Consider the following 72,089-nt stretch of genomic DNA (forward strand, 5'->3'; position numbering starts at 1 on the left):
GTTTTACTTGTTTTCTCGCATAAATTTTGATAGTCGAATTTTTAATTTTTCGAGACGGCACGAGGCACATTCATAGTGTATGGGAAGTGTAATATTGTGCAATATGGAGTAGACTCAACACATCCACTAACTGATCAGATGTTTGACACCTGTTACTGGACATTAATATGTGGTGTGCCCACCCTTCGGCTTTGTGGTGGCTTGAACTCCACTGGGAATACTTCCAATAGCTGTGGAGGAATGACAACCCTTTCTTTGTCAAGAGCCGAAATTATGGACACTATGGTCCAGAGCAGAGTCGACATTCTGTCTCATCCCAAAGGTTTGTACTTGGGGCAGGCCAGTTAATTTCAGGAACATTATTGTCTACAAACCATTCTGTCATAGATGCTGCCTTATGACAAGTTGCACTGCCATGCTAACATAAACAGTTTTCATCTCCGAACTGTTCTTCTCCTGTACACAGTGTGTAATACTGTAAAATTTGTCGATGTCATTCTGAAAGAACCAGTGAAACGCACTCCAAAAGACCACACCTCCCTCTCACATAACAGCAGTGCCATCACTCTGAGCCAGCCGAGGTGGCCGAGCGGTTCTAGGCGCTACAGTCTGGAACCGCGCGATCGCGACAGTCGCAGGTTCGAATCCTGCTTCGGACATGGAAGTGTGTGGTGTCCTTAGGTTAGTTAGGTTTAAGTAGTTCTAAGTTCTAGGGGACTGATGACCTCAGAAGTTAAGTCCCATAGTGCTCAGAGTCTTGTCCCAGAGCGATAATAAAACCAACAATAGCGGCCGGACGAAAGTAGTTTCGTCTAGACACAACAAGTAAAAGACACCAGTACTATAACAGCTACTTCTCTGTATTTCACTGTTGGCATGCATATGATGACAGGTGAAGTTATCTAGACGTTCGGTAGCGGCAAAACTTTCCATCTGATTGCCACAGGTTATAGCTGTGGATCAATAGAAGACGAACGAGTCTGTTTATTCCACTACTCGCCACCTCCATTTTGTCGGTGTTGTTGTTCTTGCCCAGAGACGGGTGTGGCGCCTGTCTCGATTCCAGGCTGTTTAGTCCAACAATTATGTATACATGTCTACAGCAGTTTACATGCGTTTGAATTTGCTTACTGACGTGATTCCATGGGCTCTCCTTTTAAATTTTACATTTCCAGAAAATTCGAAGTTAGTTACTGCTTTACGTCTTAGCGTCACTCCTATCAAGCTATCCCATTCTACTCTCTACCTATCTGTATTATTTATCACCCATGACTTACTTTCGCCTGCTGTTGTAGCCGAGCGGTTCTAGGCGCTTCAGCCCGGAACCGCGCTGCTGCTACGGTGACAGGTTCGAATCCTGCCTCGGGCACGGATGTGTGTGGTGTTGTTAGGTTGGTTAGGTGTAAGTAGTTCTAAGTCTAAGGGATTGATGACCTCAGATGTTAAGTCCCATAGTGCTTAGGGCCAATTTCAACTTACTTCCATTTAAGTCGCAGACCAGATATATACTTTATGAATGTATTTGGTGACAAGTAAACTGCAGGGTTCGCAGAAGAGCTTCTGTAAAGATTGGAAGGTAGGAGACGAGATACTGGCTGAAGTAAAGCTGTGAGGACGGGGCGTGAGACGTGCATGGGTAGCTCAGTTGGTAGAGCACTTGCCTACGAAAGGCTAAGGTCCCGAGTTCGAGTCTTGATCCGGCACACAGTTTTAATGTGCGAGGAAGTTTCATACCAGCGCACACCCCGCTACAGAGTGAAAATCTCATTCTAGAAAATGATATCACATTACAAATATTTATGTTTTTATAAAAAGCTTATCTTTCCGTTTGCATTTTACAAGGTGTTTGCTATAAGACGTATTCCTCTATAACTTTGAAAATAAAAGGTCTAAGGAGCATACATTTATTTTAGATAACTTTTTCTGTCGCATAGCTCATACTTCTATACCAACTGTGTACAAATTAACTTAGATCAAAATTCTGTCATTTTCTTGGGAAGCTTAAAACATTTAATGCTTTAGGGATGAATGCAGCTAGCTGTACATAACTGGTTCTGTTAAAAGGATCGATATGGAAACATACTGATAATCTCAAGCACTTTACAAGTAGTAGCCAAAAGTGTCTGCCATGTGAGAATCACACGGAACATGTACTAGCCGAAAATTCAGGTTACGATGGATAAAGGACCGTTCTTCTACAACAGTCGAATTACAACTGGCTGAATGGTCCCTTTCGATCTTTGAGCTAGGAAAAGATCGGGAATTCAGTAAAATGATATCACTAGATACTGTTTCTGCACACGGAAAGAAAAGGCAGCTTGCATTGTTGCCGGAAAGCTGTCGGTTATTTTCTAAAAGTTGGTATATTATCCCTGATAACTTTACAATTCCTAACGTGCGACTTGGTTTAGTAGTCCTGTCAAAAGACGTATTCCTGAGCGATATGTACCTCAGCCGCCACTCAGCTGTCAGTTTTAAGTGTGCCGACACAAACAGCTGTGCCTAGAATACCACTACCGCTGGCAATCGATACCAGCGCGGCGAGTATCGACTTGGCGGAGGACGGCACCGGCCGCTATCGACCGTTCGCATCCTATCCCCCTCCCTCCCCCCCCCCCCCCCCCCCCGGTCGGACAAGCGGCTCACCCCCGCTGTCCAGCCAGACAGGACGTGCCGTATAAAATATTTACGCGACGTCCGACCGGCGTTTCCCTCCCCCCACAACTCCCTCCCTCTCCCACCCCGCCCCCAACCCTCACCACCATCTTCCCTAGTCATCCATCCACGACAGCCTCTGGAGACCGCCGTCCGCAGACCGTTTCGATTCGAGCGATCGATATTCACCGCAGGGTCCCTCTCCGTCGCCGCCGCCGCCGCCGCCGCCGCCACACGCCGACAGTTCCCGCCGCTGCTCTTTAGTTTTCTCAGCCCTCCCTTTCCTCCCTATACTCTTCCTCGTCTGCGCATAGAAAATTTACGAGGTGAGGCACCGCAGAGCGACGCAGAGCGTTCCCCAGTCGAATCCGCGGGCAGACCATCTGTTAGCCGCCATCTCCTCACCGACTGCTTAATTGTTGAGCAGCCAACCCTATGACGGGAGCTGTTCGGTGCTCAATTAACGCAGTCGGCACTAGAGAGAAAGACTTGTAATTTCGCTATGAAATATGAAATAAAGATTCCAGAAATAGCCGCAATGCCTGTTTCAGAAACTCCTGTAGAAGAATACTTAAGCCTCTTTAATCGTCGTTGAAGTGTAGTGTGGGCTGCATATGGATTCAAATGGTTCAAATGGCTCTGAGCACTATGGGACTTAACATCTGAGGTCATCAGTCCCCTAGAACGTAGAACTACTTAAACCTAACTAACCTAATCCATGCCCGAGGCAGGATCCGAACCTGCGACCGTAGCGGTCGTGCGGTTCCAGACTGAAACGCACAGAACCGCTCGGCCACACCGGCCAGCCGGCTGTGAGCAAGTAGGTTTTTTAAGGATTCGAATACAACATATTACTCCCTGCTCTTCAGGCTACAAAACTTTGTTTTTCATCGTAACCTCCGTTTAATGCGACGGCGTTATGTCACCTTGTACTGTACTGTATTGTATGTTAACGCCCCCCCCCCCCCCCCCTCCCAAAGGAACGTCTCACACCAGACGCGTGTAACCCCAATGTTTGCCTGGTAGACTAATGGTGGTATACACGTACATGGAGAACTTGGTTGTGGAGCAGTCGGCGACATAGTGTAGCTGAGGCGGAGTAAGGGAAACCAGCCCGCATCCGCCGAGGCAGATGGAAAACCGCCTAAAAACCTTACTAGGACCACTCTTCTGATCGACGTCGTGTGACGTAGCAAGTTATTACGAGATAACATTCGAAGAAGTAAGGCACGCAGCCACGTAGCACGGTGGCTTCAGGGTGGCTATGTTTCTTCTTCGGTCTGACTCACAGCGCAGCTCAAATTACCAGGCGTGAGAACGGTCTCAAGTAGCATTCAGTCGGTACGAAAATTCATACCCCATACGAATCTATATAAACCATAGTAATTATCATCCGATTTTGTTCAAACTTGGTATGCAATCTTTTGTTACTAAGGAAGCAATCCTGTCAAAATTTCACATTTTTATCTTTTATAGTTACGGAGATCGAGAAAATTACTTGAATGTCCTAAAACCGGCAGTTATGTTTCAAAATTCAGTTAGAAACAATAACCTAATGCCTTTTATTATCATCTGAAGTTATAACAAAGCTCACAATATATAAAGTCACTTAATTGGAATTTTCTTTCAAAAACTTTAATTACTCTATGTTACGTAGTATAATAATCATTCAAAATTATTATTTGCTTATTATTTTGTTGTGTCAATACATGGGCATGAATGAGAGAGTTTATGCGAGACATGCGTTAAAATTTAATGTAATTTTATGTAAAACCTTACAAAACTGAACCGTGGGAAAATTGCGTTGCAACAACGATATTGTAGAAGCATGTCGATGTGTGCTTGCTTTTCTAAGAGAGCAGCCCGAATAAAAGTCGGAAGCTGAAAAAGTGTATATTAATTTAAAGAATGTTGTACATTTCGTTCTATTTTATTAAACAATACATAATAAATTGGAATTGTAATGACGTAAATGACTATCTGATTAGTGGTTGGCTAAGGCAAGGTTTACCGTGCGAATGATCTGGAAGGATCATTCTGATTTGTCATTCAGATCAGCAGTCAATAAGAGTTAAGCGTGCAGGTAGTGAGATAGGCAGAGAGGAGAGGAGCACCGAGTGAGTCGCTCGCTAACCTGCTTCCGAGTACCACCATGCTAGATGTCTCCACGAAAATAGTAAGTAAAATGAAGAGCTAGAGAGTTCATTGTCTTTAGAACGTGTCGTGGCTAAGGCGGTTTAAGCTACGAACATTTTGAGTAAAGTGTGATGTTTCGAAACTAATTAGTTGAAGTTTTATAACCGTGTGATCTTTCGGTCGTAAAGACGATTTCATGTGGCACTTTCCGTGTTCTTGGTGGGATACTTCAGCGAGCACTTCTGTCACAGAAGACCACTGAAACGACCGAATGTTCAACTCGCTAATAGTGGTGGGTCAGTAAGTGTTAGATCGCTAAATTAATCGGGTCGGTCTTGCAGTAATTCTGGCTACTTTTACGTGTGAAATATATTGAATAGACAGTGAACTTGTAATGATAGAGCATTTGCATTATTAAATACGGACTTGATAGCCATTTTATGTGCTTACTTATGAATAAAAAGACGGTAATAGAAATTTCAAATGCTTTCTGCAATTAAACTGCATTCTCCTTCCGCCCGAGATTTGTGAAAATGAACCTACAGGAACGGATTTGCAACTTCAATTACGCGGCCTGTGTGTGGTAGGTATTAGTTATTACTGGTTTCATCAACACTGCTGTACACTGCCTAGCGCGTATCTACTATTGCAGAATGAGGGGACGTCGGAAAGAGGAAATATAGAGGTAGGTCAACCGTTCGATGAAAGTGAGAGAGAGAGGGAGAGGGAGAGGGAGAGGGAGAGATGGGTGGGAGGGGGAGAGAGAGAGAGAGAGAGAGGGAGAGGGAGAGATGGGTGGGGGGGGAGGGAGAGGGAGAGAAAGGAGACAAAAGAACGGCAGAACGACCCCCCCCCCCCCTCGCCGCAGTCGGAGTCAACGTCTTGCTGCATCAATAAACACCCCATCACCCACGTACTCCTTTCCGTGTACTACATTCGGCGTTCGACCGAACAGACGAAAGTTGGAAGTCGTGAGATCCTTGTTGCAGGGTGGGTAAGGAAGAACAGGACAATGAAGTCTTGTGGGCTCCTCTCGGGTGCCCAAACTAGTGTGGGGCCTTGCGTTGCCACGGAGAACTTCGTTTCTATTTTGTAGCGATGAATACGCTGAAGCCGTTTCTTCAATTTCCTCAAGGTAGTACAATGCACTTCACAGTTGATCGTTGGTCCATGTGCGAGGACATCGAACCGAATAACCCAGTTCACCATGACTTTATCGGCTGCGAGTGAGGCTTTCAACTTTCTCTTCAGAGGAGAGGTGGTGTGGAGCCGATCCATGGATTTCTGTTTTGTTAATTTCATTCCATACTTTGATGAAACTCTCTCTCGCTGTAACTATGTGAACTGTGGTCCCCATTCTTGATGGACAACCCTCGTTTAGATTGAGACGTTCACTTCTTTCTATTGCGTAACTTTGTAATGACATATCACATCTTATTATGGAGAGTGGCTGTATAGGTCATAAGATTCCGTTCTTGTGCGCATCTCAAGACTACGCTAAATGCTCAATTGTACACTCACACCGTGTTGTTCCATCGTGCCGTAAGAGTTCTCCCTGTCATTAGCAAACGTGATCTGAAATCATATTCGATGTCACCCAATATCATGACACGCTACACCGAGTGAAGTGACGCAGTGGTTAGCACACTGGACTGGCATTCGATAGGACGACGCTTCAAACCCACGATCGGCCATCGTGATTTAGCTTTTACGTGATTTCCCTAAATCGCTCCAGGGAAATTGCGCGATTGTTCCTCTGGAATGGCACAGCCGACTTCCTTTCCCATCATTTCCTAATCCTATGAGACCGATGTCCTCTCTGTTTGGTCTCCTCGCGCAAACAACCCTACCCAACCTAACCCGATGTGACCAATGACCTCGCCGTTTGGTCCCCACTCCCAAACCGACCGACAAACCATGACATCAGGAGTAACACTGGTGTTTCTCCACAAAACATTGGAAGAGTGGGACCTCTCCCCAGGTCGCGTTGGTGGACATCCAGGGTACTGCAGAAGCACGACCCAGCACTGAACACAGCCAGACGTCATTTACCAGCAGTCCACGCTCCCCAGTCATGGTACCAGTCCAGAAGGAACCTTTTGTGTTCTGGTGTTAATTGCAGCCTATGCATGGAACAGTAATTCCCTACACCAGTTGCTGCTAATCTCTGACCAATGATGCGAGGTGATAACACTTTCCGTTACTTGTTGTCGGACAGTAGGATCATATGTGAAGCGGTTACGATGTGGCTGGTTCACAATACAGCGATCCTCCTTTAGTGGTCGTCAACGCGAGTGGACTGGAATACTGACGACGAGTATGCCCTCCTCGAGTTCCCAAACAGTCCAACATCGGACCACTGTCACATCTGCACGCCCCAAAATTCTGCATGTTGCACAGTTAGACTTGTCAGCCAATTGGAGACACACAGGGAGGCCTCTTTCAAAGTCTGTGTACTCGTTTGAGACGGCGTTATCAGCACGTCACAGCATCTCAAACCCTCATTGTTTCTACTGCGACTCGTGTTGCTGTGGTCCTTAGGTTCGTCAATTCTCAAATGTCGATTGTACACCTGTACACAAATCCAGAGTTGTACGTAAGTGACAGTGCTGGGGTGTAGTAGATACATCATCTTACTTTTTAGCACTGCCTACCAGTGGGGCTTCTCAGGCATGTGTTGTTTAAATTGACCTAAATTGTCACTCTTTTGACTGCATATAACGTGAACGACTTCTTTAATAAATTTCTTTTAATTTTTTCAATTCTATTTGTTTAAAGTTAAAATTGAAAAAAACACAATTTTTGTATTATTGCTGGTGGCTTATATTCTCACTGCAGATTTGTGCCAGGTCAACAATTGCAGCATGTTCTGAGCATAGAGGTATGGTGCACTTATAACATGTAATCCGACTTTTTCTATCTTTTATCTCTACACAATAAGCACATCGTCTCCTTTAACTGTTGCCTTCACTGCCCTACCTGGATCCAGTGCTACTAATGAGTTCATTGACTTCTTTACCCCTGCTAGTTGCTTTCCCCACACTGATGATGGAAGTCCGACGTCAAATTTTCTTTTATTGGTAGCCAGCATCATCCAAATTATGTATGCGTTCATTACACTTCATCGATAATGTTGAAGAAAACTGCCAGTGTCTGGCGCCTTGTTTTTCTATTTACACAAGAGCATCACCTCTTCTTTTCCATGGTGTCAATACCGCCGTTGTGTCAATGTATGCCACTGTAACTTCAGGCTACTTTACTCGTTATGTTTACGACGCCGGTGTGTCATGAGGAGAGCTAAGGAAGGCAATAACTTTGCTTTTCCTAGGAACATAAGAAGCTGTCATCACTTCTGGTTGAAAATCAAATAACGTAGGTATACCACACGTCTGTTAGGGGAAATAAAATCGACAGGCAGCTCACCTTCGCTTTTTCGGATAGTGTCGACTCTGTCAGATCTTTTAACAGAAAATAACGAACTAAATTGTGAGATGTAAAAAAATTATCATAGCTGTTATTACTTCACTCGTTTTTCCCTCATTCCCCAGACACACTTTCATTTTCTAACAGCAGCTTGTTGCACCGTCACAAGTTGCCCAGAACTTTATTCCGTATCTACCAAGTTTTGTTGGGAAGTACCAGTACTGTTGAAGTGGACAGTGACATCGAAATGTGACCGACTGTCCATCCAGGGTCATGCACCATCCTGTAATGCAGGCATCCTTAAGGGTAATTTTCCGCATCTCAAAAGCTTCTCTGATTGGTATCAACTTTCACTTGACCTATGTTCAGGTCAAAAGACAACTGTTATGAAATAATGTACCAAAACAAACATGTTTATGGCAAGGAGGACTGTTGAGCACTGAAAGAATGACAGCGCGAGTCAGACAGACATCCGATTGTTGGAAAAATTCTTTTAATCGCATGCGGCTGCGGTGCACGTGCGGGAGAAAGTGTGCCTCAACATTGTAATACAAAGCCATAGAAAATTTTTTATAACTTTTTTCCAAGATTATGACTAACCTGATAAACTATGAAAAAGACAAAGTATCATTAAAATAAAATGCATAGCTACTAATAGAGAAGACATTAACAAAGCGGAGGCCTAATAATAGGTAAGCAATCCGTCTTCAGGCCACAAGTGGCCTACCGGGAACATCCGACCGCCGTGTCATCCTCGTTGGAGGATGCGGATAGGAGGTTATTATGGTATTCTTGACCGAAGCCGCTACTGTTCGGTCGAGTAGCTCCTCAATTGGCATCACGAGGCTGTGTGCACCCCGAAAAAATGGCAACAGCGCATGGCGGCCTGGATGGTCACCCATCCAAGTGCCGGCCACGCCCGACAGCGCATAACTTCGGTGATTTCGCGAGAACCGGTGTATCCACTGCGGTAAGGCCGTTGCCTAATAGTAGGTAAAGGGTTAAAATTATTTGTTTTTAGCTGCTCGATATTTGGTACTACTCTTATATGTTTTCTAACACAATGGTTAATTTAGGAACGTTTTCTGATATGACTTTTATAGTGAACTCGTGAAATTATTTTATGACATCGGATACCATGAAAATTGCAATGCAGGTCGCCCCACGTTGGGCACCAAAAATGTAGCGATCTCTAGAAATTAAATGAAATCAGACACAAGGGGTATGACATTAAGGGGTTCATGTATGAATATAAAAGACTGCTTATGTGATTAAAACATGAAAGAAATGTATTGATTTTCACGCTGTTTACACAAAACAAAACTGTGAATCTCAGGGCCGACTTGACAGGGCATGACACGACTCAGTTATAAAGGCGAAGGAGGACGAATCGTCTCACTGTTCTTCGTTATCGTTGGTCGTACACTGCTGTCGGCGGCAGGCGCTGCGTTGGTGTGGCGCCTCGCCTGGGAGCTGCGCTGCAGTGGGTCGGCTGCTCTCATCAGCAATGGCGGCTTTGCGGCGGGTCCCAGGTACGATCTCTGCGTTGTCTGCCCGTTGTCGGTCGCGTGGCCGAAGTTGTGCTATCACGTTGTCGGGAGGCGGATGTTGGCGATGTGTGGAAGAGCGCCCATGTCCTCTCGCTTCCACGACTCTCTATATCGCTTTTCCGTCATCTCTCAGCTCACGTCCTCTTCGAAATATTCCCCCTTTCGGCGTTGCCATTGGCGGACGAAATTTTCAATGCAGCCCAATGACAGATCGCCTTTTCATTGCCACGCCTCTCCGTGCAAGGTGGAAATTTTCTACCAGGCGTCGGCTGGCGTGTGGCTCACGATTGGCATCTTCCTCACGATTTCACATTCTTAAAACGTTTTCCAGCATTCCGAGGCTGTCGGGAGAGCTGCTACACAGCACGTCTTTATAACCGCTGTCTCTGCGGGAGTCTTGGACAGATTTATGTTTGGGCTCCGTCTCAAAATCTGCCGGCGTCCGTCATTTACAAGCAATGTCCTAACTGTCAAGAAAAACATCATTTTAAGAAAGCTGACTACTTTCACACGCCTCCCTGCACCGATTCCCCGTGCTGTTTTTGTACGCTCCTCCCTGTGCCTATGTGGTGCTGGAATTGTCGGCACATCCCTGCTTTCTGAGGCAGGTAAAATGACTGCCGCCAGGCTAGAAGAACTCGGACGCTTTCGCGCGTACATTCTTGGCGTTCCGTCCTAATGGCTGCATGTGTCCATCAGGTCTCGGCAAGCTTGTTGTTGTTCAAATGGTTCAAATGGCTCTAAGCACTGTGGGACTTCACAGCTGAGGTCATCACTCACCTAGACTTAGAACTACTTAAAACTAACTAACCTAAGGACATCTCACATACCCATGCCCCGAGGCAGGATTCGAACCTGCGATCGTAGCAGCATCGCTGTTGCCGACTGAAGCGCCATGAAGTGCTCCGCCACAGTGGCCGGCACGCTTCTCGTTGTCAGATAGGCCCTCTGCATCGTGGCGAGGCGACGACCTCATCCGGGCTTCCCGCTGTGTGCTTGCAGGTGGCCTGCAGCGTCCCTCTTCTTGGGCTTCACCCCCGGGAGTCCAGCCCCCTTCCTGCTCCACGGCCGCTTACGGCAACTTGGTGAAAGTGGCTGCTTTCAGGCGTATTAAACTATAGTCCATCATCAGTGAACAATAGTCAGAAAAAATATCCGTGACATGTCTTAGACCAGACATGTGGATGTACTTGCTATGTTTCTATTGCGCCACTGCCACATCGTAATTTGGGCTCCTTCTGTAATCTTCAATCCAACGACTGGACCGATGCAGTTCTCCACTTTTCTCTGTTCTGCCCAAGCCCCTCGACCTCCGAATAGCTAATGCAAGCTACGTTCTTCCGAATCTCCTTACTGTACTCGTTTCTTGGTCTACCGTCTGCAGCTCGTGGTCTCGCGGTCACGTTCTCGCTTCCCCTAGCACGGGATCACGGGTTCGATTCCAGGCGGGGTCTGACCTTTTCACCTGCCTCGAGATGACTGGGTGTTCGTGTTGTCCTCATCTTTTCATCAACATCATCATCATCATCATCATCATGGACGTAGCAAGACTGGACTGAGAAAAGGTTGAGAATTTGTACGGGCGCTGATAACTGCGCAGTTGAGCGCCCCACAATCCAATCGTCATCATCATCTTCCTCTGCAATTTTTACTTTCCACACTTCACTTCAATACGAAATTGACGATTTTTTGATGTCTTAGAATGTGTCCTATCAGCCTATCCCCTGACATAGTCAAGCTGTATCACAAGTTTTTCTCATCTCCAAATCTGTCCAGTGCGTCTGAATTTGCCCATCTAATCCTCAGCTTTCTGCAGCAGCTCAACATTTGAAAAGCTCCTATTCTGTTCTTGCTCTGAACTACATATAATATGCGAGTAGGCATTAGCAGTCATTTCAAATATGAACATATGAAATGCAGGAGGATCTGCAAAGAATTGAAGCATGGTACAGGGAATGGCAATTGAATATCAATGTAGACAAGTGTAATGTGGTGCGAATACATAGAAAGAAAGATCCTTTATCATTTAGTTACAATGTAGCAGGTCAGCAAGTGGAAGCAGTTAATTCCATAAATTATCTGGGAGTAGGCATTAGGAGTGATCTAAAATGGAATGACCATATAAAATTAATCGTCGATAAATCAGATGCCAGACTGAGATTCATTGGAAGAATCCTAAGGAAACGCAGTCCGAAAACAAAGCAAGTAGGTTACAGTACTCTTGTTTGTCCACTGCCCGAATACCGCTCTGCGGTGTGGTATCCGTGCCAGATAGGGTTGATAGAAGAGATAGAGAAGTTCCAACGGAGAGCAGCGCGCTTCGTTACAGGATCACTTAGTAATCGCGAAAGCGTTACGCAGATGATTTATAAACTCCAGTGTAAGACTCTGCAAGAGAGACGCTCAGTAGCTCGGTACGGGCTTTTGTTGAAGTTTCGAGAACATACTTTGCCCGAGGAGTCAAGCAGTATATTTCTCCCTACTACGTATATCTCGCGAAGAGACCATGAGGATAAAATCAGAGAGATTAGAGTACACACAGAGGTATACCGATAATCTTTTTTTCCACGAACAATACGAGGCTGGAATAGAAGCGAGAACCGATAGAGGCACTCAAGGTACCTTCCGCCACACACCGTCAAGTGGCTTGCGGAGTACGGATGTAGATGTAGATATCGCCCAAGTTTCACTTCTGTACATGACTACACTCGAGACAAATGCCTTCAGAAAAACTTCCTGTCACTTGGATGTTAACAAATGTTTCTTCTTCAGAAACGCTTTTCTTGGTATTCCTGTTCTACATTTTATATGAGTTCTTCTTCGGTCTTGACAAGTCTTTTTTTCTGCCTACATCACAAACTCATCTATTTTTTGGGTGTCATTAATTAACCTAATTTTCTTAAGATCACCTGATTTCCCTTTACAGATAATTAAAGGCGTAGGAATTCAAGCTCGCGGCGAATTGAAGTTCGTGTTTCATTTTACGCTGACGAGAACATAAGGTTGCGCACTATGATATAAGTCAGTGTGTTTCACTAAGAACTTCTCACTAGCACAGAAATTCCGTCGTCACCGACCAAACGTAGCATTTTGCTAGCACGGTTTCGATAACTTTGAATGTATTTAGGACAGTATAGAACCGAAAAATACAGTTATACCGCAGGAAATCGTAAAGAATACCAAAATAATGCTAATGATAATGATAATAAGTAGTGCAAGAAAAGACAGAGAGCGAGAGATGGTGTCAAAGGGGGCGGGGGATGGAAGCGGGGCAGACGAGAAACAGCAAGATGGCGGTCGACGTCTGCACACCGCCAAACCTTTGAAAGGAAGAAGCATTTGGTGTCCCAGCAAAGAGACAAAAGTCAGTAAAACGTGAATCCGAAAACGTGGGCAGTGGAGCGGAAGCGATAGCTGGAAATCGGAGGAAGTGAACGTGAGGGCACAAGGAAAATAAAAAGGAAAAGAGAAGTGGCGGTAAGAAATCTATGGGGGAAGGGGGGAGTTGGAGGAAGGGAAGGGGAAATTGAAGGAAAGTGCTGGCGGCGTGAGGCGGTGCACAGTAGAGATAAAGACGTGAGGCGGCAGGGCTGCTGCTCAACTGTACGCAGGGATGGGAAATGGGGGGGGGGGGGGGGGGAGAAGCAGAAGGCAGCTACAGGCTGTCAGAAGTAGCTGACTGTATGTGAGCTACAACACTGTTAGACTGTAGATCCCGAAGCAGTGTGCATAATCAGACGCAACTCCATTTCATTACAGTACCGGAACGTCGTTATGTGATGGGACCTTTGCCTGGATCCGTTGCTAATAACCGTAAATCGAAACGATCAAGAGTCAGTAATCGTAGCCTACGAAGGTCACATACGGTAATCTGTCCCAAAGCGGTAAAGCTAAGACTTAAGACAAAATGACAAACCTGGTCTATTCAAAAGAAAACCACGGATATCATAAATTTTCCTAATGTTACTTATGCTGCCATTGTTGTGGAACAGTTCGTTATAATTACTTGTGACTATTACAAACTTTGCCTTTCGGTTTAAAGAAATGATTTTGACAAACAGCACTGACGATAAATATGAACGCAGTTCTAGAACATTTGCCGCAGTCATGAAAATATTGCATTTGTATCTACCAAATTTGTGTTAAAGGAGCAGGAAATAATGCTATTCATTTAGGTCACATTTATAATACCAAGATAATTATCAAGCACTCAATACAATGCTTAAATGACACTGCTGATTCTTAAAAAATCTGATTTTCTAAATTTTAGGCAAATCTTTCTTCACGCCATTCAAGGACACGTAGAATACTGAGTTTATTGAGTGACAAAGAAGCAGTCAGAGAACATAGTCTAAATTAGAATTTGTGGATACTACCTGCTTTGAACCATACGACATAATTCCAGCCTTCAAAAACGCAAGAATCTACCCATATGATAGGTTGCAGCATACCGTTCGTAGACTGCATTAAAATAAAGCTCAGATATATGATACACAATTCAAAACAAAACTGAGTGATGCAATAAAAGTCTATAGTGGTGTTCTTGAGCTGGGTCACAAGACTTTTGATGACGATGTCATGAAGCATTGTTGTGCTGGAGATGAAGATGAAGCTAGTGGTTCTGGAAGGAGTAGTGTAATCTCTATTTGCAGCAATGACTCTTCAGCAAGGTTTGAGAATTTACTCCTACAGAGGATTAAAAAAACTGCGCCAAAATACAGATGGGTAGACAAATTGTAATAGGTAATAACCTCAGAGTAATTCAACAAACTCACTGCTGAAAGAGAAAAGCGAAAAAAAAGATTAGGCTTAAAATTAAAGAGCGAGGAAGCTATGCCTGTGCAAAGAGCACTGGCAAGTACACGGAGGAGAAAGAAACAAAAACAAAAAGAAAGGTAGGAGATTAATTCTCACACCAACATCTCTTTGCAGAGTGACGGCAACTAGGATGATGTCGATCCCTTTGAAGAATCCACAACAAATCCTATCAAATCCTATTTTAATGACTGAGCCAACATTTATATGTGAAGGAGCTTATACCTTTGCTAAATTTGTGAGAGATAATAAGAATCCGCATGTTCAATACATAAATATACAAGAAATATCGCAGTTAGACATCCGTATCAATTTTGGAATCTCTCTCTCTTTTTTAGGATGTCAACTTTGTCGTCAACGCACATAAGAATATTACATGTCCATCATTGTAGACCAATCGTAGTATATTTAATATTTTCAGACCAAAAAGATCATACAGGGTTTCTAGGTTTTTCTGGCCTACATTTGCAACGTTAAAGAAGTAAAAACAGTGTTAGGAAGTATAAGCCGCTTTAAACTAACATATGGTTCTTAACAGGTATTTCTCTTTCTAAAAAAATTCTAACAAATTTTGTGATTTTCTATCATGTTCAGGAAACTCCATCCTGCTAGTTTCTGACGTTCTTCCTCAGATGTAAAAGAACTGCTCCAACAATAAATTAGAAATAACAGCAAATAAGACTACCTACTTGTTGTACGACGGCCGCCTGTCTAAGGCTTGGAGTTCATCAGGATGCAGGCAGGATTTGCAGTCAGTGTCTGGGCATACGAATTGCGATACAATCGATATGAGCACTCTGGTGGTGGTGGTGGTGGTGGTGGTGGTGGTGGTGGTGGTGGTGGTGATTATGATTGGTTTGTGGGGGTGCTCAATCTCGCGGTTTTCAGCACCCGTATAAATTTCCAATTTTTACATAGTATACTCGAACAACACAAACACCCAGTCCCCGGGCAGAGAAAATCTCCAACCTGGCCGGGAATCGAATCCGGGACCCCATTATACAGAGGCAGCAACGCAAACCGCTAGACTACAGTCTTACATCTGCTTTTGAGCTGTTTTCGAGACGGTTCGTCATTTCTTTTGAGTGCTCCCCTTTACATGTGCAGATGGAACTGATCGAGCTGCAATATAATTCCTGTTTAGAAGACAAATTCTTTTACCTGTAACTGTCCGGGACTTCTACGTTATTATCTTCAGGAAGAGTTTCCACGTTTTCATGGTGAGGTTGCAAACGTGATTCAGTGTTTCGATGGATCTAGCCTATGTGCTAGAAAGATTTTTTTGGTATGAAATTAATCAAGTTACGATTACGTTGCAAGACACGTGACAGAAATCTGCAAAACTGTTTGCGTCTGTCCGTACGCCGACAGTACATAGCAGATATACTTAGTCAGTTTCATGTTCTAATGACCATTTTCCACGATAAATCGCAATGACGCGGGAGGAGTCTTTTACATTCACATCACAAATTAATAAGGCTGAATGCTGAATATTTATAAGTTTTTTCTTTAAAATATACATGTGTTAGTAATTCCTGCCCAACATCCCTTGCACAAATTAGGGAAATTCTTCTACAGAACCAAAACTTTTTCAGTTTGTCCTAAATATTTAATTTTTCTATCTGTCAGACATTCAGCATCACTGGGTAAGTGATCAAAAAATTCAGTTGCAGCATTGTGCAGACTTTTTTGTACTAAAGACAACCTTAATGTAGAGTAATGAATGTCATTGTTACTTATGGTATTGTAATTATGTCAATCATTGTCCTTTTTTAAATGTAGCGCATTATTTACAACAAATTTCATTAGGGAATAAACATACCGTGAAGCAGCTGCCAGAATGCCCAACTCCTAAAACATGTGTCTAAAAGACGATCGGGCGTAACCACTGCATATTAGTCTGAGGTGACAGAAGCCATGGGATAGCGATATGTAAATATGCAGATGGAGGTTGTATCGCGTACACTAGATGTAAAAGGACAGTGCACCGACGAAGATGTCATGTAAAAAGGTTTTTCCCACTTGGTTGTAACCACACGACGGGAATTAAGTCATTGAACGCGGAATGGTAGTTGGAGCTAGATGCATGGAACATTCTATTTCGGAAATCGTTACGGAATTCAATACTCCGAATGCACAGTATCAAAAGGGTACCGAGAATGCCAAATTTCAGGCATTACGTGTCACTACCGACAACGCAGACACCACGAAGCCATAGAACGAAGTTTAACAAAGCCGCTGTGAAAGCTGGTGGAGGCTCCATAATGATGTGGGTTGTTTTTACGTCGGACTATGGTCCAGCTGAACCGATCATTCACTGGAAATGGTTATGTACGGCTACACGGAGACCAATCCAAGACATTCATGGACTTCATGTTCCCAAACAACGATGGAATTGTTATGGATGACAATGCGCCATGTCACCACCCACCAGGGTAGAAGGAGAGCGCTATCACGTTGTTTCTACATCTACATCCATACTCTGAAAGCCACCTGACGGTGTGTGGCGGAGGGTACCTTGAGTACCTCTATCGGTTTACCCTTCTATTCCAGTCTTGGATTGTTCGTGGGAAGAAGGACTGTCGGTATGCTTCTGTGTGGGCTCTAATCTCTCTGATTTTATCCTCATGGTCTCTTCGCGAGATATACGTAGGATGCAGCAATATACTGCTTGACTCCTCGGTGAAGGTATGTTCTCGAAACTTCAACAAAAGCCCGTACGACCTACTGAGCGTCTCTCCTGCAGAGTCTTCCACTAGAGTTTATCTACCATCTCCGTAACGCTTTCGCGATTACCAAATGATCCTGTAACGAAGCGCGCTGCTCTCCGTTGGATCTTCTCTGTCTCTTCTATCAACCCTATCTGGGACGGATCTCTCACCCGCGAGCAGTATTCAAGCAGTGGGCGAACAAGTGTACTGTTACCTACTTTCTTTGTTTTCGGATTGCATTTCCTTAGGATTCTTCCAATGAATCTGTCTGACATCTGCTTTACTGACGATCAGCTTTATATGATCATTCTATTTTAAATCACCCTTAATGCATACTCCCAGATAATTCATGGAGTTAACTGCTTCCAGTTGCTGACCTGCTATATCGTAGCTAAATGATAAAGGATCTTTCTTTCTATGTATTCACAGCACATTACACTTGTCTACATTGAGATTCAATTGCCATACCCTGCACCAAGCGTCAATTCGTTGCAGATTCTCGTGCATTTCAGTACAATTTTCCATTGTTACAACCTCTCGATATACTGCAACATCATCCGCAAAAAGCCTCAGTGAACTTCCGATGTTATCCACGAGGTCTTTTATATATATTTTGAATAGCAACGGTCCTATGACACTCCCCTGCGGCACACCTGAAATCGCTTCGGAAGACTTCTCTCCGCTGAGAATGACATGCTGCGTTCTGTTATCTACGAACTCGGATAAGCGCGCTGGCCCCAGATCGAATCCACCCGGCGCATTAACGGCGAGGGCCGGTGTGCCGGCCAACCTGGATTTGTTTTTAGGCGGTTTTCCAAATCCAGCTAGGTGAATACTGCGCTGGTCCCCACGTTCCGCCTCAGTTACACGGCTTGCAGACATCTGAACACATTCGCACTATTCCATGGATTACACTAGACGCAGACAGTTGGGGTATACCAATTTCTTCCTAGGGGTATGGGGTGGCGACAGGAAGGGCATCTGGTCACCCCTTAACATGCCACATCCGGTTAACCAGCAGACCAAATCGGAAATACTTGGAGAGGGGGAGAGAGAGAGAGAGAGAGAGAGAGAGAGAGTGAGTGAGAGAGAGAGAGAGAGAGAGAATGCGCCATGTCACCGTACCACAGCTGTTCGCGATTGGTTTGAAGAACATTCTGGATAGTGCCAGCCAATGATTTGGCCACCCAGATGGCCCAACATGAATGCCATCGAGCTTTTATGGGACATAATCGAAAGGTTAGTGCGCTGGCAACACTTTTACAACTATGGACAGCTATAGAACCAGCACATCTCACTATTTCTGCAAAGGATTTCTAACGACGAGCTGAATCCATGGCAGGTCGAGTTGCTGCACTAAGCTGGGAAAAATGGGGTCATATGCCATGTAAGGGAGTGTCACTGACTTTTATCAACTGAGTGTGTTTTTACAGCACGTTATTGAGCGATGAAGACTTTATTTCTTGAAAATGAATTTCTCCAAAAAAAATTTCCAGGATACTGAATGAAAATATGGAAAATATGTCAAATTATCGATTTATCTATCCCAGTTATTTGCAATGATCGTAAATGTGACTGAATTACGTTTTTTTTTAAGTTCCAAGATGTGGTTTCTCCAGTGGAAATCCTCATCACTATGCAAAGCTACGAATATCCAAGTTTCCACCCTATTTATTATTTCCTTAGCTCGTGTTACAGTTACCATCTGCGTAGTATCTTATGTTGTGGCTTTTAAAACTGAGGTGATACCATTGACAGAAAACCAGTCACACTATTGATGGGAAGGTGGTTCGATGAACGCTCTTCCAGACAGTTATGTGTGATTTGCAGAGTAGCTATGTATCTGTAATTGTAGATAAATGATACTTTTAAGAACATTGTTTACCATTCCTTCTGTCTTTGTATGTATGCTTCGGTTGACTACGGTATGTCATCCGAAAAAGAACTATTTTAACTGTTGTGTATTAGATGGAAGAGCGTTTTATGCATACAAGGAACAATATGGGACCTAAGATTGGGCCTTGGGAAATCGTATAGGTGATTTCTCGCCAGTCAGAGCGAAAACAGTTCAAATGGCTCTCAGCACTATAGCACAACATCTGAGGTCATCAATCCCCTAGAACTTACAAATACTTAAACCGAACTGACCTAAGGACATCACACACAACCACGCCCGAGGCAGGATTCGAACTTGCGACCGTAGCGGTCGCGCGGTTCTAGACTGAAGCCCCTAGAGCTGCTGGGCGACAACGGCAGGCCCAGTCAGTGTAATGTAACCGAAATGCATTGGTTAAAGTACTTAGTACAACTTGGTGAAGTTTTTTGTTAGATACGACTTTATCCATTGGTTGGTTTTACCATATAACCCATAAACTTCAATTCACGTATTCTTAGGATAATACTGTGATTCACACTATCAGATGCAACTATTTTGTAATTTAGTGCCTCCAAAATTTCACGAGTGAACATACTAATAGCATTTTCAGTAAGCATTTCTTGTCAAACTCAAATTGTGGTTAGCTGGGGATAGTCTTGTTGCTCTGAGAGATACTGCTCTGGCCTGGATTACCTTCTCAAAAATTTTGGAAAATGACGTCAGCAGTGAAAAAGGCCGATAGTTATTGACATCTCTCCTATTACCTTTCTGAAACGATGTTTGACTACGGCATATTTCAGTCTCTCTGGAAAAATGTGTTGGTGACGCATAAGATGTGTAAGGTAACACTGGATTTATTAAATGGGAAGAGAGCTTTAGCGCTCTGTTGGAAACAGCGTTGAAAGCATGAGAGCTTTTATTTTTGAGAGACTATATCATTTTCTTAATTTCATAAAGAGAAGTTCGCGATACATTCTACTTTTATGAGAGTTGGTGTTTCAATGCGCTGCTGTGACTTTTCTCTTGAAGCGTTTTTCCTATAATTTCTACTATAATTGACACTATGCCGTCCGGCGACATCGCAGTGGTGTCGTGTGCGTAGTATCACTCAGTGGCCGGCGACAGCACTGAAGCATCATTTGCATTCTGTTGGTGTTTTGTTTGGGTAACAATAAATTACACACGTCAACAAGTTTTTTTGTTTTTTATAAATTCTTGTACCCTGTCATCCTGGCGCACTAAACACACAATAGGATTATTTACGACGAATGGTTCAAAAATGGCTCTGAACACTAAGGGACTTAACATCTATGGCCATCCGTCCCCTAGAACGTAGAACTACATAAACCTAACTAACCTAAGGGCAACACACAATACCCAGTCATCACGAGGCAGAGAAAATACCTGACCCTGCCGGGATCCGAACACGAGAGCGGGAAGCGAGAACGCTACCGCACGACAACGAGCTGCGGACTTTTACGATGAAGTCTTGTCTGATGTTCCGAACGACTTGCCAGATTGGGAAGAAGACATTGCATATAAAAAAAATGAAAGTGAAGCAGAATCGTGGGAAGATAGTGAAATGCGTCCAAGAAGAATTCGACGGACGCTACGGCTGCCAACTGATTCGCCTGAGTCTGAAGGATCTCCGGGCCCGAACATATTTTCCGTAGATATCGTAGAAATATATATTAGCAACGAAACCAAGAAGTACTACAGTCAAAACTGCAATAGAAAGAAACCGTATTAAAAAAATGGCAAATTTTTCGACGTTACGGGACCCGAACTTAGTGTTTTTTTTTTCCGCTTGCTATCCTTATGGGTTCAAATGGCTCAAATGGTTCTGAGCAGTATGGGACTTAACATCTCTGGTCATCAGTCCCTCCTTATGGGAACTGTAAAAAAAGCAATGATCGAAGATTATTGGTCTACGAATCCGTTGGTAGACGCACCGATATTTCGCAAAACGATGTCCCGCTACCGATTCAGAAAAATATTATCATTTTTGCATTTTTACCTCAGCAACAATAAACAAGATAATACCGACCGGCTTTTAGAAGTGCAATGCGTAATAGATTATTTTTGCAAAAAGTCTAAAGAAGTGTTTAATCTAAGTCAAAAGATCTCAACTGATGAAGGAATGATACCGTGGCGTAGACGGTTAAACTTTAAAGTTTACCATCTGTCGAAAATTACGAAATATGGCATATTCATTCGCATGCTGTGTGATTCGAATACGGGATACGTTTCTTCAATCAAGATATATTCCGGCGCTGGACAGCCTTTAGCAGGAACAATGATGGAACTATTGACTGTTTATGATGGAAACTGGCATGACCTCTGCATGGATAATTATTATAACACTGTAGAACTTGCAGAGAAGTTACTTGGAAAGAAATTTTGAGTTTGTGGAACGATACGGCAAAATAGAGGATCTACGGAAAACTTAAGTGCGCCAAAGTCAATGTGTTTGAAGTTTGTCATCAACGGAAAGGTGACAAGCGGCCGGCGACAAGCCAAGGAATCCGAATTAGCGCTGCCGGCGCCAAGCGAATAAATTTGTACGAGGCGTGCGGACGGCAAAGTGTTAAGAAATGATTATTAAATGTATTTGCTACATGCGACTCGCCAAGAATAGGCCTCCAATTTCGTTCAGTATTTGATGTTATGTCTTCGGTGCCCCAAAAGTAAATAATACTGATTTTTTGTGTGTTTGTGATTTATGTCGTTATGAAACATGAAACGAAACTTAATGCAAGAGCTGCGCTGGATTAGCCGAGCGGTCCAGGGCGCCGCAATCATGGACTGTGCGGCTGGTCCCGGCGGAGGTCCGAGTCCTCCCTCGGGCATGTGTGTGCGTGTTTATTCTTAGGATAATTTAGGTTAAGTAGGGACTGACGACCTTAGCAAGTCCCATAAGATTTCCCACATATTTGAACTTTTTTTTCATGAAAGACGTTCAGTGCTCTCTGCGCAATGTCATTGTCGTCTGAATGTGGCGTGTTTGCTGCTTGCCACCCAGACGGCGTGGCGTGGCGCTGGGGAGAGCGTACAGTGCAGCCAGGCGGCGCAGTTACGCACGCGAGCCACAGCACCGGCCACTGCGCGCGAGCCGATCGCTCGGCCTTCCCTGCTCTATGGCGTTCACTGTGACCCTTCTGTACCGTCGATTCCGAATTCGTATTATTGACGTGGTATCTCGGCGACAGTCAGCAGCGATATCGCCGTCTCGACAGCCGCCATCAGATTCTGGGACACGCTGGTAGAATTTCCTCATTCGGACACAAAACCAAAAATGATCTTCTGAGAAACAATGTTCAGAGGTGAACTCTGGATGAGAAATCCTTCTATGTCAATGACGATACTCCTATCTGCCGTCTATCGGAAAACGCTATTATTTGGACATCGTAATGCAACTGGTCTGAATACACCATTTTCTGTGTACCCAGCGTAATTTCCGAAACAAGATGTGTCATCATGCATTTTGCGATACCCCTTTTTACATTCTAGTAAACTTCCTAAACGATTATTATTAAAAAAAATTGTTTTCAAAATTTTGATAAATGTTGCCGGCCGCGGTGGTCTCGCGGTTCTAGGCGCGCAGTCCGTAACTGTGCGACTGCTACGGTCGAAGGTTCGAATCCTGCCTCGGGCATGGATGTGTGTGATGTCCTTAGGTTAGTTAGGTTTAAGTAGTTCTAAGTTCTAGGGGACTAATGACCACAGCAGTTGAGTCCCATAGTGCTCAGAGCCATTTGAACCATTTTTTTTTTTTTTTTTTGATAAATGTTAATGCCAGAGATGTATGAAAGCGTTGCGAAATTTGATACTCCTTGACTAAAGTATTGGTTTCTTTGTATTTAACAGTCGATTGGCTATGAGTAGATAAAGTTAGTTAGTTAATTGCTGGGGAGTAGTTTACCGACGTAAGTTGTGTATGCCCGCGCGTGGTCAAAAATGGGCGAGTGTTTCCCCATTATGTCTAAATAACAATGCTCAAAAGTATGTTTTTATAATTGCGAACCACAAAGAGTAAGCGTCATTTAAAATTTGTGAAATGATTTCAAGAATATACCAACAAAGTGAAAACTGAAACGTGATAGTGATTAGAACTGATACAACAACATCAAACGCGTCAACTTCCGTAAATCCAAATATTTTGTCAATATTGTACAGGAAAGCTAGAAAGAAGGCTTTTAGACTTTAACTACGAGAAACAACGAAGAAGAATTATGCCAGTAAAGTAACAATTATTTTGATCAAGCAAAATTTCCTAACTTACCACACTATTTGTTCAGCGTGCTGTTTCGAAGGATGATGTATATGTCCTGAAAATCTGCGCCGGCCGGAGTGGCCGAGCGATTCTAGGCGCTACAGTCTGGAACAGTGTTACCGCTACGGTCGCAGGTTCGGTTCCTGACTCGGGCATGGGTGTGTGTGTCGTCTATAGCGTTAAAGTTAGTTTAAGCTAAATTAAGTTGTGTGTATGCTTAGGGACCCTTGACCTAAGCCGTTTGCTCGCATAAGAACCTACCACATTTTTTTTTAATCGACACATGGTACAGGATAGGAAATACGTAAGTAGCAGTTCGGTAGCGTTCAGTCAAAGTGTTAACGCCATTTGCATTTCTATCAGTGTATTTTAGTTTCACACAGACATGCTCTACCGAAATTTGATAAGCAAAGCAATACTGTATACTGTGCTGGAATGAATGGCTACGTCCAAACTGTAATAATGAAAAAAAAAATTGTAGGAAAAAACGATCAAATATTTCGTGAAAAGATTTGGCTAAAAGTAAGGAGTAAAGTAGAGTATATAACATTTGACGCGCCATGGAATGATGCTGAAAATGGTGTGCAGCAAACGAGGTACGTGAGATGTTTCTCCAATCTATTTTGTGTGTTACTTTTAGATAAGACGTAAATGGAATCTCTGCAGTGGTGACACGAGTTCCCGTCACATCACTGAAGTTAAGGGCTGTCGGACATGGCTAGCGCTTGGATGAGGAACCGTCCGTATCTGCCGAACGCTGTTACCAAGTGGAGTGTTCCCAGTCCTTGTGAAGCCAACTGAGGAGATACATGATTGAGAAGTAGAGACTCCGGTCACAAAAATTGATAGCGACCGAGAGAGCGGTGTGCTGACCAAATGCCCTCCAATATACATCCAGGTCTACCGCTCGTGGTCTCGCGGTCGCTTTGTCGCTTCCCAGCACGGGGTCCCGGGTTCGATTCCCGGCGTGGTCAGGGATTTTCACCTGCCTCGAGATGACTGGGTGTTTCTGTTGTTCTCATTATTTCATTATAATTCATTCAAGTGGCGAGACTGGTCTGAGCAAAGGTTGGGAATTTGTACGGGCACTGATAACCGCGCGGTGGAGGGCCCCACAAACCACACATCATCGTCATCCGCATCCAGTGACGCCTGACGGCGGAGGATGACACGGCGGTCGGTAGGTACCGTCGGGCCTTCGGAAGCCTGTTCGGAAGGAGTTTTTGGATAAGTCACATTTCAAACAACATTTGAACGTTCTTTCCCTTTTTCTTCTTTTTTTGCAAAAATCTTTTTGTTTTTAATGTTTGTTTATAAATTATTGTTCTGTAAATACCGACATGTATTCGTCGAAATGTAAGCTTTCGTGACCGGAATTGTCACAATTAATAAAATATTTCGGTCTTCTATGCCGTGGTCGAAGGGATTTCATTTCAGAACCAGACCTTTCGTCCCTTTCTGCGTAGGACATTTTCAAGGGGGATCGTATCTTTGTTGAATGTCGGATTCAGACCCTGGCTCGCTATTGATAGTCAGTAGCGAGCCAGGGTGTGTCCGAGGTACGATCCCCCTTGAAAATTCCTCCGCAGATAGGGGCGAAACGTCGGGTTTTAAAATGAAATCTCTCCGACCACGCATAACAGCCCGGAACATTTTATTAATTGTGGTGGGTACTGAGATCATGTATTTTCACACCGCCACATCTCGTCACATAAAACGCTGATTTGAGTAACGAAAGAGGCCAAGAGCCATTTATTTGCAAATGTATAATATTTAACTACGTATTGTAATAATGAATTTTTACGATTTGCGAGGACAAATGAATCCAGCGCCACTGACACGACGAAGAGACTATAGACCTAATTCATCGCATATGTAGAAGCATCGATATTAAAGACAGACTCTGAAGACATCTGAAACAAAAAACAAGCGCGCAACCCATCTTCCACTGCTGGACGATATTGACACTCTTTTTATCTCCTGTATAATACGAACGCACCATTACATAGGCGTCATTATAAGATTTTTAATTTGTTTAAATATATTGAGAAATACTGATATTTTGTTGCATATGAGACTAGCATGTACGAAAATCACAAAGTGGCTAATGAATGGAGATTTCTACGTGACTTATTAACTTTTATGGACATAACAAACCACTCAGGCTCTGTCATTTTTATTGACGTAATTGCTAACATGTTATATGTGTTTCAAATCCAAGCTCCTGAATGTAGTCTCAATTACTCTAAAATTGTGTTTGCTTTAGTAGTTGGACAACCTTAATCATTTACTTTCTATGTGCCGAGTTTTTTTCACGTATCCAACCGTGTCCGACGTGCCATTGTGTGAACAGAACAGTCGAGGCCGACGTTAACATACTACTTTTATCCCCCCCTTGTAATATCATGGCCCTTAAGTACATTTTAGTGCGAGTGACGTCCGGAAATTTCTTAGCAAACTTCACTTCTCAAACCGTACATTGCTCGCACGATGCCTCGCTGTTCCAAAATGGTTGGCGGCACATTCTAAAACGGAAAGGGCGCCACGTAAGTATATGTTGCTTCCCCTTCTCAATCTGATGTTGAATAATAGTAATGTTTCATTGCACCAGAGTATTCTATTAATACTGAGAGTACGTAAATCCCGAGATACCTTATTTCGATTAAATTAGCTACACCATGAAGAGATGAATTATCTTACAATTAATTTACATAGCTAGCAGGAGCCATTCATAAAAAAAATCTGCATTTTCCCTCAAATGAGTACGGAAGTTTTTCTTAATTATCCTGATTACTTTCATGGAGTTAAATATATTTTTCCACAACCAGATTTCACACTTGGCCGATTGATGCCAACTCTTGATTTGACTACGAAACTTCTGACAAAAATTATCCCTCTAATCACTCTTTATCTTTTCATTAATCACGCTGAATACTTCCAACTTGTTAAACCGTTTTTTGTAGAACTTGAGCTCATACTTGTCAGTTTGTTACCCTATTCCATTTGCCACTGTTCGTTTAACTACGATGATTCGGACAAAAATCCATTGTGTAATATTCACGCAAATCACTAATAAGGATTTTTTTCTTAATTTTCCTTCTAACCGTCAAGAAATTATATATCTGTTGCAATAGTAGACTTCAAAAAATGGCTCTGAGCACTATGGGACTTAACATCTGAAGTCATCAGTCCCCTAGAACTTAGAACTACTTAAACCTAACTAACCTAAGGACATTACACACATCCATGCCCGAGGCAGGATTCGAACCTGCGACCGTAACGGCAGCGCAGCTCCAGTTCGTAGTGCCTAGAACCCCTCGGCCACTCCGGACGGCAGTAGACTTCACGCTGGTCAGATTTGTTTCCCCACTTGTCTTTTTTCCGCTCTTCCTTTGCTACAAAAATTCGCTCAAAATCTATAGTATAATGTCTGGGGCTCTCGTTTCTGCTCCTCGTAAACATTTAACCAAAAGTGGTGTGTCACAGCAATTATCGACCCAAATTATCTAAACACAGACACATATATGCGGTGCACATCACTAATCGGTCAAACGGACAAGCAACAGCAAGTAACTTAGCGTACTTCATCGTTGTGAGAGGAGGGAACGAGGCCCGACAGTCTGGGGAAATAAGCCGCCCCGCCTGATGGCGGACTTCTCGGCCCTGGCTTTGCACGCCATTTAAGCAAACAGCCGCTGGAGGAGGCGGCACCCAGTTAGCCAGGGTTCCGGAGTCTCGAAAACACGGCCCGGAAGCGGAAACGAAATAAAGTGGCGCGAGAAAGAAAGCGAGTCTCGGGAAGGCACGGCGGGAAGCAGCCATTTCCCGGGCTATCGGAATTGGTCGCCATTAAAGATTCACGCCTTCCTTCCTCCCCCTCCCCTCCCCCACTTCACCTCTCTGGCCCTTCTGCCCTGGGGAGTGTTTCTTTTGTTCTCGGCCGTGGCCACTCCGTCGCGCGACTGCCTACCTGAAGATTTACACAGACTGCCGAAACGTCACAGCCGGAAGATGGTCCAGGAGACATCCGCACTAAACACTTTTGGATCAGGCCTTCCGGTATGGAACACTTGATGTCATTAGTATCTTTCAATTGATTTACATGTACTTTTGTGTATACTCTGTACTGAATATGGCACTTTCCATATGTGTAATGTAAAATGGAAAATGTTAAACAGAATGCAAACGATATCCGTTTACAAGGAACCACAGTGGTGTAGGTGGAGATTACGTGGACACTCTGAAATAGGTTACCTGCGCTCTATCAAGCTGGGATGCAGTCTCTAATTAACGTAATAAAATCACCTAAGCTATCGAACATTTCAGACAATGTTCCTGGTTGTATTGCCTATTCCAACCTTTCGCCACATGAGGGTACACCCAGCGTTGACGAGCATGATCGTTTTTGTGGTCTAGATGTTATGGTGTTGGGTAGCGTAACAATGCATGTTGCGTACTCAGCTGCATCTTTGAACATGGTACCCTCACCGGTCATCATTATTGTGCCACTCTATTGCTTCTCCATGTGCATCTTTTCAGGAGTGCATCCCGCCCTAACTTCCTTTGTGTGGATGAGAATTCCGCATTGAACAGCCCACCCGGAAGAGGTCTTGGAGGCCCCCCCCCCCCCCCCCCAACTCGTCTAGCACGTGTGGGAAACACACACACACACACACACACACACACACACACACACACACACACATATATATATATATATATATATATATATATATATATATATATATATAGTGGTCTATTCATAGTGATCGGGCCAAATATCTCACGAAATAAGCGTCAAACGATAAAAACTACAAAGATCAAACTCGTCTAGCTTGAAAGGGGAAACCAGATGGCGCTACGGTTGGCCCCCTGAATGGCGCTACCATAGGTCAAATGGATATCAACTGCGTTTTTTAAAAATAGGAACCCCCATTTTTTATTAGTTATTCGTGTAGTACGTAAAGAAATATGAATGATTCAGTTGGACCACTATTTTCGCTTTGTGATAGGTGACGCTGTAATAGTCACAAACATATGGCTCACAATTTTAGACGAGCAGTTGGTAACAGGTAGGTTTTTTAAATTAAAATACAGAACTTAGGTACGTTTGTATATTTTATTTTGGTTGTTCCAATGTGATACATGTACCTTTGTGAATTTATCATTTCTGAAACGCATGCTGTTCCAGCGTGATTACCTGTAAATACCACATTAATGCAATAAATGCTCAAAATTATTTCCGTCAATCTCAATGCATTTGGCAATACGTGTAACGACATTCCTTTCAACAGCAAGTAGTTCGCCTTCCGTAAAGTTAGCACATGCATTGACAATGCGCTGACGCATGTTGTCAGACTTTGTCGGTCGATCACGATACCAAATATTTTTCAACTTTCCCCACAGAAAGAAATTCGGGGACTTCAGATCCGGTGAACGTGAGGGCCATGGTATGGTACTTCGACGACCAATCCACCTGTCATGAAGTATGCTATTCAATACCGCTTCAACCAGACGCGAGCTATGTGCCGGACATCCATCATGTACTATGTACATTGCCATTCTGTCTAGCAGTGAAACATCTTGTAGTAACATCGGTAGAACATTACTTTGGAAATCAGCATATATTGCACCATTTAGATTGCCATCGATAAAATGCGGGCCAATTATCCTTCCTCCCATAATGCCGCACCATACATTAACACGCCAAGGTCGCTGATGTTCCACTTGTCGCAGCCATCGTGGATTTTCCGTTGCCCATATTATGCCTGTTTACGTTACCGCTGTTGGTGAATTGCGCTTCGTCGCTAAATAGAACACGTGCAAAAAATCTGTCATCGTCCCGTAATTTCTCATGTGCCCAGAGGCAGAACTGTATTCGACATTCAGAGTCGTCGCCATGCAATTCCTGGTGCACAGAAATATGGTACGGGTGCAATCCATGTTAATGTAGCATTCTCAACACCGACGTTTTTGGGATTCCCGATTGTCGCGCTATTTGTCAGCTATTGATCTGCGGACTAGCCGCGACAGCAGCTAAAACCCCTACTTGGGCATCATCATTTGTTTCAGGTCGTGGTTGACGTTTCACATGTATCTGAACACTTCCTGTTTCCTTAGATAACGTAACTATCCGGCGAACGGTCCGGACACTTGGATGATGTCACCCACGATACCGAGCAGCATACATAGCACACGCCCGTTGGACATTTTGATCACAATAGCCGTACATCAACACGAAATCGACCTCTTCCGCAATTGATAAACGGTCCATTTTAACACGGGTAATATATCACGAAGCAAATACCGTCCGCACTGGCGGAATGTTACGTGACACCACGTACTTATACGTTTGTGACTATTACAGAGCCACCTATCACAAAGCGAGAAAAGTGTTCCAACTAAAACATTCCCTTTACGTACTACGCGAATATGTAATAAAAATGGGGGTTCCTATTTAAAAAAAACGAGGTTAATTTCCGTTTGACCTATGGCAGCGCCATCTAGCCGACCAATCATAGTGCCATCTGGTTTCCCCCTTCAAGCTAGACAAGTTTCCTTCTTTTTAATTTTTTCGTTTGACGCTTATTTCGTGAGATATTTCGCCCGGTCACTATCAATGGACCACCCTGTATATATTTCGCACTTTGTGTGTCTCAAGGGATATGCTAAAGGTGGGTTGAAATTTAGTCATGAAACACCCACTAAATTGAACAGTAAATGCTGTTCACCATTTTTCCTCAAAAAAGAACGCTGTTTATTTCTCCTCGCATAACAGTGACTGTTATTAGTAAAATAAATGTAATATCTATAATTAAATATTAACTATGTTCGAAAAGAAATTCACGGATTTTAAAAACCGAAAGGGACTAATTGCGCTGGTAGTTTTCATTGTATCAGAGGGGTGTATGAAATACTTGTTCTGAAATTAGTTGTATAATTAATACGGATGAATCGCTGTTAGCAACCAATATGTTTCACTTGATAGTATTTTTCATTGATGTTAATTAGTGGCACTGCCTGTTTAAGCAGAAGCAATGAAAATGATTATTTATACACACGGTGCGTGTTGAATGCTAATATCTCTCTTCAATTAGTACCTCGGTGTGTATAACACAATATTGTTTATCGATTAACAAACATTACGTGACCACTAGCTACAGACCACAAGATAGCATTTCCTCTGTGTAAACCATTTGCTAATCACGATTCAGATAGGACACGGGCTGATTGCCTGGTCTGATATCAAGTCTGGTAGCACACACAGTAATCTACACACAAATTGCGAAGGCAAGAGCCACAACAATCAATAACAGCCTCAATATCTTGAGGATTTAGAAAAGACTTTTGAAGTTGCTGAGGTCGTAGAGGTAAAATACAGGGAGGAAAAAGTTTGTTCACAGCTTATACAAGAACGACTGTGTAGTTTTATGAGACGATTAACATGAAGGGGAAGAAGTGATTGAGACGGTGTTGTACCCTATCCCCCATGTTATATATATATATATATATATATATATATATATATATATATCGAACCGTGAAGAAAACTAAGAGCAAAAAATTGGAAATGGACTTAAAATTCAGGAAGAAGAAACAAAAACTTTGAGCTTTGCTGTGTTATCGTAATCTGTTAGCAACGACAAAGGGTGTGGAGGATTAATTGCACGAATAATGCCCTCAAAACAGGTTATAGCAAGAGAATCAATAATAGTAAAACAAGAGCAATGGGTTGGGGTAGACTTACGATAGACGAATCAGATTAGGAAGCGAGACAGTAAAAGCAGTAAGTGGGTCTTGCTAGGAAACCAGGGATTGACGATTTAGGAGAAATATCTGTATGGTACGAAAATTGGCAATTACCCCAAAATAATGAAAAATGTGAAGTCATCCACATGAGTGCCAAAAGGAATCCGGTAGACTTCGGTTGAACGATAAATCAGTCTAATCTAAAAGCGTAAATTCAACTAAATACCTAGGAATTACAATTACGAACAATTTAAATTGGAAGGAACAATGGAAAAGGTGGGTAAGGCGAACCAAAACCTGCCATGTATTGGTAGAACAATTAGGAGATGTAACAGATACAGTAAAGAGTCCTCATTTAGAATACTGCTGCACCGTCTGGGATCCTTAGCAGATAGGATTAACGGGGTACATCGAGAAAATTCAAAGAAGAGCAGCACGTTTTGTACTATCCAGAAGTAGGGAAGAGATTGTCACTGACATGATACAGAATTTGGGGTGTGCAGCATTAAAATACAGGTGTTTTACGTTGCGGCGGAACCTTCTCACGAAATTTCAGTCACCAGGTTTCTCTTCCGAATGCGAAAATATTTGTTGACGCCGACCTACGAGGTGCATTCAAGTTCTAAGGCCTTCGATTTTTTTCTAATTAACTACTCACCCGAAATCGATGAAACTGGCGTTACTTCTCGACGTAATCGCCCTGCAGACGTACACATTTTTCACAACGCTGACGCCATGATTCCATGGCAGCGGCGAAGGCATCTTTAGGAATCTGTTTTGACCACTGGAAAATCGCTGAGGCAATAGCAGCACTGCTGGTGAATGTGCGGCCACGGAGAGTGTCTTTCATTGTTGGAAAAAGCCAAAAGTCACTAGAAGCCAGGTCAGGTGAGTAGGGAGCATGAGGAATCACTTCAAAGTTATCATCACGAAGAAACTGTTGCGTAACGTTAGCTCGATGTGCAGGTGCGTTGTCTTGGTGAAGCAGCACACGCGCAGCCCTTCCCGGACGTTTTGGTTGCAGTGCAGGGAGGAATTTGTTCTTCAAAACATTTTCGTAGGATGCACCTGTTACCGTAGTGCCCTTTGGAATGCAATGGGTAAGGATTACGCCCTCACTGTCCCAGAACATGGACACCATCATTTTTTCATCACTTGCGGTTACCCGAAATTTTTTTGGTGGCGGTGAATCTGTGTGCTTCCATTGAGCTGACTGGCGCTTTGTTTCTGGATTGAAAAATGGCATCCACGTCTCATCCATTGTCACAACCGACGAAAAGAAAGTCTCATTCGTGCTGTCGTTGAGCGTCAACATTGCTTGGCAACATGCCACACGTGCAGCCATGTGGTCGTCCGTCAGCATTCGTGGCACCCACCTGGATGACACTTTTCGCATTTTCAGGTCGTCATGCAGGATTTTGTGGACAGAACCCACAGAAATGCCCACTCTGGAGGCGGTCTGTTCAACAGTCATTCGGCGATCCCCCAAAACAATTCTCTCCACTTTCTCGATCATGTCGTCAGACCGGCTTGCGCGAGCCCGAAGGTTGTTTCGGTTTGTTGTCACACGATGTTCTGCCTTCATTAAACTGTCGCATCCACGAACGCACTTTCGACACATCCATAACTCCATCACCACATGTCTCCTTCAACTGTCGATGAATTTCAATTGGTTTCACACCACGCAAATTCAGAAAACGAATGACTGACCGCCGTTCAAGTAAGGAAAATGTCGCCATTTTAAATATTTAAAACAGTTCTCATTCTCGCCGCTGGCGGTAAAATTCCATCTGCCGTACGGTGCTGCCATCTCAGGAACGTATTGACATTGAACGCGGCCTCATTGTAAAACAATGCGCATGTTCTCTCTGTTTCCTGTCCGGAGGAAAAAAATATCGGAGGCCTTAGAACTTGAATGTACCTCGTACATAAGGAGAAATGTTCATCATCATAAAATAAGGGAAATCAGAGCTCGCACGGGAAGAGACAGGTGTTCGTTTTTATCGCGTGCTGTTCGGAATAATAGACAACTATTGTGAAAGTGGTTCGATGAAACCTCTGCCAGGCACTTAAGAGTGATTTGCAGACTGTCCATGTGGAAGTAGATCACTAAACGTAACAAGTCAAAGTGGATATAGGATGCAATAACTACGAAGAAGTGTAGAGGTTTGTAAAAAGGATAGACTAGTGTGGAAAGCTGCATCAAACTAGCATTCTGCATGAATACCTCAACGACCACAACGGCAACAACAAAAATTGGTTAATCATCATTTCTTATATTAGATAAACGGTGCTTCTAGTTTCTTGTTAGGAGAAGCTGATATCATATTCATCTCCAAAAGATACAAATACTTAGGGTAACGGACTTTAACACGTGCTCACTTTTTTTTCTCACAGGCAACGAAATTCGACACATCTGTTTGACAGTGTGTTTCTCCCAGTTATCTCTACTCACTTTAGCAATGTGTCGTTGTTTGGAGCCTACGAAGCATTGAAAGGGCTGGCGAATGTAAATTTTTGACAAGTAATTCACTTTAATGTCAGTCGATAATGGTTAAGTATAGAAAGGTAAGATAGAAAATTTATGCTGTAATCAAAAATCTTGGATATTCAGCTTCTGAGTGCTGTTGAAATAGCTGTAAGAAAACTTGGCACGTCTCTCCAAAGCTAGAATTTCTCACACCACCCCCGTCCTGACCTTGCAATTCCGCCCACTCTACTTTCTAGTTCAATATCTTTAATTCAATACCTTTTAGATCAATATGCTCGTATATAATACGCCAACAATTCGTTCCTTAATTGTGCTAAAATTTCTAGAAAACAATTAACTCCCTTGTTTTGTAGATAAACGCCCACCATTGTCAACATAGTGCAACGACAACATAATAATTACCCCATAATCTGTACTGGGTACCACACCGTTAACTCCTTGTTATTTAACTTCCTCGGTGTAGTTGTATTATGGTAGATCTCAATGTATTTCAAATAAATGTTTGATACTTTGACTGTTGTAGAATCATTGTTTCGTTGTACACCATAAGACATGAATGCTATAACAGAACAGCACCTTAAACCCTAAACTAGTATAGTAATACTCGATACAGTAAATAGTTTGGATGTAACCAATACTCCAGTGTCCGATTTGAAGATTTTCAGATTCCGTATATTTATTTTTATACACTTTAACCTTGTTTACATGGCAATGACGTCTACTACTGTTGAGTCGCATATAATAGTTTCCAAAGCACATTGAATATACGATTTAGCGTAACCTTGAAGCATGCAGAAAACATTAGATAGCATTTCTGTGCATTCTTTGGTATTTAAACTAATGGCCCGAAACACATTGGTAATTGTGAGAAATGTAAAATTATTCATTTCTGTAATTTCTTTACATATAATATTTTGTGTAAATTTTGTCTTTGGCTTCTCGTTTAAGAACTCGAGGAGACTGTTATCTTCGGTCTGGTCGGGATGAGATGGATCTTGGGAACACGTAGTACAGATGTGGCCGAACGGTTCTAGGTGCTTCAGCTGTCACTACAGTCGCAGGTTCGAATCCTGCCTCGGTCATGGATGTGTGTGATGTCCTTAGGTTAGGTTAAGTTTAAGTAGTTCTAAGTTCTAGAAGATTGATGACCTTAGATGGTAAGTCCCATAGTGCTTAGAGCCATTTTTTTTGTTTTGTTTAACCCAAGGTTTGGGTGTCTTTACCACTAGTGGAGGTAGGGTAAGGTTGTGATTTTATATATATATATATATATATATATATATATATATATATATATATATATGGCTGAAGACGCTTGATTGTAAAATTGGTGAAAGACAAGTTTCATTTTATTATTGTGTAGAAGTGTTGTTAAATGTGAGAAGGTTCATTAAATAGTGATGTGCATAAACTAAAGTAATTCTCTCTCTCTCTCTCTCTCTCTCTCTCTCTCTCTCTAAAAGACAAAATACCATATGTTACCATAAACACCCGTTATTCACATCCTAACATAAAGAAAACCACGGGAACCTCTCAGCGGAATCTCTCCTGGACTAACCGACGCCAATATATACTATTAAGACAACAACGAAGCCATCATTGTTAACGACCTCCGTCTATCTTCAAATTTGAACCTCCTGTAGATCCTAAATTTACCATGTGGAGAAAGGAGGAGGACCTGAATACGATCAAACTTACAGACTGTGTAACTTTAGGAAGGAAGAGGTCCGTTAAAATGCGATCTACGGTTATTATTTAGCTTACGGCATGACACACTACATTGGAAACAGTACATAAGAGAATACACATTATTCAAATATAGGATATAAACATAATAAAACAATGTAAATTGAACATTGGCACATAACAATAAATGTTATACGGTTATGATGTTGAGACAATGAAAGGAAGAAGATCTGCAACAATGCACGAGATAAAAGAAAATTTGCAGACGGAGCTTCGCGCGATCGAGGAGGAGGGGTACCAAGACTGCTTCCGAAACTGGAAACGGCGTTGGAAGCGGCGTATCGAAAGCGCAGTAGAGCATTTGGAAGGAGACCATCAGCAATAAGTAAAAAGCAGGAGTAGAAAAATTGTAGTCAAAGTTCCGGAATTTTTTTGAACAGTCCTCGTATATCGTTCGATTAATAAGGAAAGAAAATACTTTCGTCAATAACTCGGCTGATATGAAGACCTCGGTTGCAAACAAACGTAAGCCACATTTCGAGAATTCCGAGAAATCGCTCACTAAAGATTCAATAAATTCTAATAAATAAGAGAAGTAATACACACGCAGTGCGATATTTTTTAATCCAGATATGTCATTTTTTTCACATATACTGTGTCTACCGTATATGTGCGCTTAACATATGTTACCACTGCCTTACCACTGTTCACTTGCTGGACCGTTTAACGAAATATGACTTTGAAACATAATATGGAAATTTCAAAGGTCCTTTAACCAGGAACACTTTTTGACCGTAAACAATCTTGTACATACCCATTTTGCGTGTCACAGCAATTCAGCTGCCAGAAATTCCTGAATATACGTTGCTTGTCTCCTTCGCTTCAGACACTTTTTAGAGCATTCGCATGGAGGGCCTATGTGCTTTCGTCCACCACCACACACTCCCCATCTTGCCCCTGTATGTTCCATATTCCTTTCCATCATTTCTGTTTTTCTTCATTTGCTCCTCGATAACGCCAAGTTGTACACTCTTTCGATCTCTATGTCAGCTGCACTTCTCATTCACATCAGCCGTGTCTGCTTGCAGAATGTCGGGACCTCTTGCTTCCTGTGATATTCCTCCGACATTATAAAAATTCAGAGCTGTATGCTTAACATCCGCCACGTACCTCAGAATAACTTCAGACACAATAAAATACTGTAATGTTGATGCATTAATTTGTTCTGAAACCGGTGCTGATATTCAAAACAATAAGCTGTGAGCTATCTGAGGAAGTTAACCTTGCATTACTGCGCAACTGTTTCACCAGGTATCCAGTCTAGCTTGCCAAGTTCCCAACCAGACTATACTCACATTGACACAATCACCATAAACTGCTTTCATTATCTGATGAATCTCCTATAGGGTGACACCTTCTGCTGTCAAGAATTCAATGACTGCACGTTGCTTAAATGGCATTGACCGACCGTCTGCACAGGGTCCCATACTTTACGCTGTAACAACACAACCGTTCAATGCTAAGACTTTCTGCCAGCTGGAGCTGTAGAGAAGAGGCTACGGAACAAGCAAATACCTGCCGCATACCAATGCTGCCAACTCTTGAAGAGTTACAAAGATGGAGTAATTTACGTTTCAGTCAAACCTCATACATGCCGAAGTCAGCACTAGCTGGAATGTGAATTTCGAGACACAACTGCTATCCCAAGGCTTGTTCTGGAACATTCAGCTTATAGGACATAATCGCGTCACTTACTATGTTCGCATGAAATAACTCAGTTTGCCATCGAGTGTCGCTTACTACTGTCTACAATCGAGGTCGTGATACAAGAGTTAAGCGGGGCAGAACACGCAACAAAATTACATGCTTTTTTTCTGTATTACCGTATGTCTAAAATCTCCGTTCGGTATATTGAACCACCCACGAAATAAAAGGTGTTTGTTCACCCTCTGTCTGTCTCCTTTCTGTCTCCTCTGCTACTCCTGCTGGATAAGAGTCACACAATGACTCCAGACAGTATTTCGGAGACATTTTGCCGCATAGCCTGGAAGACCCAGAACCTTGTATCTAAGGAGTTCCGGACGGCCATTCCTAGAACAGAGAGCTTGCCGTACAATTCGGTTAATGCAGCCGGCAACGACGTAAAATCTGCCAGCGGTGACAAGAGGCATTTAAGACGCTGCGCTCGCCATGAATATTCACCAGCGCCGCTAAATTGACCTAGGGGCCATGTTTTTTGCCGTTGCTCGGCTTGCCGTCTTGCCTTAGCGAAGAAATGAACCGACCTCTCCTGTCCTGTCCCCTCAACTCTATCAACCCCACCTACTCTGCGTCTCCCATCACACAGCACACTGTGGCAGCCATTCCGAGGAAGAGTCGTCGGTGAAAATCTTTCCTAGACGGTTACCGCGAAAGACGAACTTACTCTGGACCCGCAAAGCGGTGACACGTCTACATCTCATTTATACTCCGCAAGCCACCCAACGGTGTGTGGCGGAGGGCACTTTACGTGCCACTGTCGTTACCTCCCTTTCCTGTTCCAGTCGCGTATGGTTCGCGGGAAGAACGACTGTCAGAAAGCCTCCGTGCGCGATCGAATCTCTCTAATTTTACATTCGTAATCTCCTCGGGAGGTATAAATAGGGGGAAGCAATATATTCGATACCTCATCCAGAAACGCACCCTCTCGAAACCTGGCGAGAATGCTACACCGCGATGCAGAGCGCCTCTCTTGCAGAGTCTGCCACTTGAGTTTGCTAAACATATCCGTAACTCTGTCACGCTTATCAAATAATCCTGTGACGAAACGCGCAGATCTTCTCTGTCTCCTCCGTCAACCCGATCTGGTACGGATCCCACACTGATGAGCAATACTCAAGTATATGTCGAACGAGTGTTTTGTAAGCCACCTCCTTTGTTGATGGAAAACATATTCTAAGGACTCTCCCAATGAATCTCAACCTGGTACCCGCCTTACCAACAATTAATTTTATATGATCATTCCACTTCAAATCGTCCCGCACGCACACTCACAGATATTTTACAGAAGTAACTGCTACCAGTGTTTGTTCCCCTATCATATAATCATACAATAAAGGATACTTCTTTCTATGTATTCGCAATACATCACATTTTTCTATGTTAAGGGTAGTTACCACGACACTAAATTCACTTTTTTGTGGGGAAACATAACGCAGCGCAGTTCCCGGTCTGTGTGAGTGTGGTAGCGCATCCACTTACTCGTTTCGCTATCGTGAAAAAGATGTAACGACCGTCTGAAACCAGGCGAAATTTCAGGTTGTATGATACGGACAGGCTGTGTCCAAGTGAGTGTGTGCCGCTATACTTCCCTATCTTTACCTTCCCGGCTGGGTCAGGGATGTTCTCTGCCTCGTGATGACTGGGTGTTGTGTGATGTACTTAGGTTAGTTAGGTTTAAGTAGTTCTAAGTTCTAGGGGACTGATGACCATAAATGTCAAGTCCCATAGTGCTCAGAGCCATCTGAACCATTTGAATCCTAACTTTACCGTAACACTCTGTCTCTGATGGTAGTGGCTTTCCCTTTTGTAGCCCATTCTCGCTCTGTCCGTCTCTTTCTCCCCCCTGTTTTCGTCTATCTCCTCATTCCCTCCCCCTCTTTGACCATCTCCTCCTCCTCCTCCTCCTCCTCCTCCTACCCCCACTGTCTGTCCATCTCCTCGTCCTCCATCTGTGTGCCTACTTCCTCCCGGGCCACCTCTTCCCTTCTCTGTCACCTTGTGTCTTGTTTATTGGCACCGTAAACGAAACTTTCATCGAGATGTGAAGTAGCTAAAATGAATTGACACGTTGCTGAGACCACTGGGACAGGGGTATGAGAGAAACTTTTCCACTTGCAGGATCTGTGAGGATAGTAGCTTCAATGACAATGTTTCACAAGTTCTAATCTGCGAATGGATAGGATTAAAAAGTGAAGGACGGTTCAAATCTTGTAGTATGTTCTAATCATAAGCCAACAAGCCAGAAATACAACTTCCTAATTCACAGGTTTTTGTATTATAGTCGACTACGAGGAAGAAAACAAAACGGCACCTTGTTATATATATATATATATATATATATATATATATATATATATATTTTAAATTGTATATACCGCGAAACGATGAATATGGGAGAATTATTTTGTGTTGTTGTTAAATGCTCGTCTATCGTAGTTAAAACCGACTGCAAAGGAGAAAACAAAACAGCACGTTTTCACAGCACAGCGTTTTCTTTCTCGTAGTCTGTTTTATTAAAAAAGTGTACATTGTTGTTTAAAAATATCTACATCGTATATCCGCCTAAATGTCTATCACAGAACCATAGAGAGGGCATTAACTTTTCGCGGTCTTTGTTAATAACGTTTAAGTTCAGATATAGTGCACTGGATTTTAGTTTTTGAAATATCAATTATTATTCCAGTGTTACTGAGCTTAACACTCGCCCAAATGATTTTGGTACTTTAAATATAGAATTTGTTGCTTTATTTTTACCAGAACAATGAAGAACCCCATACTTGCTTAAATTTTTCTGACTTTATTAACAACGCCAATTACGAAGTCTTATTTCAAAATGAAGCAAAATACTCTAATTAACAGCCACAAGTCACCGCTATTCATTCAAAAGTATCTGTATACTTTCTACTACTGCTTTTATCTAATCACACTTTCAATATCTCCTGCACTCCTTACTGTCGCAGAAATGGTTATACTCAGAGTTTGACTTCGGCCGGAACGCGCCGAAACTCGCTGGAACAAGCCTGTACTGAACATTTAAAATACACTTCTGGAAATTGAAATAAGAACACCGTGAATTCATTGTCCCAGGAAGGGGAAACTTTATTGACACATTCCTGGGGTCAGATACATCACATGATCACACTGACAGAACCACAGGCACATAGACACAGGCAACAGAGCATGCACAATGTCGGCACTAGTACAGTGTATATCCACCTTTCGCAGCAATGCAGGCTGCTATTCTCCCATGGAGACGATCGTACAGATGCTGGATGTAGTCCTGTGGAACGGCTTGCCATGCCATTTCCACCTGGCGCCTCAGTTGGACCAGCGTTCGTGCTGGACGTGCAGACCGCGTGAGACGACGCTTCATCCAGTCCCAAACATGCTCAATGGGGGACAGATCCGGAGATCTTGCTGGCCAGGGTAGTTGACTTACACCTTCTAGAGCACGTTGGGTGGCACGAGATACATGCGGACGTGCATTGTCCTGTTGGAACAGCAAGTTCCCTTGCCGGTCTAGGAATGGTAGAACGATGGGTTCGATGACGGTTGGGATGTACCGTGCACTATTCTGTGTCCCCTCGACGATCACCAGAGGTGTACGGCCAGTGTAGGAGATCGCTCCCCACACCATGATGCCGGGTGTTGGCCCTGTGTGCCTCGGTCGTATGCAGTCCTGATTGTGGCGCTCACCTGCACGGCGCCAAACACGCATACGACCATCATTGGCACCAAGGCAGAAGCGACTCTCATCGCTGAAGACGACACGTCTCCATTCGTCCCTCCATTCACGCCTGTCGCGACACCACTGGAGGCAGGCTGCACGATGTTGGGGCGTGAGCGGAAGACGGCCTAACGGTGTGCGGGACCGTAGCCCAGCTTCATAGAGACGGTTGCGAATGGTCCTCGCCGATACCCCAGGAGCAACAGTGTCCCTAATTTGCTGGGAAGTGGCGGTGCGGTCCCCTACGGCACTGCGTATGATCCTACGGTCTTGGCGTGCATCCGTGCGTCGCTGCGGTCCGGTCCCAGGTCGACGGGCACGTGCACCTTCCGCCGACCACTGGCGACAACATCGATGTACTGTGGAGACCTCACGTCCCACGTGTTGAGCAATTCGGCGGTACGTCCACCCGGCCTCCCGCATGCCCACTATACGCCCTCGCTCAAAGTCCGTCAACTGCACATACGGTTCACGTCCACGCTGTCGCGGCATACTACCAGTGTTAAAGACTGCGATGGAGCTCCGTATGCCACGGCAAACTGGCTGACACTGACGGTGGCGGTGCACAAATGCTGCGCAGCTAGCGCCATTCGACGGCCAACACCGCGGTTCCTGGTGTGTCCGCTGTGCCGTGCGTGTGATTATTGCTTGTACAGCCCTCTCGCAGTGTCTGGAGCAAGTATGGTGGGTCTGACACACCGGTGTCAATGTGTTCTTTTTCCCATTTCCAGGAGTGTATTATGTTTGCATGAAAGTGTAAGTATCGATAATTTGCCGCTGTCCTGGCACTGATGATCTTGAAAGCTGGTGAACAAAGTGTTGCAATGGGCAGGCACGTGGTGTGTTTGTGTTTGTGTTTGTGTTTGTGTGTGTGTGTGCTCGCGCGCTAGTCGGTACATTTCGGTAACCCTCGTGTCAGGTGTGTTTTGTCTGCAGTACTTGTGATTTTTATGGCATGCGTGGGGGAGGGCGCAAGTGGAATTGTGTGGTTGACCTAACATTTTAAAAATGAAGCATTGATTTTACCTACATAGAAGAACAACACTAAAGACGAACATTCACAGCATCTAAAGCATGCTTTTGGTCACTAGTCGCTACAGTATTATCAATTCCCTTCGTGTTTATTTTTAAATCCTGCCGATCATTTTCTTCAGTTTCCTCAACGTATACAGAGAGCCGTCATGATCATTGGGATTTATCACCTGGTAGTCGGTGATACGAGACAGTATAGTTTATCATCTCCCACTGTGATTCCCATACTGCTGGATTTACACTTCCATGCCTCTAATACCACTTACAGAGTTATTTCACACAACGAAGATACCAGTGTATGACCTCGTGTAAGACCTTTGCTAATTTGGAGTTCCTCTATTAACACACAGACCAAATTGGTCTTCTTACCAGTATGTAGACATTTTAAACTTCACCTCTCAATATTTACTTATCCTTCTAATCAGCAAAGAAGCGCTGGTAAATTAAAGCTTATCTGTAGTTTTTCGTCTTGCTTCCGTATAAGGAATTCGAAGTGTGTCCCACGCGACGCACCGACTGGCAGCGAAACAAGCAACTGACTCCGATGTGGTCCCGTCTAGACGGCTGTACTGGGCCAAGCGTACTCACCTGGAACAGAAAAGACAGTGTTTCATCAGAGTCCTGTGAATATTCTGCTTAGTGGTACACTACTGTTAAGGGAAGCTTTACTATCTCTTGGTTCAAAAAATCGATGGTTTTTTTAAATTGCACTTTTGGTTCCATAAAAGTGTTTAGAATCCACCCATGAAACGGTTTTTCCGAATACGGAATGAAAATGTTTGTTATTCGCGGTTGAACAAAAAAATGCACCTGCCTGAAATCTGCCTTTTTCACGCAACAGTTTTTTTTTTCTTTCGAAGGACGAGTTATTGTACAGATGCTTGGGAGGAAACACACAGAATTCAAATGAAAGTTTGAGCGCGTGTGTTTGGAAGTTAGCCTCCAAGAATTTGCATTCTGGTGCGAAGACTATGGAGATTGTGACTTTTCTGGCAGTGACCAGCTTCAACGAAGGGTGTTCAGCAATTTTAAAGATCATGACAACGATGAAAGGCACGCTGGGACTCTATCAGACGCAGTTAGCCAAGCATTCGGACGACCATCGGATTCAAGCGGCCGAAAACCGCTTGTCACCGGCCGTACGAGCGGATCTGGAGCAGCGCACGGTGGCCCAGATCGAGCAGAACGCCCTCTATGAGGAAGGGGAAGGACTAGTTTGTGGACCCGGAATAGCAGATTGAACGTAAGTTGCATAATATTGCATTTATATGTAGTCAAAACTTCAAAAGCGTTTTTCTCGTAAATGACTTTGTTTTTATCGTGCGGTATGGTAACTTCAATTTTACTGAACCGATTGGCATGATTCCTTGTTCCCGCCGAAGCAAACTAAATTGTCTAGAAGTTGTACCACTTTTATTACGATCCATCAACTATAAATATTTTTACTTGGCCGACGAAGTGTAAAAATCGATGAACAAAAAAACTTTTTTTAAATGACCGCCATTTTCTTTCCTGTGGTCCAAATGAGCTAGGTACAACTCCTAAAAAATCTTATATACTTCGCTAACGTCAACTCAGTTTCGATTTCAGACGAGCCGGCTGCCCTGTGACATACCGCGCTTGGAGGTCTACATCTAAATTTTGTTTCGTTCCGACGGCACTTCCGCCTTTGCTCTTCGACATTTCCGGTAGAAGAAATTCCAGTTCGAAGAGGAAATATCAATAAACATTTTGACCAAATTTGACATTGATATCTATAACACATCCCGAGAAAAAATTCTCAAAGCACATGCTTTTTTTCAGGCCAAAGATGGTACACCTCCTTTAACGATGTTACATTTATTGAATGGAAAAAAGGCTGAGTACAGTTAGTTTAAGGGTTGTCAACACCTCAACGAGCCTGAGCAGGGAGCTACTGATTAGCCAAAGTACAGAGCGTACTGGTGTTGACAGAGTTCAGTTCGGACAAGACCGTTTTCAGCTTCCGAAAAAGAACATTCACAATAATGTTATTTAACTTGGCACCTCTTCCTGGATTCAAGAGTTGTGACTTCCTTCTTGCAATGTAGGAAAAGCTTGAGCCACTTGCGTCCAGCCAGTCTCATTAAACGTATTCTGCACACTATTCTTTTCACAATAAACATATACACATTTTCTGAGCACTTTTGCTGTAATTGGGTACCCAACTTCAGAGTGTCGAAATATTTTTGGCAAATTTCTCTTTCCTCAACTTCGTCCCAACCAGTTCTTAGAATTATATTAATACCTTCAGCTGGTGATGGGCGTTGATATATACACTCCTGGAAATTGAAATAAGAACACCGTGAATTCGTTGTCCCAGGAAGGGGAAACTTTATTGACACATTCCTGGGGTCAGATACATCACATGATTACACTGACAGAACCACAGGCACATAGACACAGGCAACAGAGCATGCACAATGTCGGCAATAGTACAGTGTATATCCATGTTTCGCAGCAATGCAGGCTGCTATTTTCCCATGGAGACGATCGTAGAGATGCTGGATGTAGTCCTGTGGAACGGCTTGCCATGCCATTTCCACCTGGAGCCTCAGTTGGACCAGCGTTCGTGCTGGACTTACAGACCGCGTCAGACGACGCTTCATCCAGTCCCAAACATGCTCAATGGGGGACAGATCCGGAGATCTTGCTGGCCAAGGTAGTTGACTTACACCTTCTAGAGCACGTTGGGTGGCACGGGATACATGCGGACGTGCATTGTCCTGTTGGAACAGCAAGTTCCCTTGCCGGTCTAGGGATGGTAGAACGATGGGTTCGATGACGGTTTGGATGTACCGTGCACTATTCAGTGTCCCCTCGACGATCACCAGAGGTGTACGGCAAGTGTAGGAGATCGCTCCCCACACCATGATGCCGGGTGTTGGCCCTGTGTGCCTCGGTCGTATGCAGTCCTGATTGTGGCGCTCACCTGCACGGCGCCAAACACGCATACGACCATCATTGGCACCAAGGCAGAAGCGACTCTCATCGCTGAAGACGACACGTCTCCATTCGTCCCTCCATTCACGCCTGTCGCGACACCACTGGAGGCGGGCTGCACGATGTTGGGACGTGAGCGGAAGACGGCCTAACGGTGTGCGGGACCGTAGCCCAGCTTCATGGAGACGGTTGCGAATGGTCCTCGCCGATACCCCAGAAGCAACAGTGTCCCTAATTTGCTGGGAAGTGGCGGTGCGGTCCCCTACGGCACTGCGTAGGATCCTACGGTCTTGGCGTGCATCCGTGCGTCGCTGCGGTCCGGTCCCAGGTCGACGGGCACGTGCACCTTCCGCCGACCACTGGCGACAACATCGATGTACCGTGGAGACCTCACGCCCCACGTGTTGAGCAATTCGGCGGTACGTCCACCCGGCCTCCCGCATGCCCACTATACGCCCTCGCTCAAAGTCCGTCAGCTGCACATACGGTTCACGTCCACGCTGTCGCGGCATGCTACCAGTGTTAATGACTGCGATGGAGCTCCGTATGCCACGGCAAACTGGCTGACACTGACGGCGGCGGTGCACAAATGCTGCGCAGCTAGCGCCATTCGACGGCCAACACCGCGGTTCCTGGTGTGTCCGCTGTGCCGTGCGTGTGATCATTGCTTGTACAGCCCTCTCGCAGTGTCCGGAGCAAGTATGGTGGGTCTGACACACCGGTGTCAATGGGTTCGTTTTTCCATTTCCAGGATATATATGACGTTTCTTGCAACGACCAACTAACAGCACAGTAAAAATGTATAAATTAACTTGGAGATAGTAAATACGTGTCACATGAGGTTCCCCAGGATACGCTAGAATGAAATATGCATTGTCGTTATGTGCAGATCTATACAACAAGGTGCCTAATACGGGCCGCTCGGGCGTTGTTTGGGACGCCACGTATGGGTCTTACTGGCCACAACCATTTTAAAACGCGTGTGCGTTTATTGTTTAAAAAGAAACTTAGTATTAGGAAGATAATGCCACTATCTTAAAACAGCACAATTTTCTGTTCACAAATACATATTTACTAATAGAAATGCTTCCTAAGCAAAAGGATTCCTTTAGATGGAAAAGGCCGTGTAGACAGTTCGCCTGATGCAAGTGTTTCGAGGTGACGCCGCTTCGGCAACTTGGGTGTCGATGGGGATGAAATGATGATGATTAGACCAACACAACACCCAGTCGCTGAGGGGAGAAAATTCCCACCTCAGCCGGTAATCGAACCCGGGCCGTTAGGTATGACATTCTGTCGTGCTGACCACTCAGCTACCAGGGGTGGACATTGCATTAGATGAAAGGTACCGAGAAAATTAGCAGCAGCCTTCCTTGGTTGAACGCCGTAGCACAACTGAAAGTAGAATGGCCAGCACGAGAGCGGGTGCAGAAATAGTTGTTGCCTTGGCAAATAAATGTCACACGCTATCGCTACCGAAGACATTTAGCACTGTTTTCAAACTTTCTATGCTAGAAAATGAGAGTGGGCCTCATTAGGAACCGGGCCTTATTTGCTACATGCAACTTACTAAATACGAACAACATTAGGCATTATGCCCTCTGGTGACCGCTCTATCTATCATAGAGAACTGTAGCTCTAACTGTTTACTTTCAAGCCGAAGATGTCAATGTGTTCAAAGTTAACACTTGATTCTGAGAATGTCTTGTGATACATAGCAAGTACTTAGTTGCTCCCTCCTGGCATTTATCAAGTCATACTTATTTCCCTGGTTTCACTACTTTATTTTTAAACTTAGTGAAAGGATTACGTTTCCATCGCCACTTTCGTCAGTTAATCGAAGAGAGGGTGGTTGAGTACGATGAAATATGTATCAGCTGCGCCTGGTCTAACGTTGAATTGCAAGCTAAAGGTGATTTTACACACCGTATATGCTGCTTTGACGTGGCAGTCGGAGCAGGGTTAGATGTTGCTTACGGTATCTTTGACTCACGTTACGGGGTGCAAGGCGAATAAATAAAAACTTCGAGGTTTTCCTATGACATTATTATAGTGCTAGAGACGATAAGGATTTGGAAGAGCAGCTGAAGGGAATCGTTAGTGACTTGAAGAGAGGCCAACGAAAGCTAAACAATAGTAATCGAATGTGGTCGTATTAAATCAGTGGATGGTGATGGAATAAGGATCGGAAATAGTGTCACTAAAAGTAATGGGCGAGATTTAATACATATGAATATATAAATGGAAATTATTGATATCCAAAATACGTAAATTTAAGTGCTATGAATTCTTTTCTGCAGGTATTTGTGACGGGTATAGTCTTATATGAAAATGAAGAGTGGGGAACGAACATTTCAAACTCGAAAAGAAAAGAAGCTATTGAAACGTTGTTCTACAGAAGAATGGTGAAAATTACATGGTTAAATAGAATAATTAATGAGGAAAACTGAATCGAACTGGGGAAAGAGGGGTGTTGAGGTCCAGCTTGACTTGAAGAAAAGATGTCTTGATAGGACGCATTCTGAGGCATCAAGGAATATTTAATTCGGTAATGGAGGGAAGTGTCAAGGGCAAAAATTGTTGAGGAAGAGGTAGGCGTATGTGCAGTGTCCAGGTTCATACGGATGTGGGGTGCAATAGATATTCAGAGCTAACGAGACTTTTACAAGGTAGAATATCGTCGAAAGCTGCATCAAACAAGTCTTCGGACTGAAGGCCGTCACAACAACAACAACAACAAACATTTATAACTACGACATGTCATGAAATCGGTAAACGAGAAAAGGACCTCATGAGCAAAATTCTAGCAGAAATTGCTTAAGTTACGAATAGAAAATAGACGTGACATGGCGAAAGTGATATCGTCTTACTTTTTCATTTAGGCGTGAACCTCTGCCATTTCCACAATTTTGACCCTTAAATCTTATGACACTCCGTACAGCTGTCTGCAGAAAGACTGAAAGGTAGTTGGAGACGAAGCTGTTAGCAGTGATTCCAATGGCGGGCTGTCACGCCGCTCTAGGTGTCAGTCAGCGAAGTCGATCAACACCTTCTCCCAAATTTCCCTCTTCTACAATGTTGAGGAATCCGGGAAGCGGCGGGGGAGGGAGGAGGGAGTGATGGATTTGGGAGGGGGATGGGAGGCAGAAGTGAGCTTTGGGACGTCACGGCGCACCTGGAGCGCGCAGGCGCGGCGCGGTAGTGATGACGTATCAGTGGCCCGTGATGGCTGCTGAATAAACATTGGCTGATTAGTCGTCCGCGCCGGCGAGCACACAAATCATTACCATGCAGATGGACGCCGGCGTCCCTACTAGCCCCTGTGGGTGACACGGGTATGCCACCCGGACAGCGCTCTCGCTGCACGGGTAGCGCATTGCACTGCACGCAGGCGTCAGCTGGCAGTGGGTTTTATCCTCCCGAGGATGCTTACCACCTGCTCGCTATGACTTGATCTACACTATTTGTCGCGGGAATCTACGTTCTAGTAGACAGGATCTCCGCTACGTACGGCAGTGCTAGGCATGGCGATATACAGTAAATGTTCTCTTGAGTGAAAGTAAAACTAAAACTTCCTGACATTAAAACTGTGTGCCGGACCGAGACTCAATCTCGGAAAATTTTTTCTTTCGCGAGTAATCACTCTGCCGACTGTGTTACCGAGGTACGACTGACGGCCCGTCCTCACAGCTTTACTTCCGCCAGTACCTGGACTCCTAGCTTCCAAACTTCACTGAAGCCCTTCTGCAAGGCTAGCGCTCCTGGAGGAAAGGATATTGCGCAGACATGGCATAGCCACAGCCTGGGTAATGTTTCCAGAATGAAGTTTTCACTCTGCAGTGGAATATACAGAGACATTACACTTCTTGGAAGACTAAAACTATTCGTCTATTACAGTAAGTGAGATACACTCCTAACAAACGCTCGTAAATATCTCACGAAAATTCTTCTCCGAGTGGTGAACAGTTCTTGGTATGGAGTACCAATTGCTTCATTATTCAATTGGAAACAGATAAACTACTTGATCAAACAACACAATACATTATTAGTATTATTTATTTTCTTTCTCAGACGTTATGTCTGGTTAAAAACGGAAAGTGACGCGGACCTTGATCAAGCGTGACTTCCTTTTAACTGTACGGTATATGTTACACTGCATTTAGGAAATTTCGGGTAATTGAACAAGTATCAATAATTACAAATTTCTGTAGTTGTATGTATACGTTTGGATGTAGCTGTATTGCGTTGATGTACTGGTGGATATTGTGTGGTATGACTCCTGTAGTTGATAGTATAATTGGTATGATGTCAACTTTATCCTGATGCCACATATCCTTGACTTCCTCAGCCAGTTGGATGTATTGTTCAATTTCCTGTTTTCTTTTGTATATTTGTTGTATTGAGTATGGATGTTTCGATTAGTTGTGTTAATTTCTTCTTTTTATTGGTGAGTATGAAGTCAAGTTTGCTATGTGTTGTTTTATCTGTTATAATGGCTCTGTTCCAGTACAATTTGTATTCATCATTCTCCAGTAGATTTTGTGGGGCATACTTGTATGTGGGAACGTGTTGTTTTATTAGTTTATGTTGTATGGCAAATTGTTGATGTATTATTTTTGCTACATTGTCATGTCTTCTGGGGTATTCTGTATTTGCTAGTATTGTACATCCGCTTGTGATGTGATCTACTGTTTCTATATGTTGTTTGCAAAGTCTGCATTTATCTGTTGTGGTATTGGGATCTTTAATAATATGCTTGCTGTAATATCTGGTGTTTATTGTTTGATCCTATATTGCAATCATGAATCCTTCCGTCTCACTGTATATATTGCGTCTTCTTTATTATGTGTTGGATGCATCTTGATTGATGTGTGGCTGTGTTAGATGATACGTGTGCTTGCCATGTAGTGTTTTCTTTTTCCAATTTACTTTCTTCATATCTGTTGATGTTATTTGATCTAAAGGGTTTTAGAAGTGGTTATGAAATTGTAGTGGTGTAGCCGATGTATTTATATGAGTGATTGCTTTGTGTATTTTGCTAGTTTCTGCTCGCTCTAGAAAGAATTTTCTTAAATTGTCTACCTGTCCATAATGTAGGTTTTTTATGTCGATAAATCTCCTTCCTCCTTCCTTTCTGCTTAATGTGAATCTTTCTGTTGCTGAATGTATGTGATGTATTCTATATTTGTGGCACTGTGATCGTGTAAGTGTATTGAGTGCTTCTAGGTCTGTGTTACTTCATTTCACTACTCCAAATGAGTAGGTCAATATTGGTATAGCATAAGTATTTATAGCTTTTGTCTTGTTTCTTGCTGTCAATTCTGTTTTTAGTATTTTTGTTATTCTTTGTCTATATTTTTCTTTTAGTTCTTCTTTAATATTTGTATTATCTATTCCTATTTTTTGTCTGTATCCTAGATATTTATAGGCATCTGTTTTTTCCATAGCTTCTATGCAGTCTCTGTGGTTATCCGATATGTAATTATCTTGTTTAGTGTGTTTCCCCCTTGACTATGCTATTTTTCTTACATTTGTCTGTTCCAAAAGCCATGTTTGTATCGTTGCTGAATACTTCTGTTATCTTTAGTAATTGGCTGAGTTGCTGATTTGTTGCTGCCAGTAGTTTCAGATCATCCATGTATAGCAAATATGTGATCTTGTGTTGGTATGTTCCAGTAATATTGTATCCATAATTTGTATTATTTAGCATGTTGGGTAGTGGGTTCAGAGCAAGGCAGAGCCAGAAAGGACTTAATGAGTCTCCTTGGTATTTTCCACGCTTAATCTGTATTGGCTGTGATGTGATATTATTTGAATTTGTTTGGATATTAAGTGTGGTTTTCTAATTTTTCATTACTATGTTTAGGAACTGTATAAATTTAGAATCTACTTTGTATATTTCCAATATTTGTAGTAACCATGAGTGGATTACACTATCAAAAGCTTTTCGGTAATCAATGTTTGCGTAGTGTAGCGATCTTTGTTTAGTTTTAGCTTGATATGTTACCTCTTCATCTATTATCAGTTACTCTTTACAGCCTCGTGCTCCTTTGCATCAGCCTTTTTGTTCTTCATTTACAATTTTGTTCTGTTTTGTATGTGTCATTAATTTCTGTGTAATGACTGAAGTTAATATTTTGTATATTGTTGGTAGGCATGTTATGGGGCGATATTTAGCCGCGTTTGCTGTGTCTGCTTGAACTTTAGGTTTCAGATAAGTTATTTCATGTGTAAGTGTATCAGGGAATGTGTATGGGTCCGCAATGTAACTGTTAAATAATTTAGTTAGATGTGAAAGTGTTGAGGTGAACTTCTTTAGCCAGAAATTTGCTATTTTATCTTTTCCAGGGGCTTTCCAATTGTGAGTAGAATTAATTGCTTTGGTGCCTTCATGTTACAAAATTATCACTTCAGGCATTTGTGGTATCATCTTGTATGTGTCTGCGTCTGCTTGAATCCACCGTGCATGTCTGTTATGCTGTACCGGGTTTGACCATATGTTGCTCCGGAAGTGTTCCATGTCTGTTATGTTTGGTGGATTGTCTATGTTAATGTGTGTGTTATCTATTGCCAGATAAAATTTCTTTTGGTTTGTGTTGAATGTTTGGTTTTGTTTCCTTCTATTTTCACTTTCTTTGTGTCTTCTAAGTCGTTTGGTCAATGGTTGTAATTTCTGCTTCTTTTCATCTAATTGCTCTACCGCTTCATGTTGGGAGATTTTACCTAACCTTTTTCGTTTTTTGTCTGATATTTCATTTCTTATAAATTGTGTTAGCTGTCCGATGTCTTTTCTCAGTTTTTCTATTCCGATCTATAGCCTGTGTTGCCAATGCTGGTTTTGTGAGATTCTTCTGTGTGTTGGTTGGTTCTGATCTCTGCCTAGTGTGTATATTTAGTGTAGTGAGTGCTCCTACATAAACTAGTAGTTACAGCTCTTCCATAGTTGTATTTTCATTTGTTTTGTTGTGTATGATTGTGTTGATAGTTGTTATTGTTGTTTCAACTTGTGGGTTATTTGGTAGTCTATGCAAGAATGGTCTAATGTCTGTATTTGTGTCTTTGTATTCTATATATGTCAGCTGAAATTTTTCTTCTATATCTAACATATGTGTCACTTCGTGTTCTATTTGTACTTGTTCTGGTGGCAGTCTTAAGATTTCGTTTTCCTCTGATTGTTTAATTGATGTGTGTTGTTCTTTGTTTGTTTGCTCTGGGATGTGCGAGTCCATCACTGTAACTTCTTCTTCTTCTGATTGCACATTATTTTGTTCCAGTATTTGTTGTACTTGTTGTTTGATGTTTTCTAATTCTGACTGAGGTATCCTGTTATTTTTGATTATTACACAGATCTGATCAGATAGTCGTTGTATTAAAAATTTTAATTTTGGATATCTGGTTGTAAATTTTGTGTATACTTGTGATCTGTATCCAGTTGTGTTGGTGCCTAAGTACGTTGCTTGGTAATAACAGAACATGAGGTGTCGATTAACTACATCTGACCATCTCATCCTCTGTCTTTGTTTTCCTTTTAGGGTGGTTGCAGGAAGCATATCCTGCAAAAACACCTATATTTGGATTTAAACCATTTTCCGTTTGGCTAGCATTGTCGTTACCATTGTGCACGGGCGTAGGGTTCAAGTCTCGTCCCCGACCATGACAGCGCTTGTCCGAGGCTTCATTAGTTCTGTCCTGAACCAACTAATCACACTAAAAGGGGGGTTAGCCCTATTAGTGGTTTGTTCTTTTCGTCGCCTTTTATGACTGACAGAACATACCGAAGGCGTATTCTTTATTATTATTATTATTATTATTATTATTATTATTATTACTACTACTAATACTTCCACTATTACTCTATTACTACTATCACTATTGGTGGCAATGGTTAGTCACAAGGGAATGGTGTCCTGAAGTCTTCCAATTTGTGTCAGTTCACAGTTAGGAGATCCAATAATAAAGTGATTCAGAAACAAAGTGGTGCATACGTTTTAATTTGGTTGATTTTAAATGGGGTACAGTGTGTGGGTCATGCATGTTTTGTAACGATAGTCTGTCTTCCTTTTCTGAGAAGGGGCTTTGGTAGCAACCAAAATGCACCACGAACTGTTTCATCATTCACTCTAGCTCACACAGTACCCGTAAAGAGATCACGGGAAACAAATCATGGATTTTAGAAGTGAAAACAAATGTGTGGGCTTGTGACGTGACTTAGGATTTGTACTGACTGGCAAACCTAACTTGTAAACCGAACATGAAAACAATTTCCCGGATTATGGACGCATCACGAGTAGTGTGTGGTTAGCTCAGCTGGTGGAGCACTTGCTGGCGGGAGGAAAAGGTCCCGAGTTCGAGTCTCGGTAGAGCACACAGTATTAATCAGACAGGAAATTTCACTACAGCGCACACTCCGCTGCAGAGTGAAAATTTCATCCTCAAAGAAAAACTTTCATTGACCTGAAGGTTGTTCGGAACGCCACTAGTGCTTACCGTAGTGAGGCGAAGAAGGATGGCTGTCGAATTTATGATCTTGCTGCACACGCAGATCGCGATTTCTCCAACAGCTAATGAGCGTTCAGTAGTATTCTGGACGCTCCGCTGTGAATGTCGTAGCCATTGTGAGCATTTAAGATAATCTTAGCAAGTTATTTAGTGAATTTTCATTTCATTTCTTACGAGCTGTCATCGCTGATGGTGATAGTGAGCGATAAATTCTACATAAGCAAGCGAGGGACCTAATTTGGAGGATACACTCTTTGTTCAAGTTCAAAGATCATTTAGGAACTTAGAAACGACAATACGGCGCGAAACGTGTAAGGTGTCAGGCAAATCCAACACCTTCCGTGAAAACCCTGACATGATAAGCAAATCCACTAGTATGTCACATAGCTCCGAATAAATCGTGACATTAAATTAACCAAAGTAATACGAGTAACGAGTGAGCAAATGGAATACCACAGACTAACACAAGAATGCCTAAATGCATGTCGTACCTTCCCACCGTGAGGCAGACGCAGTTCTGAGGGGAGAAACGAGGACAGAAGCCGAGAGCAGAACCGTGTTAAGCTAGAAGGCCCTACGATAAGGGACGGACTGGACACCCACGTCTCCAGCTAACCACAAGGGCTCACCACCAGCAGGTTTTAGTGTGAGACTTTTTCGCGTCTCAGGTACGTCAAGGACCACCCCCCAGCCCATGTTAAAAGATAGAGCCCTCCAGAAGAACAGTATAGATATTACGATAACGCTAAAAGGACCACACCAGCTGCACGTTTTAGCGTGAGACTTTTTAGCGTCTCTGTTACGTTGCAAACTTTCTAAAAACATTGCCCCACCACGAAAAGCATAACGTTTCTCATTGGATAGACAGAATCTTTGTAGGCCGAGCTTAAGGTTAACATTGAGACCCTGATTGGTCAGATGGAAACACAGCCACATAGCTTTTTTAAATCTACTTCGGTAAATTGTAGTAAGGAGAAGTTAGGAGAGTTAGTTCCGAGACGGCGAGCTGGATGGCTGGTGCGCCGGCCACTGTCGCCCTGACGCTGCCTAAACACTGACAAGGTAATGAACGCACGCGATGCCGCATTTTTGAGCGCATAAGGCTTCACTCAGAACTGCAGAAGACTCATCTGTTACACCCCCCTTTTTGCGTAATACTAGTGTCGATCGTCAATTAAAGCTCATGGTGTTCACATTTGCCACTTGAAGTAAAAATCTGAAACGCGATGATTTTTCTATTTTATAGTTACTCAGCCACTGTAATTTACGACAGGTTAGATAAGTAATTAAAGATAATTGAGGGTCACTGTAGACCATTTTGATAGTTTTCTCTTTTGTGAAACTTAAATTTAACCTAGATTATAGATGTGATAAGGCATAGGTCATCCCTCGATCGATTGTAGAACTTGGAAACCCATTCAGGGAATATTCGTGCACATTTTTGGTGAACGCAGTTGGTTTTTACCATCCTGTATTAAAACATTTCCTTTTATCAATAGTGCAATTTCTAAACGATGTTTTGTGAGTAGAATAAAATTTCCAGTGGTAAACTTAACTGCTTTCTCGACGTTATTTTACCAGCTAACTAAAAATAGGAAAGCCTTGAAGCCCTTCCACTAAATTTAGTTAGTACTAAGATTCTTTTACAGGGAGTGCAGTGGATCTGACGCTGAGATCATTTAGTATTTGGTTATATCATCGCTGGTCTCACTGAACTCTTCTGAATTCTACATGTCATGTGTGGTCTGGCGTCTCATTACCAGCAACAGGTCCCAGGTTCAAATTAGTTAATTCGCTAAAAATCAGAGCGTCGTTGCGCGAAAGTGGTAGGGAGACACGATATAGAACAAACAGACACCACCATGAATGTTTAGAAACGCCATCGTTCATGAATGGGACGTATAGAGGTGGAGCTGGTATGACCTTGCCTTCCTTCGACTTTGGACTAACTAACCTATCCATTTATAGAGTAACCTACAATTTAACGTAGAATCCAAACCTTAGTGCAATTAGTAGACTGAAAAGGGCAAGATTTACTGGACCTGTTGTCAGTATGAGCGTGGGCAGAACGAGCAAAGGTCACGGGAAACAATAGGTACCGTCAGAGAGAAATTGAAGCGTTAAGTCAAACAAAACAAGGAGTGATCAGAACTGGGGATCGAGGCAACTACACACCGAATAATATGCCAAAGAACAAAGATAGTGAACCATAAAGGAAAAGAGCAGGGTGTTACCACTCGAGCAGTCAGAGTAGAGGCTACAGAAGATGAGCTGAGATGTGTAACAGAAAGGATGAAGGGGTACTGGGAGGAGGAGAAGAAAATGCAAGCTAGGAAACAGACCGCAATGGAAGAAGGAGATGATGTTGCACATCTGCCCCAATCGACAGGCGGAAAGCGGGACGAAGCAATGATATGAGCATCACATGGAATTGCTGTGGTATTTTAAGGCCTTTGACATGATGAAGATGTTAGAAATTTGGACGCATGTCGTGGTATCTTGATTTATTGGAACAAACTATTTCGGTATTTTGGTAATATTTACAGTAACAACGTTGGCAACTAATCTCAGATATTTATGGCTCGACATCCAGGAAACATTACTTCCCACTGCCAGGTCATCATCCAGTGTTGTCTGTGTGGAGGAAACCCAAATATAACAAGAGTTTCTCAGTTATTAATCATTTATTTTACAGCATTTTCAATTCCATAACGTTTACATCAAAGGGGTGTAAACTGCCTTTGCCCATTTTCCAAATCTTTCGTCCTTAGATTAAAGGTATTCAAACATCAAAGTGAAAGTGCTCTGTTGACATCACTCCAGATAGATTGTACCGTATTAGATATACCTTTTGGCCCTTTTTCATGTGGAATAAGTTCACATACATCTGCAAACAGCTTAAAAATGCTTTACGGAAACACAGGCCAGAAGTCAGAACCGGGCGAATTCGAATGAAGCGAAACATTAGCAGCAAAAATGTACAGCATTTAGGCAAAGACAGGCCATTGGAATTTGATGTGAACATAATGAAACACAGCAAGAGTCTGTTTTATTTCTTGTCATTGTGAGTCCTAAAATTCTGCTGTGTCTGTACTGTCCTGTATCTCGTGAAGTTGCTGATGAATACTACTCTACATCTACATCTACATCCATACTCCGCAAGCCACCTGACGGTGTGTGGCGGAGGGTACCCTGAGTACCTCTATCCGTTCTCCCTTCTATTCCATCTAAGAAACTTCCTGGCAGATTAAAACTGTATGCCCGACCGAGACTCGAACTCGGGACCTTTGCCTTTCGCGGGCAAGTGCTCTACCATCTTAGCTACCAAAGCACGACTCACGCCCGGTACTCACAGTTTTACTTCTGCCAGTATCTCATCTAGAGCACTTGCCCGCGAAAGGCAAAGGTCCCGAGTTCGAGTCTTGGTCGGGCACACAGTTTTTATCTGCCAGAAAGTTTCATATCAGCGCACACTCCGCTGCAGAGTGAAAATCTCATTCTATTTTCCTTAAGTTTCGGAACATCCTGTAAACTTTAGAAACAACCTGTAAACTTTAGCAACATCCTATATTCTTAACTTCTGAAGCATCCTATGTTGCATATCTTCTGAAACAAGGGGAAAAACAGTGGATCATTAAACATTTTAGAGAAACTATATGGTTTAGAAACACAATTCCTTGGGTCTCTACATGTTTGCTGTAATCCTGGTTCCCTCAACCTCTGCTATACGCCTGGGTCAGTAAACTTTGGAAACAGCCTGTATACAATCCACGACATTTACCGGCACAGTGTACGGCGTATCTGACCTGCAAGTGGTTAGCGGGACGGCTGGAGACAAACGCAGCTGTTGGCAGTACTGTATACTGTTCGCTGTAGCGGCAGGTGGCCGGCGGCTGCGGCAACAGCTGGCAAACACCTCTACTGCACCCCGCCCTGCACGGCTCTGCGAGGCGACAGGAATTCTGCGCCGCTGTGACAAGGGCTGGGCAACGCACCGGCTGGCCGTGGCAGGTGCGAGATGGGTTTGGCGGCCGTGACGGGCTGTTTGGGAGCCGGAGGTCCGAACTGAAGGGCCAGGGTGTCGGACGTCGGGGAGGGTGGGAGGGGAGGTGTCGACGCTTGCAGCTGGCAGCCGTGAAAGGGCGGGTGTGGTGCCCGAGGAGCCGCACCACTCCACAGGCAGGCAGGAAGGAAGGACCTCACCACTCTGCCAGCCTATACAATGTCACTTGTTGTACAGGATGGATTACAATGGAAAGGAGAGGACTTCCAGCTCAACTGTTGACGGTCCTTGTGTAGATCAACTTTTGAAACACTTTATGTAACCTAGTTTTTGAAACGACCTGTGTAGCCTAACATGTAAGACATCCTGCGAAAGGAAAGATTGGCTCTCCTGGGCACCCTCACCCTTTTGCATCACTGCTCTTTGTCTAACGGTATTCGATTGAGAAAATTCCACTCCTGAAATGCTACCTCTGCAAAAAGTGTCTAAATTACCGAACTGTTCCTTCCTTTTTCTGCCAGCATGGGAAAGGGTGTTTGTGTGAAGAGTTATGCAGCCTTAGCTAGAATGAGATTTTCACTCTAAGGCGGAGTGTGCTCTGATATGAAACTTCCTGGCAGATTAAAACTGCGTGCCGTACCGAGACTCGAACTCGGGACCTTTGCCTTTCGCGGGCAAGTGCTCTACCAACTTCTCAGGAGAGCTTCTATAAAGTTTGGAAGGTAGGAGACGAGGTACTGGCAGGGGTAAAGCTGTGTTGACGGGGCATGAGTCGTGCTTGGGTAGCTCAGTTGGTAGAGCACTTGCCCACGAAAGGCAAAGGTCCCGAGTTCGAGTCTCGGTTCGGCACACAGTTTTAACCTGCCAGGAATGTTTTGGTGCTGTTCTTTGGTTTGAAAGTGTGTTTAAAGTTGTCGGATGTTCAAAAGTGTTGCCTCTATCAAACACTGGATGAGTGCAGTCACGGGCAATTTGCACTTCGTCGTAATGGCTCATTCCCCTCAGTCGACGTACACGATTTCTTGTGGAAAGCCGGCCAGTGTGGCCGAGCGGTTCAAGGCGCTTCAGTCTGGAACCGCACAACCACTACGGTCGCAGGTTGGAATTCTGCTTCGGGCATGGATGTGTGTGATGTCCTTAGGTTAGTAGTTCTAATTTCTAAGGGACTGATGACTTCAGATGTTAAGTCCCGTAGTGCTCAGAGCCATTTGACCCATTTTTGTGGAAAACTAATGAAGCAATCATTGTAAATCTTTTTGCACGTTATTTATTGAAGCTTGGACAACATTTTCTGATTTTTTTTAAAGAAGTTCAGTCATCGTTAGGCCCACCCATCCCAGGAGTTAAGGTTGCTCTGTCCAAAATAAGCTGCGTACACGATGGAAGGCCTGAGATACAGTGTATTTGAAGCCGATGGAATGGGTTGCGCCCACACTAATAAAGATATCTTTCTGAAATTTGGTTCCGTTTCTCCTTGGGCATGTCCACAAGGATTAACTGGCTAATTTGCCTTTTATTTATTCATTAGGTATTGCAAAAAAATGTGACCAAAAACACACGGCAAAACTACAACTTTGTTTCAATCATACACTATATTATTATTTTGTCAGATTTAAAAAAAAAAGGTATTACCACTTTCACAGTATCCTATACGTTAAGAACATTATTTCTTTCTAATTTCAGAACAGAGATGAAGACTAGAGGAATTCCGTCATGAATACATTTCATTTCGGACAGAGCCATTTTAACTGCTCGGATAGGGGTCTTAAATGTCTCAGAACCTATAACCAATGTGCAAAGACGTTGATGTTGATTGCTTTATTAGTTAAAATCGTAAAATCACGTATATTATAGGATGACTTTAGAGAATTGAGTCATAAGCAATAGTTGTTTCACGCAACCCAATGTTTATGACGTATCTCCTAAAATATGTACGTGAAATGCTATAATTTTCCAGGTGTATTCAGTGGTGTATGTCGGTACTGTCTGCAAACTGTGTTGCTAGTAGAGTTTGTAATAAAGAGTGTATTAAAGCAAAACGTCAGTTTTATTGCATGGTGCGCGAAAATGTATTAAGCAACAAACAGTTTACTTTTCGTCATTTTTTGTGGGGGGCAGAGGTTAGAGGTTCGGGGTTAGGGAGAATCACTTTTAAATAGAGGACGAATATAGTCTGGGAAGTTTGCGCGCTGTGACTTCCAAATTAGTCACCTGTGGCAAGTAATAAATCGCAAAAGTCCCATTGCATTCCAGGTAAAACTCACCAAATATCTTTCGGACAAGTGAAATGTCACCGCCTTTGGCACACGATCACTGCAAGATGACCACGACTGTGGTTACGACTTTGTTTCCTGAGTACTGTTACAAACTATCTTCTTCCAACGGCCATCTGGAAGATGGATTTTTTATGAGAGATTTTATATAATAGCTAGAATTCGATAAGCAGTATCATTTTATTAAACTTACTAGCTCATCCTCACCACGCGTTTGTGTAGCTTCATCTGGCTAAATGGAAAGGGAAGTAACAATAAAGCACACGTCCAAATCTCCTTTTCCAATTGTCTTTGTCCCCTTCGCCCTCATCCCCCCTCTCTGGTCACTACCTCTCCCCTCTCTCTCAGTCTTCTCTTTCTCCATCTCTACTCCTGCCCCCCCCCTCTCCCACCTGTCTCTGTCCATCATCTTCTCTTCCTTCCTCCTCTCTCCCTCTCTCTGGGAATCACTTCCTCCCCCTTCCCGTGTCCATCTTCTCCTTTCCCCTTTTTCAGTCTACTCCTGCCCTTCTCCCTGTATATCCCCTTCTTTTCGCTTTCTGTGCCCATTTATTCTCGCTGCTCCTTCCATATTCTCTTCTCCCCCTCCCCCCCCCCCCTCTCTGACCTTCAGCTTTGATTATTCTCGCTGAAACTTCAGATTCTGTAGTAGTATTCTAATCACAAACCGCAAAGCCACAAACACAACTTTCCTCCTTACCAACAACGTTTAGCTATGTAATCTGTATCCACCCGAATGTTCCTTAGGAAACTGTGTCAATAAATTTCGGTGATTTTTGGTAATAACGTTTCCAGAACTTTTCGGGATTTAAGATTTTGAACACACGATCATTTACGTTGCTCTCTATATAGATGTAAGATCCGCATTTCTTGCGAACCCAGACCAGAAACTGTGTAGTCGAATTAAATAATTTACTCTTCCCTGATTGACTGTAGATATCGTTTGCCGCACCTCAGAGTGATTAGGTACAGTCACAGCAACGACAACAGGGGATCTGGCAGTGTCTTCTTGAAAAATAACGTCAGAGAGTCCTCAAACATAGGGAACAGCATTTGGCCTAAAACGTCAAAACTTTTACCGCTCTTGCCCAAGTTACTAGCCACACGAACCATAACTCCTCCTGGTGTGTATCCAGGAGCACCCCATGCCATCACCTGAGGCTGCCAGCCCCGTTCTCGAAGCCTCTACAAACGGACAGGGGCATCGTGATATTGTATGAAGAACCGGGGCTCGCTTCGAAACATGTTTTGTGCAGCTGCTGTGTGGAACGTAAGTGTTGTCGTAGGGCGAACCGCAATTGGAGTGTCCCACTTTGGTGCCACGTCAAGGATATCCGCAAAAAGAGCCGTCGTGCTGCGAGTCCGTGATGCCCTTGTGGACGCTTGCCTTGCTCCAAATAAGGCTATCTGCTGACTGGGGATATTACGTGACACGGCTTTTTGGTCTTACATGGCCAAGAGAACGATATTTCTACCCTTTGGCGCTAGGCGCGAGGGATTGTAGAGATCCCATACGGCGTTGAATCCATAACACGAGTTTGTCAGCAGAAACTAAACTTCCAACAGTGAAGCTCTGTTGCATCCCTACCTGCATAAACATTTCTAGCAACGTCGTGTAGTTACGTTGAAGGCGTAGGCCAAAGAAAGTGGTGATGCTCAGTTTAGTAAGATAGATTCTGATAGTGTCTTGAAAGGAGGATATAAGATGAACATCAACAAAAGCAAAACGAGGATAATGGAACGTAGTCGAATTAAGTCGGGTGATGCTGAGGGAATTAGATTAGGAAACGAGACACTTAAAGTAGTAAAGGAGTTTTGCTATTTGGGGAGCAAAATAACTGATCATGGTCGAAGTAGAGAGGATATAAAATGTAGACTGGCAATGGCAAGGAAAGCGTTTGTGAAGAAGATTCAAATGGTTCAAATGGCTCTGAGCACTATGGGACTCAACTTCTGAGGTCATTAGTCCACTAGAACTTAGAACTAGTTAAACCTAACTAACCTAAGGACATCACAAACATCCATGCCCGAGGCAGGATTCGAACCTGCGACCGTAGCAGTCTTGCGGTTCCAGACTGCAACGCCTTTAACCGCACGGCCACTTCGGCCGGCGTTTGTGAAGAAGAGAAATTTGTTAACATCGAGTATAGATGTAAGTGTCAGGAAGTCTTTTCTGACATTATTTGTATGGAGTGTAGCCACGTATGGAAGTGAAACATTGACGATAAATTGTTTGGACAGGAAGAGAATAGAAGCTTTTGAAATGTGGTGCTACAGAAGAATGCTGAAGATTAGATGGGTAGATCACATAACTAATGAGGAGGTTTTGAATATAATTGGGGAGAAGAGGAGTTTGTGGCACAAGTTGACAAGAAGAAGGGACCGGTTGGTAGGACATGTTCTGAGGCATCAAGGGATCACCAATTTAGTATTGGAGGGCAGCGTGGAGGGTAAAAATTGTAGAGGGAGACCAAGAGATCAATACACTAAGCAGATTCAGAAGGATGTAGGTTGCAGTAGGTACTGGGAGATGAAGGAGCTTGTACAGGATAGAGTAGCATGGAGAGCTGCATCAAACCATTGTCTGGACTGTAGACCACAACAACAAACAGTCTGATAGAGTTATCTCTTGTATATTCGAATGCATCACATGCTGGTAACAAGTAGTTCCTTATCTACGCTACAAAAGATTGTCTTTTACCTAAAATATTGCCTTATTGTAACACATAGCACGAAGGAATTATTTAAATGGGACGAAAATTGGTATATACGATGCAGCTGTAACGACAAATACATTGCTACAATTTCAGAAAAATTGTATGATTCAAGTTAAAAAGCTTCACAAACTGAGCAATTCAGTAGTGTTGGTCTACATCTAACCATTATTGCAATCTGTTATTTGGCTTGGAACTGACTGGTAAAATTGTTGGCTGTCCTTCTGAGGCATCCTAAAATGCTCCAAGTGTTTCCAGTTGGGCCAAGGTAGGAGTAAGGAAGCGTAAAGGCAAGCAGTAAAAATTCTCGACGCGTGCCGGCGGGCATTATCTTGCTGAAATGTAATTTTACTGCATTCAACGAGACATGAGACCGAAGACGTCTGGGACAGTGTTGGGAGTGATGGTTGTCATCTGCAACAGCCTTGCAGCACAGCAGTACGTCGATTGAAATTTTACTCATTTGGTGTCTGTACATGTACATCGCAGCTACTGATCCCGACCCATTCGGATAAGTGCTTCGTTGTTCTTCGATATTTTTTTTATAGGCTTAGAGTGTATTTATGTTCATGTTTTTGAACTCAACCAGGGAGATAACACGCATTAACTCAAAATTCACTGATGTGGGTTAGCACTTTCTTCTGCCAGCCCCTTGAATTTTAATGTCCCGTAGTGTAATATATGCAAGTACAAGGTGCGTCTCAGAAGTTCGGTGACTGGTTCAAAAATGGTTCAAATGGCTCTGAGCACTATGGGACTTAGCTGCTGAGGCCATCAGTCCCCTAGACGTAGAACTACTTAAACCTAACTAACCTAATGACATCACACATATCCATGCCCGAGGCAGGATTCGAACCTGCGACCGTAGCGGTCGCGCGGTTCCAGACTGTAGCGCCTAGAACCGCTCGGTCACAACGGCCTGCTCGGTGACTGGTCTCACAAAATCAACGAAACAAGAGTTACGAACAAAATACCTTTACTGGCTTTCAAAGTAATCACCATTGGCTACAACGCACCTCTGTCATCGGTTATAAAGCTTTTGCAAAGTGTCGGTAAACGCATCTTGTGGACTCGCTCGAAGCACCGTTGTCCACGTCATTACTGAAGACGATCGCTGCTGCTGCTGCTGCTGCTACCATTACGGTCTGGAGACAAAGCAACAGTCCCTGTCGTCTGATCCGCCTCCCAAAAATAGTTGGCTGATAAAATCTAACACTAAGAAGATGCTGATCGCCTTTCCCGACACCAAAGGCTTGACCTGAGGGCGGTAGAGAAGACGATTAACACCATGCTAATGACCATCACTTGGTATCCAGATCGTAGTGTTGGTACGAGGCCGCGTCTCCTGTAATCATGCGGCTAGCCGACAAGTGCCAGGGTGCTTTGAACCATTCCACATGCAGCGTTTGCCGACAGTTTCCAACAGCCTTAGAAGAAGTCAGATGTGTGTTGCAGCTTTTGGTGATTACTCTGAAGGCCAGTAAAGGTATTGTGTTTGTAACACTTGTTTCCTACCGGTCGGAGTGGCCGAGCGGTTCTAGGCGCTACAGTTTGGAACAGCGCGACCGCTACGGTCGCAGGTTCGAATCCTGCCTCGGGCATGGATGTGTGTGATGTCCTTAGATTAGTTAGGTTTAAGTTGTTCTAGTGGACTGATGTCCTAAGAAGTTAAATCCCATAGTGCTCAGAGCCATTTCAACCACTTTTTAACTTGTTTCCTTTATTTTTTTGAGAGCACTAGTCGATCAAATGAACCATGTATAAGCTAAAACAGGCCTGTAGTGAACTACAGTATTTCTTTTTCAATTTGACAAAAGTTGGTGGTCATTTGGGAATCATGGTTTTAACATCAAACAGATGCTTTTTCCTGATGGTATGGAGTTAGTATCCTTTCTCGGCAGTCGAACGCTAGTGAATTATTCGTCTATATTAAGGAGACCAGTAGCTGACATTTACGTCGCGAGAAGCCGGTATGTGTGTCTGTTTGTTCCCATTGTGAGGGGATGGGATGCATGGTACCAGAGGATTGGGGGTGACGAGAAGTTGAGTACTGCAGGTCTGCGGTTTCCCTGGCGGTAGGACGAAGGGCGGTGAGGGTTGGGCTTTTGGGAGAGGTGATTGGATGCCGGCTGAGTGGATTGAACTCGCAACGGGGCACATCACGCGACGACGGCTGTGCCCTGTGGGAAAACCCTTCACCCCCCCCCCCCCCCTCAACCGCTGTCCAACACACACACAAAGGTCGCATTCAGTCCCGGGACATTAAAGTGCGCTGGGGGGCCAGCAATTCACTCAGCCGCCAAACCGCGGACCGCGGAGCTAGTGTAGCCACGGCTAATTACAACCGATAGAAGTTGCACACGCCACAGCCACGGCTGCAGTCGTATCACCACACCCGCGTCTGTGCTCAGTATGTCACACGTACGGCGTGTGGCAGATAATGTCTACTGCAGGGGTGAGTTTCCAGGCATTTCCTTTTCAATAACTGATGGTACGTCACACACAATTACGAGATATCTTCAAAAACTAAAGCGGTATTTTTAGTTATTTTGTTGTTGACAAATATGGCTCAAAAATATTTGTGCAATAGTAGGCACATTGGACATTTAGTTTGATGTCAGGCGACAAATAGGTTACATGTGTTTTGGTAATCTCGAGGATTATTTATTTTGTAGAAAAATAAGTGGAGCGGTTTGTATTGAACTTCGAATTAAGAAAGGAATAAAATGCGGTTTTAGAAACGATTAATATTGCTTTTAGTGAGTCTGCTATAAGTGAAACAATGTTTTACAAGAGGTACAGTATTTGGAGAATGGCGTAAAGACAATGAATATAACGAGCTCCCTGTACGCCTCACACCATCATCAACCAATGAAAATGTGGAAAAAGGGAACAAATAATTACAAAATAACGCCGAATCTCAATCACGGAAGTTGCTGTTGATGTTGGAGATAGCAATTGACTCACTTTATGAAAATGTTTCGGATAGTATAGGCATGATAGCAAAATTTGTTTTAAAACTGTTGAATTTGCAACACAAACAGTGGCGGATGCCAGTTGCACCGTAGTCACTAGATAAAGCCAACAACGCTGCAGAACTACTAAGGCGGCCGGTCGGAGTGGCCGAGCGGTTCTATGCGCTACAGTTTGGAAACGCGCGACCGCTACGGTAGTAGGTTCGAATCCTGCCTCGGACACGGATGTGTGTGATGTCTTTAGGTTAGTTAGGTTTAAGTAGTTCTAGGTTCTAGGGGACTGATGACCTCAGATGTTAAGTCCCATAGTGCTCAGAGCCATTTGAACCATTTGAACGACTGAGACGTGACATAGCGGGTGATCAGACAGTGGAACTGAGGCTCAGTCGTCTCAGGCGGAAGTAATCGGGATCGCCAAAACCGAAAAAAAAGCCTGTAAAATGCGAGTTAAATGTGTAGGTTACTCTCACCGTTTTCTTCGATTTTTAACGGCACAGGGAAACTTTATTGTGACAAGTCACGCGATGTGAAAAGAGCAGTGCTTACTTGGTGAAACGTCAAGGTGTGTGGGGAAACATTTGATGGATTTTCCACAACGATGATGCACATGTTGACACTTCGTTGCCTTTTCGTGAATTTTTGATGAAAACGGTTGCGTATTGAAGGTCATGCTCCTTGTGTTTGCAATTTTTAACCGCACCATGAATTATTGTCACAATGTCGCACGACGTACAGGACATTTCCTCAAGAACGTGCAAAAATTTAACAGGGCACAGAGGATGCGCCACTGAACAATTTGAGGAAGGGAACCTGGGGCCGGAGAAGCCAGCTTAAAGAGATAATAGGAATAAGATCAGATTACTGTTTACTTTTTTGTTTACATTAGGTACAGTTAATTGTAAATACCATCATTTACACTATGAATGTACCATTTGTACTGCATGTTCAATAAAGTGCTGAAAGTGACGACCATCAACCTTAATGCAAGCGTCACATCGTCGAACAAGATTCTGACGCAGCCTGGCAAATATCTCCAGTGTGTTTTCAGTCACATCACAGGTAGCTACAATTCTGGCAGCTAATTCCATCTCCATGTCCACTGGGGCCTTACACACAAGTGCCTTTAAATGGCCCCATAGGAAATAATCGTGATGATTCAGGTCAAATGACCTCTACTTCCAATTCAGCGACCATAAAATATTGTGCCGGTACTGCTCCATCCTATTATACTGTACGTCTCTGAAAAGCAGTCAATAATTAATGGGTCTGTCGTTGATTCATAGCACGTTTTGTCATGGGACAATGTAAACACGATACAACAGAGTCATCCTATGAAGAAGTAACGTAATAAAACCTGCGTCTTGACTTCCTGCGAATCAGGTTCGTCGTTCTTGTTCCCTTGCAGGAAATGCTAGGGGGGGGGGGGGGGGGGGTCCATGCAGAGTCCGAGAGACGGCACCGCCGGTCCGTATCCTAGTCATGTTTAGGTATTGGCATCTTTGGAAAGAACACACACCAAGTTTCAGCCATAATGGTCTATTTCTTTGTGTTTGGCATTCTTGTGAATAAAGGAAGTCGAGTGATGGTCAAAAAATGTACGAAAAAGAATTTCATGTGGTGATTAAACATTACCTTATGAAAGACAAAACCCCTCAGGAGACTAAAGAGAAGCTTGATAAACATTACAGTGACCCTGTACCTTCGATTATAACAGTTTGTAAGTGGGTTCAAAATTTTCAGTGGCCATATGGGCACAAGGGATGCTGAACGTTCTGGACGCCCTGTGGAGGTTGCGACTCCAGAAACCATTGATAAAATCGATGCTAAGGTGATGGATGACAGAAGAGTTACGATGCGTGAGATTGCTATTGCTGTGGGCTTCTCGAATGAACAGATACATAATATTTTGCGTAAGCATTTGGACATGAGAAAGCTAACCACAATATGGGTTCCGGGTTTGCTCACCCTTGACCAAAAACGAAATTGCGTGAAGTGTTGCAAGGATGGTTTTCGCCTGTTCAGGAAGAATCCACAGGACTTTAAGCGTCGTTTTGTCACTGTGGATGAAACATGGATAAATTACTATACTCCTGAGACTTAACAAGAATCTAAACAGTGGGTTACAAAGGGAGAATCTGCACCAAAAAAGGCGAAGACCATTCCTTCGCCCGGAAGGGTTATAGCGACTGTCTTTTGGGATTCGCAAGGTTAATCCTCATCGACTACATGGAAAAGGGTAAAACTATTACAGGTGCATATTATTCATCGTTATTGGACCGTTTGAAAACTGAGCTGAAAGATAAACGGCGGCGATCGGACCGCAAAAAAGTCCTTTTCCATCACGACAATACAGCAGCACACATCTCAGCAGTTGTGGTCGCAAAATTAATGGAAACTGGATTCCAACTCGTTTCACGTCTTCCCTATTCTCCAGACTCCCTCGGACTACTATTTGTTCCGCAATTTGAAGAAATGCCTTGCGGGACAAAGATTTCATTTAAACGAGGAGGTGATTGCAGCAGCTAGTAGCTATTTTGCAGACTTGGACCATTCCTATTATTAGGAAGGGATCAACAAATTAGAACAGCGTTGGACGAAGTGTGTAAGTCTAAATGGAGACTATGTCATAAGATAAAGGTCTACTCGAAACAGGTGAGTAGTTTATATTTTTGCACGAACTTTTCAAACGACCCTCGTAATGTTTGTATAAATAAAGAGCACAGTACGTGTAGACTTGTACGCATGTTAGTTGTAAATAAGGCGGAAAACAGTAACGCTAGACAAAGCGGCAGACAAGTTTACTTCCGTATCTCCTTAACCTGGCTTCTCCGAACCCTGGTTTCCTACCTCAAATTGTTCAGTGGAGCATTCTTTATGTCCTGTTCCATTTTTGCATGCTGTTACGGAAACAACCTGTACAAGGGATAATTACTACACCAGTGCCGCTTGCGTGATGCAGTCCCGTAAAACAACCGGATTTTTTAGGAAATAACTGACGTGTTTTGCACTAAGATAATTGGCCTCCTCGCACATCGTCGCAAACCCGATACTGAAATAATACCACAACGTCGACAACCGCGAGGCGCGGACTGCAGGACTTCATTTCTGTTTCGAAAGATCTTACAGGGATCTGACTTCACAAGCATAAATGTGGTTACAAATGGATCGCTGGGTGGTAAAGCTATTCGAATGTTCATGTTCCAGAAGTGTTCGCGGATTAAAAAAGCGCTAGAATAAAAGTGCAATATCGGATTTTAATTGTTTTGATGGGATATAAGACAAATGAATAAAATTCTTTCAGTGAATAAAAATTCCCGTTATTATTTTATACATGTCTCGTAGGATGAGCGGAGTAGTATGTTTGTTCATTCGTTTTGGTGTGTGGAAATTCTGAGTCTTCTGACGAAGCTCTGTGCGCCATAAGATGTCTCTGTTGTAGGGTTTCTCTCCCACAGTACTGGCTGAGCACCTCTGTGGCAGTCCCTAACGCCGATTGGCCAATTCCGTGGCGAACTTAGTAGCGTGTTGGTCTATCCTTTTTTTGTTTTGTCACCAGTCCGACGAATGGTTTGATGGATTGATGCGGTCCGTCACTAAGTCCTCATTCCTCTCCTGTGCCAGCCTCTATACCTCAGCTGGATGTATTCCGTACTGTCTTCCTTACAGTATTTACCCTCTACAGCCCTTCCTAGTACCATGAAAGTTATTCCCTGCTGTCTTAACAGATGTACCCTCTTCTTGCCAGTGTTTTCAATTCTGCAGGAACCTCTTCACTCCGTACCTTATCACACCACCCAATTTTCAACTTTCTTCTGTAGTGCCATATCTCAAATTCTTCGATTCTCTTCTGTTCAGGTTTTCCAACAGTCCATGTTTCACTACCATACAATTTTGTGCTCGAAAAAGACATTCTGAGAAATTTCGAGCTCCAATTACGGCCTATGTTTGAGACTAGTTGACCTCTCTTGGCCCGGAATGCCTTTCTTGCCAATGCTAGTCTGCTTTTTATGTGCTCCTTGCTCCGTCCATTATGGGTTATTTTGCTGCCGAGGTAGCGGAATTTCTTAACTTCATCTACTTAGTGATGACCGATTCTGGTGTTAAGTTTGCCTTTGTTTTCATTTCTGCTTCTTTTCATTACTTTCGTCTTTCTTCGATTTGCTGTCAGTCCGTTTTCTTTACTCATTTGACTGTTTGTTCCGTTCAACAGGTCCTGTGATTCTTCTTCACCTTCACTGAGGCTAGCAGTGTCATCAGTGATCTTATCACTGGTTTCTTTTCACCTTGAATTTTAGTTCCATTCTTGAACGTTTCTGTTATTTCCATTATTGCTTCTTGGTGTATAGACTGAAGAGTAGGGACGAAATACATTCCTGTCTTATAACCTTTTTATTACGAGTACATCGTTCTTTGTCCCCCACTCTTATTGTTCGGTCTTGGTTTTCTAACGTATTGAATATTACCCGTCTTTCCTTATATCTTACCCTCTACTTTTGTATTTCGAACGCCTTACACAATTTTAGGTTGTTGAACGCTTTTTGTAGATCGACAAACGCTAAGACCGTGCCTTTATTTTTCTTGAGCCTAACTATCAACCGCAACATCGAAAGACCCTTTTCGTACTTTTCCTAAAACCAAACTCGTCGTCATCCAGTAAAGCCTCAGTTTCCATTCCCATTCTTCTTATTCGTGTGAGCAACTTCGATGCGTGAGCTGTTACATTGACTGTGAGATCCACCTATGGAATGCATACAGCGCAGCGATTGCCCGTGGTATGGACTCTACACGTCCTTGCTAGGGTTTCGGACACACGGGTCACTCTATTCCAATAAGTTACGAAGCGGTTGGTTTTGAGCGCGTAGTTGGCGCCCGATGGCATCCCAGATGTGCCGGTACCAGATCAGAATAATTAGATTGCGTCAACATCAAGGTGAGTTCACAATCTTGCTCCTCAAATCACTGTAGCACGATGCTGGCCTAGAGGATAGTTACGTTGCTGGAGGAAGCTATCGCTGTCAGGGAAGACACAAAGCATGGAAGGATGCATGTGGTGTGAAATAAGGTTGACGTAGTTCGCAGCTATTGCTCTGGATTACTACCACAGGTGCAGTAGCAATCCAGGTGAATGTCTCCCTCCACCGGCCTGAGTCCTTGGCGCAGTGTATGTTGCGAGCAGCCGTTCGCCTAATGACGGCGTATCCGGACACGGTGATTAACCTGGCGGAACAAAAAAAAAAGTGATTCGCCCAACGAGGTGACAGGCTGTGTTCCAGTGGTCGCTGCAGTCGTAACTGACTATACGGTTACGTCACCATGAGAAGGCGTGGCAGCCGGTTAACGCAATGCATTTCAAAGATACACTCACCTGGTGGTTAATGTCTTCTCTACACGCAGTTACTGGAATGCAGCTCTCAACCGGAAAAAGCTGTAGAAAAAACCGCTGTACACACCGTAACCTCAAGTCGCACTAAAATTGTGGTTAAATGAAAGTATTTGTATACGTGATATCCCACTCCATTAAGGTAAATTTGCGTACACCAGTCACTACCAAGCCTTACTCTAAGCTGTACAAAGTCTGACAAGTCCACACGCACACATAATTCATAACCGTAGCCAGTTTATGCTAATCCTTCACCGAAAGCTTAGAAGTGGACTGTTCCTCTTAGAACTGCTCACTTAAATGTTGGTAGCATCAGTCTCCCGTAACACATTGATCACGTTCGCGAGTCGGCTACACGCCACGCGGAATTTAAATATTTTAAAATTCACCAAAAGTTCTGAATTTCGTACTGTGCCTTAAATCTAACTCCGTTCCACACTTTACGGCGCTTGTCAGACATTTTGGTACGGCAATATCACAATATTAATTATCTTCAACGAAGCACATATCAGTAGGTCTGATCACTATGAGAACCAAGTCCAGACTCTACTACTACTCCCTACACAAAAGAAGCTTCTAGTTCCCAAAGCACGCGCGAATATGCTATTTTCTGATTGGCAGAGAAACCCCACAGCCAATCGCAAAGCAGTATCAAATCTGCCCAGCCCCGCGCAAATGTACAGAACCAATAAAAATTTGTCACTATATCATAACAGTAATTTAACATAAATAAATTTTGGAAACCGACAAGTATAAAATTAATTCCATCTTAACAAAACAACTTTCCCGAAGTCATAATTTCAATTCTCCAGTACCGTAAACTGATGTAATAGTTTATAACAGATATCCCGGTACGAATGACTAACACACATGCCATTCTCCAATACAACTCACGTGACCAGTAACTTCACATAAAACAGTATTTCCCATTCACAACTTCTGTCATTCTCATAACGAAAGACAATAATATCAGAAATTAATAAACTACTAGAAAATTAAACATGCTTCACTGAAAATAAAATTGACAGTATTTTGATTCCATCTCTAACAGTGTCTATCAGCCTCTATCATATGGCATAGAAACAACATACGTTCGAACCATCTGACACCACCTGCCTTGCGCGCTACTCACACTGAACTTCCAAGAACCGCTGTAATGTCCCATTCAACAGACATGATGCGAGGCGTTATGGCTCAGGCTGCTGTGGAAAACACGTTAAACAATGTGCGCTGAACAACGGGCTCGGGAAATTTTGTGCCTGCACCAGCACGGTATGCTATCGTCGTATCTGACACAGACGGCCGCATGTCCTAATTTATAGATCGGGCGTCCGCCCCCGGTAGCTGAGTGGTCAGCGCGACGGACTGTCAATCCTAAGTGCCCGGGTGCGATTCCCGG

The sequence above is a fragment of the Schistocerca gregaria genome, chromosome 10 (genome assembly GCF_023897955.1).
Source record: "Schistocerca gregaria isolate iqSchGreg1 chromosome 10, iqSchGreg1.2, whole genome shotgun sequence".
In the NCBI taxonomy this organism is placed as follows: Eukaryota; Metazoa; Arthropoda; class Insecta; order Orthoptera; family Acrididae; genus Schistocerca; species Schistocerca gregaria.